Below are 70,069 nucleotides of genomic sequence, written 5' to 3' on the forward strand. Positions count from 1 at the left end.
ATCATTTAGGGCCTCCTAGAGAAGCTTTGGCTTCCAGACAAGACAGATCCAAGGTTGAAGAGCAGAACCCAGTTTGACTGCCTTGGGGGTTGTAGGGCCTGCTGAAAGGGTCCTGGAGCTTAGGCCTCTGCCATGGGGTCCAAGCCTTCCCCCCATATCCCCTCAAACGAGATGTCAGGTCCCTTCCTTTCCAGGGCCTCCTTCTGGAGCCTGACGCCCCTGCCTGGGGCCTCTTTCATTTGAACAGCCTGTCCTGCTTATCTGTCCCCTTAGCCTCTGAGGTGTGACATTTATCTGGTGTTCTTATTCAAGCAGGAGACAGAGTGGCGCAGGAATGGCCGAGAGTGGGGGATGCCCTGGAGAGGCTCTAAGAGGAATGTGTGGAGTTTCTGCTTCCTACCCCAAGCTCCCCTCACCCGACCCTTCACCCCAAGTCTGGGCTAGGTGTCCCTCCTCCAGGCTCCCAAAGCCAGGTGCATTTCCTTACCATAACTGCCCATCTCCTCTCTTGTTGAAGTGCCATCTAGTCCATCATTGTATCACCAGCCCCTAGCAACTTGCCTGGCACACAGTAGGCTTGCAGCATCTACATGGTGCCCAACCAATATCTATTTATAAGAGGAACTGCCCCCTACTGCCCCGGAGCAGCAGACCTCCAGTAACACTGGCGTAAACAGGGGGAAGAGCCCTCCAGGATCAGGGCCTGAGAGGACTGAACTGCGCTTTCATTTCACCAGGCTGCTGGCTTTGGACACTCCCTTCTTGTTCTGGACTTTGTTTTTTCTTATCTGAAACTTGTACTTGGTGGGACTTGATAATCTGTGGTTCCAGTGCCAAGGAAGGACTTTTTTAAGTATCATGATTAATACATACAAATGATTAATATGTACAAATTTTGAATCACAGTCCCAAACCTTGGCATCTTATCCTTTCTCTTTTACTCATGGATGAGCACTGTAGGTATTTTTATCGACATGTTCCTAGTCTAAAAAGAGTCGATCTCCTCATCCAGCCACGTAAGGCCTCTGTGCCCGCAAAATTAGGTAATGGATTAATTCACTCCCTTACTCATTTGTTCGTTTAACGAGGATTTATGGAATGCCTATCACCAGTCAGAGATGGATAGTGCATTTTCTTCACTGTCTTTGTGAGAAGCTCAGAGAAAGCTAGTAGGTACCAGAGATGTCATGGAATCTTCGCGTGGGCAGAGGTGGGCCCCTCCCTCATCACCTGCCCACTTCACTCCTGCTGTTCCAGCAGAGAGGGCTGGGAGAGGTGGCCCTGCTGCCCAGAGCAGAAAGGTCTGGCTGCCTATCTGTCTTCCCATGGGGGAGGTGGTGACATCTGAATTAGGGACCAAAAGCTCAGGGGTCTGGAAGGAGTAGAGGGCCAGGTAGAGGCCCAGACTTTTCCACATGGCCCAGTGGCGGCTCCCTCATATCCACCAACTGTGCCCCTATACACACCAGCCAAATATAGGTAGGAAGCATCACTAAGCTCCTCTCCAATGGGGCTGACCCGGAGCAAAGCCTCTGAGCCCAGCAACTGCCCCAAGGGCTTTTCTTGAGTTGGACTCACTGATGCAGGGAGGATGGACCAACAAACTAGGCCAGGATGAGTTGCTCACCATCCAATTCAAATTTGAATGCTATACAGGGCTCATCAAGGATTCTGGCTGGAACTGAAAGGGCCACCCTTCTGAGTGCTGGATTCTGAACCGCAACGTGCCCTTTCCCTTTGGTCTGAATACAAGGAGACTCCAGATAGTTGTCTGCCGGGTCAGGGATGGGGGAAATTTCATTTATGTAGGTGGGCTGAAGATGCCGGCTCAAGGACGGTGGGCTGTCTATGGAGCCCCAGGTGGGGAATGTAGGGCAGCTCTTCCTGGATGAGTCCCACGGGTGACCTGTGAGCAGCACTGGGCTAGGTCCATTGCTAAATTTGGCCAGGGTGTTTTCCCTTCGGAAGGAGAAGCTGCTGAGGACAGCTGGAGGGAGTACACTCATCCTCATGCCTGGGCCCCTTGACAGATTTCTCTTTCAGGCTCAGGTGGGGTCCCATTGCTGCTTGGCAATCCTTTTAAAAAATAACTGTGTTATTTAACTTACTAAAAAAAGCGATACAAACACATTGTTGAACGTTTTAAAAATAAAGGTAAGTGAAAAAGAAAAATCACCCTTAATTCCACATTCCACCACTCAGAAACAGCGACTGCTAACTGGTATATATTCTTTCAGTCTTATATCTGTCCATACATATTATAGATTCTTTTAAAAAATCAGATTGCTGGGGCACCTGGGTGGCTCTGTCAGTTAAGCATCCGACTCTTGATCTCAGTTCAGGTCTTGATCTCAGGGTGATGACTTCAAGTCTAGTGTTGGGCTCCGCCCTGGGCATGGAGCCTACTTAAAAATAAGTAAATAGGGGCGCCTGGGTGGCACAGCGGTTAAGCGTCTGCCTTCGGCTCAGGGCGTGATCCCGGCGTTGTGGGATCGAGCCCCACATCAGGCTCCTCCGCTATGAGCCTGCTTCTTCCTCTCCCACTCCCCCTGCTTGTGTTCCCTCTCTCACTGGCTGTCTCTATCTCTGTCAAATAAATAAATAAAATCTTTAAAAAAAATAAAAATAAGTAAATAAATAAAAATAAATAAATAAGTAAAACAAAAAATAAGAAAGCAGATTGTTGTGTTCATACTAGTTTTTCAATTAATATGCCCTAAATATTTTTTCATGTCCTCAAATTTACTTGCTTTGTTTTCCAAATATCATTTCAAATGGTTCCATAACATTCTATTATATGAACCTGCTTTATCAAGTTGGGGGTATAAATAAGAAAAATATTTCATAAATATTGATATTAACTACTCAAGCCCATCTGAAGTAACAAGAAATACAATATCTCTTGCTTGGGTTTTCCCTTCACCTTGAATTGTCGAAGCATACAAGGACTTCCTCAAAACGGCCAGTTCATCCAAAGCTGGGTGACAGATGAGAGCACTGGCACCTCTGACCAGCTGTGGCTTCTCTTGTCACACCAAGGTATCCCTGTGGCACCTGGTCCCACATAATCTTGACATCCTTGTCCACCAAGGCAGTGATGGATTTCCTCAATGGTCCAGACTTACAAGGGATTTCTAAGGTAGTTCTCCAGTGGAGAAAGACCCCGATGTGCCAAAGTGCCCAGGATGGGAGAAGCTTCCGGTCCTAGACACACACCAGTCAGAACCCTGGCAGCTTAGGGCCTGGCACTGAGCTTAGACAGTCTGTCAAGCTTCCCACCACCAGTGGACCTCACTCAGAACCATCTCAATCCATCAGAGAGGGGATAACCATGTTGATCCCCAAAGGGAAGGGACCAAGGGGCCTTTCCTTTTGGAAGCTCTTTGCCCCATACGGATTTGCCCACCTCCTTCTCAGCAACCATTGTTGAGAATTTTTTCTTAAAAATTTTATTTATTTATTTGACAGAGAGACAGCCAGTGAAAGAGGGAACACAAGCAGGGGGAGTGGGAGAGGAAGAAGCAGGCTTCCAGTGGAGCAGGGAGCCCGACGTGGGGCTCAACGTGGGGCTCGATCCCAGAACCCTGGGATCACGCCTTGAGCCAAAGGTGGACACTTAACAACTGAGCCACCCAGGCGCCCCCATTGTTGAGAATTTAAATGAGTTCTCTCAAATTCCTTCTTTGCACCTCAACTTCTCCCTGGCCTGTCATGCATTCTTTTCCTTGCCTCTCACATCAGGAACTATCCTTCCTTCTCTTCCAGACTAACCTCATGTCTTCTGTAAGTTGTTGGTGCTGTTTCCTTCCCTCCTAAATCACCTGTCTTAATTAATTTTTCCTTCTATATCCTGCATCTTCAACCTCTCCCTGTTTGCTAAGTCCTCTTCCTCCCCAGACAGACAAATGTCTCAAATGTAGACAACTAACAAGCAAGTAAACCCTCCTCCAACCTTAAGTTCCCTCTAGCTATGACCCAACTGGCCAAACTTCTAAAAAGAACACTCTCATTGTCTTGACTCCTCAACTCATACAACATGGCACTGTGGACATCATCTGCTGAGACCACTTTCTCAGAGGTCACCATCATCAACGTCACCCTGCATTCCAGTTCTCCAGAAATAATCCTGGTTTGCCTGTGTTGTCCCAGAGTCTTCTCCGGTGTGCCAGTTTAAACTTTGCATTATATGGTCACCTTATTGCTCACCAGCCACAACCAACGCAACCCATGGTTTCATCGCAGCCATTTCCCCCCAAACTCCAAGCAACACCAGCCTCTGTTGACTGTGCCCTTCTTGAAATGTGCTCCTCTGGCTTACTTGACACTTCTCGGCTAGTTTTCACCTCTCCCTTCTGGGTGCTCACTCTCATCCGCATCCACCACATTCACTTTCCCCCAGACGCTGGAGCTTTGTAAGGTTCTGTTTCTTTCACTTAGCATTTAATCTTCTGAATTTCACCCACATCCACAGCCACAGCTCATCATCTCCGCCTTCGCCCCTGATTCAGTGCAAATCTAAAGACTTCTGGGAATCATGGTGGCTTAAATGCAGGTTTACAAAACTACCCTCCCCCAACTTGACAGAAATGAACAAAAAGAAACAAAAATGAGAGAAAAGGCTGCACCAGGGCTGAAAGCATGGCATGATTCTCCTCAGAAACAAAAGAAGATTTAAATAGAGACAGACCTTCCTCTTGGAAGGGAAGACACCATGATATAAAGATATCATCTATTTCCTTTGGATTAATTCGTAAATCTAGTACAATCCTAATCAAAATACCAACATGATTTTTAACACAATCAAATAATTATACAGTTAATCGTGCAAGAAATAACTAGGAGAATTCTAAAAGAGATGAGCAGTAGAGGAGAAAGATTCTTTTATCTTTTTTTTTTAAGATAATAGTACGTTACAGTAATTTCTGGGGGGAGTTGTGGTATAGGAACAGGAATAGGAAGCAAATCATGGAATAGATATAGACTCTAGAATATATATCCATATATAAAGAAATGTACTGTATGAGAAAAGGGGCATTGTTAATTAATAGGGGAAAGATGGATTATATATGTATATGAAATGTATTTATAGACAAAAAATGTAAATGAATATTTCTTGAGGTGGGGAAGAGCTCTTGAAGTGTGATATCTAGGTCAAAGATCACAAAGGACAAGGTTGACATGCTTCACTATACAAAAAATGAAAATTTCTGGGGCACCTGGGTGGCTCAGTTGGTTAAGCAGCCAACCCTTGATTTCGGCTCTGGTCATGATCTCTGGGTTGTGAGACCAAGCCCCTCATAGGGCTCCACGCTCAGTGGGGATTCAGCTTGAAGATTCTCTCTCTCTCCCTCTCCCTCTGACCCTCCCACCCACACTCACTCTCTCTCTCTCTCAAATAAATAAAATACATCTTTAAAAAAAGAGAAAATTTCTGGCATGGCAAACACTCCACAGCAAAAGTCAAATAACAAATGCAGGGATGAGTATTGGTAGCAATAAACGATAGAAAAGGGAATTACTCTTCCCAATATAGGTTGTGCTCCTTCAACTCCATAAGAAAAAGGTAAAACCCAAATGGAGGTAGGGGAAAGGGAATAAAAAGAGTTTGAGAATCATTCCTCGCTTAATCAGCCACCTTGCATAAAGTCAGGGAGGGAGAAGTGAGCTAGAAAAACAATGCAACACAAATGTTATCAGACCCTCCCAGTCTGGGACTATAAATAACGCTCCATTAACATCCATCACCCAGAGTTCCTGCTATTTCTCTTCTGGCACCTACAAGGCCTCTGCCCTCTTCCTCCTCTGCCACAAGTATTTCTGGGAGTTCCAAAAAGGGAGCCCACATATGCTGAAGCATCACCCCGTCAGCCACAATCCCCATATGGCTTCTCTGGAGTTCTTCTCTCCCAGTTCAGTGCTTGCTGCCAGCAGAGCCACTCCAGCAGTGACCCACGTGGGACTACGGCTCTGAGGAGGTGCCCCCTTTCCAATGTTCCCACAGCCTCCATTTCCTGGAACCAGAGGCCACTGGGCCCCAGGTAGAGGTGAGGAGCATGGCTTTCTCCTTCTCTTAGTGTATGGCCTCGCTGCTAACACCAAGGGGATTAACCCAACTCAAGAGAAAGACAGAGGGGACAGAGAAGGAGGACAGAAAGGGACTGCTTAGTTTCCTACTGGGGCTGTAACCAATGGCCACAAACCTGTTAGCTTAAAACAATACACCTTGTTCTCTGGAGGCCAGAAATCCTGGAATCAAAGTGTTGGCAGGGCTGTCCGCCATCCAGAGGCTCCCGGGGAGAATCTTTCCCTTGCCTTTCCCGGCTTCTAGAGCTGCATTCTTTGTGTTCCTTGGCTCATGGCCCCTTCATCCATCTTCAAAGCCAGCAGCATAGCATCATGCTTCAGTGGTTACATCGCCTTCTCGTTCTGTGTCAAATCTCCCTCTGCTTTCCTCTTACAAGGACACTAAGGATTGCCTTCAGGGCCTCCCCAGCTACTCCAAAATAATCTGCCCCTTTTCAAGATCCTTAATCACATCCGTGAAGTCTCTTTTGTCATATATGGTAACATTCACAGGTTCCAGGGATTATGACTTGATTATCTTTGGGTACCATTACTCAGACGGCCACAAGGCTAGATGCCTTTTTCTCATCCTCCAGCCTGCTCATCGCCTTTCTTCTTAGCCCCCAACCTCCTCCCCCAGTTTAGGAAGATAGCCCCCATGAGTATTTATAGAAGCAAATAAATACCAGTACTAGGATGTTGTCTATACCAGGAGCGTCAGAGGCCCAGCCTGGCAACCCAGTGCCCCATGGTGGGGGTCAGACCACAAGTCTTGGGCATACGTGGAGACTGGATGGTAGGTCAGGGCTACAGAGCTAAGCTTCTGAGAAGGTCAAGGCTCTGTGTCAGCTGGTCACCGAAAGAGTCACCAGCAAAGGGAGGGCTTGGGGCACCAACTGGCTGGAGCTGCTCTTCTGTGGCTCTGCAGCGAACCTTGCTTGTGTCCCCACTACATGCTGATAGCAGCAGCATCTTCACATTTATCACCTTGTCCCTCTGTCATCATCACCATCGCCACAATTTCACCAACTTAAGGGCTCAGCTGGAAAGAGCTGAATACTGGACATGCGTTCAGGATGGCATCCAACAGTCCACACAGGAAGACAGCCTGCACCCCGACTAGAGAGTCCCAAACAACCCCTGGAGCAGGAGGCCCTGAGAGGGGCATACATAACTAACTTCCAGGAGACTGGAGCAAGGAGTGTTGGGGGATGGTTTCTGCCTCCAAGGACTGCCTTTTAAATGTGGTAGGCTGTGTTTTAAATGTACCACCCCCACCATAATCATCGACAACTAATGTCACCATAATTACCACCACAGCCATTAACAAGAGTGTCACCATCACCATAAGCAGAAAGCCTAGGAAAGTGCATGAGTCGAGTGCCAGGGGAAGGAGGGCACTGTTGACAGGGAAGGCTGAAGAAATAATGGTGTACAGGCCATTAAAAAGCTTATTTGCCTTTATCCTAGCCCAGTGGAAGTCATTAAAGAGTCTTAAGCAGACATGCCCCAGTTACATTTTGGAAAACCACTCTGGATGCATCATGGATAATGGATTATAATAAGGCAAGGCTGGAGGTAGGGAGGTCAGTTAGGCTGCTGCCATAACCTGGGCAAGATATAACCTGGAGTTGTGTCAGTGGACATGGTAAGGGGTAGACGAATTTGAGAGATATTTATGGAGGAGAAACAGCAGGACTTAGGAATTGATTGGATATGGGGGCTGGTGGTGGGGCTGGTGGTGGAAGAAGGAGTCAGGAATGATGCCCATGTTTCTGGCTTCAGCCACTGGAAGGATGATGGTGTCATTCATTGAGTGGGGAGAACTGGGGTCTTTGGAGAAGAGCGTGTGGAGTGCGAGGTGCTTGTGAGACATCCAAGAGGCCATTAAACAAACAGGTCTGGGCTGAGGGCATGGATGAGAACCAAACCCAAGGGCCTGGGTGAGAGAGTCTGAGGAGAGAGGTCACATGAGAAAAGAAAGCACGCGCAATAGAGTCAGGAATGACACCAATAGGTGAGGCGTTGGCAGAGGAGGGAAACTGAGGACTGCCAGAGATGTAGAGGAAATCAGCAGAGTATGTTTTCCTGGTCAAGGGAAGAGGATGTTTCAAGAAGGGGGCAGTGGTCAGCTGCCTCACACGGTGCTCAGACGACAAGTAAGGGAAGGGATGAAAGGTGGATCCGGTCTTGCAGAAGACACGGCGGTAGCGGAACCTGATGGCAGTGCTAAGGCACAAGGGCAAGGGAAGCCCTCCCTCTCAAGAAGAGTAGATGTGGGCGGAAGGAGAGAGGGAGACAGTGGGATTCAAAGAGGACCTTTTGGGATTGAAGGAATCTGATCAGGCTTAAATGCTGATGGGAAGGATCCTGTAGGAAGTGGTCGAATGTTTGGGAGAGTGGTAACTGATGGAACGGCGCGAAGACAAGGCAGATAGGGAAACACAGTGGGATCCCCAGGCGGCACTGAGGCACAGTAAAGACCATGACCTTGAGGAAGCGCCAGTCAGGGCAACCGCGTGATCTTCTCTGGCCGCCTCGGCAGGGCTGCTGTAGGCTGTACACGGTAGGGCCTAGCCAATTCATAGATGAGGACCTCTTTTTCACTGAGAAAGTCTCTGGCTTTGAAACTTCAAACTACATGTGACATGATAGCAGCTGTGATTGAGAAAGCAGCCAGCGGTGGGCGAGGATAAGACACGGCGTCAGACGTAGCCGCCTGCAAACCCGGGCTCTTCCTCTGCCCGTGGGAGCTTAGGCAAGTTAGTCAACCTCTTCAGCCTCAATTTAATCATCTGTAAAATGGAGATAAGACCGCTTACCTGACCAGGACTCTGGCGAGGATTACATGAGCTGATCCATGCTAAGCACTTGGCGTGGCGCCTGGCACGGAGCGAGCTCTCCGTAAACGTCAGTCTTCACGGCCATGAGTTCAGTTTTGCTTTAAAACAAATGGGTGTTTTATCCATCACGCTAGCTCCCACACACGGGGCAACGGTGGTTCGCGTATGTGGAAGGTGTGTTCCTTATTCGGTCAGCGGCTGTGTTTGGGGGTGCTGGGGAGACTCATAGCTCAGAGTCTCACAAGGATCCTCGTCCATCCACGTCTGCTCCCGACTCCTTCTGTGATCTGGGCTCTCCCCAACGCCGGCATTACCGAGGAAACTGAGGCCCGGAAGCTTACCCATGGACACACAGGAATTCATGGCAGAGCTGCTGGGAACCGGCCTCACTCAGCCCCTCTTGCTCTCCTCCTGTGGCAGCTTCAGCCTGTTGGCGTTTCCACAAGTGCCTGGGCCTGGCTGGGCCCATGTGTTTGCTGTGTTGCTGCTGTCACCGCCAACTGCTCTGTCAACCGTGGGAGTGTGGGCCTGGGCTCCAGGAGCTGTTGTCCCAACTCTGATTGTGGTTCCAGACTTAGTCACATTTCTGTCCCAGGCTCTCTCACAGTCCCTGTCTCAGCCTCTGTCACATAACTGTGGCAGCATCTGTCGCAGTACCTGTCATAGCCTTTGTCACAATACCTCTTACAGCCCCTGTCACAGACCTGTCACAGCCTCTGTCACAGCCTCTGTCACAGTCTCTGTTGCAGACTCTGTCACAGCCTCTATCACAGCCTCTGTCACAGACCCTGTCACAGCCCCTGCCCCAACCCATCTCAGCCTATCACAGCCTCTGTCACAGCCTCTGTCACAGACTCTGTCACATCTTTTGCAGCCCCTGTCACAGCCTCTATCACAGCCTTTCGCAACCTCGGTCACAGCCCCTGTCACAGCCTCTGTTGCAGACTCTGTCACAGTCCCTGTTACAGCCTCTATCACAGACTCTGTCCCAGCCTCTATCATAGCGTCTATCACAGACCCTATTACAGTCTCTGTCACAGACTCTATCATAGACTCTGTCACAGCCCCTTTCCTAGTGTCTGTCACAGTGTCTGTCACAGCCCCTGTCACAGCCTCCATCACCCTCTCCCTGACACCGTCACTGCTCTGGACCCTGCAGTGTGGCCTGTGGGGCACAGCTCTCATTACACAGCGGAACTGTCTTTCTCTGGAAGGCGTCCAGCGAAAAGCTCATGTAATAGCAGGTTATCCTGATGTGCAGGGCTCATGGGAGGGAGGCTGGGCCATGGGGCCTGCACAAAAGATGTGCTTTGCAGGGAGCTGGAGAGCAGAGCTCCCAGACCTGCTGCCAACCCTGGCCATGGCTCCCGCTATGGGCTCTCAGGCCTCTGGGGTCCAGGCCCTTCCTTCTGGCAGGTGACTAAAGGGTTTTGTGCCATTACTTTAATCTCCTCAACCCCACTGTGAACTTCCAAGAGTAGGGACTGTGTCATTCTTTTCTTGTTCACCTACTGCAGAATTGAGTACAGGGCTGGGCTCCCAGGGCCCAACCTCATGGTTGTCCCCAAAGTCCTGGCTCGTCAGGTCTGGTCACTTCCCATTGCTTCCAGAACCAACCTACCTTTGGGTCCTCGTGCTCACCCACGACTGCCAGGGCTGCCATCCCCCAGACTGCTGAGCCACCCCAGTGATGGGCTCCCCTTTGCCTCTCTTTTGTTCACACTGTGCCCTTCACCTGGCACATGCCGCCTCTCTGCTTCCACTTTTCCAAATCACACACGCCTTCTGGCACACATGCCTCCTGCAAAAGCCAATTCAAGCAGGACCATCTCTCCTTGTTCCCCTCCTCCATGTCCTTCCTCCTCCTTCCTCTGCTCTCCAGCCACTTGGCCACATCACATGACCCCTGTCCCTGGCTTCTTTACAAGAGTTTCTGTCTCTGTCTTATTCTTGTCACGGACGGCGGTGGCTGGAGATTAGGGGCTGGATCTTTAGTGTGATATAGTAGGTACTCCACAAGCCAGCTAGATAAATAAATGGGTGAATGGTTGAACAACAACAGGAATGATGTGAAATTGGGTAGGAAGAATAAGTAGAGGAGTGAGGAAGAGGACAGTGGGCATGGTAGGGGGGGCAGCAGGAACAAGGCTTGGCCAAAGGGAGGAGCCCAGTGTTACTGGGGGCTGCAGGCTGAGCCCACTCTCCGGGCCACCCCCAGCGTTCCTACCCACCCCTTGCCCTGTTTGCCAATTCTCTTCCACCTCTTCCCCTTGTCCCAATCTACCCTGTGTCTTCCTTTCGCTCCCTAACTCCTCCAGGCCAGGCTGTTGAAACCATCCCGGGGCCCCTGTCTGAACTCAGTTCAGCTCTGATATATGGTGAATTCCAGACTTGGGGCAGAGGAGTCTCTGGTACTTAGCTTCCTGGCAGCTCAGCTCAGCCAGCACCTAGGAGGCCTCCCCCCGCCCAAGTGCCTCACTCTCCAGCCTGGCTCTGAGTCCAGGTGGCCCAGACGTCCTGGAGCCCTAGTGGGACACAGAGACACAGTCCAGGCCTGACTGAGCTGTCAGCACATCTTTCTTCTGCCTCCCTGAGAGGAGAGGGGCATGATGTCCCAGCCAGTGCCTTGGCCAAGTCCTCAGGGAGTAGCTGGGAGGACAGGATGGGGAGAATGGAGAGATCAAGGACTGGCCTGGAAATGAAAGGACTTTGGGCTCTGCCAGGCTCTGGGCACTCACAGGTGGGGTCCTGCACAGAGGTAGGGGATGGAGAAGGGGACAATGCCATGGCTCACACTCCCAGATCCTAAAGAAACCAGGCAGACCTGAGAAGAAAGCAGATGGCAAACCCAACAGGAAAGCCTATAGGGACTTTCTTTCACTCGAGCCTTAATGTCATTGGGGGAGGGTAGGCTTGTGGGTTCCCAGTAGTTTCTGTGGCCAGACTCTAGGGGAGAGAGTATTAGGAAGAGGGGGTCAGAAGACTTTCTCATATGGCCAGCTTAGAACAACCTTTAAGCGGCCCCCTAAGGTGGACCCTTCCCCTAGGCCTATCCTTTGGCAATTCCTCATTTACCCCACAGAGAATGCAGCAGGCCTCACCCCCGCAAGGCTGCTCCAGTCACTGTTTCCCCCATAAGAAACACACACACACATACATACACACACACACCCCTGTCTAGAAAGCCTAGTTCACTTTCCACCTCCTCCAGGAAGCCCACATTGACCACACTCAGGAAGCACCATTGCTCTGAGCTTCTGAACCACTTACTCTGACCCCTGATTACAAACCTCTGGAATGGTCTTTCACCACTTTGACCAGACTGAGAACTGTCCATCTAGGGCACCTCACTCTCTTCTCAGCCTCATTGTGGTGGTGATCAGGGATGGGCACCAAGGCTTGGTCAAGACTAGGTGATTGATTTGTTCTCTCCAATACATTTACATGCAATTGGCCTTGCTCTCCATGTTCCTTCCCCCTTCCAGTTTCTTCATCAGGAAGCCCTGAGACAGGAAACCTGAGGGAATGTAGCAGAGTCCAATATTCCTTCTTGGGGCCTCGTCCCCTGGTCAGGAGTGCCAGCAGGAAGTTTACCTATCCCTGATTCCAGCCCCTAGAGCAGAGCAGAAGTGTCTCCTGGGAGGACCATATCTACCCTAAACAGAAAGATGAAGTTGCACCTGTGTATGGTGGGGGCCTTGAGCATAGGGTCCAGGGTGTGAGCTCTGAGTCAGTTTCCTCTGATCCCACTTAAGCAAGTGCTCATGCCAGAGAGAAGAAAGCGTGCATTCTGGAGACTCGGCCAAGACTTACCAGGGACAGAGAATTTGAGGAAACAATCCTGCATAGCAAGACATGACTTCGGTCCCAACAGCAATTTTTAAGACAAATATATGACCTAAGTTGGATTCCAAGGGCCAAGTATCTCCTCCATGTGCAATAACCTTCATTGGCTATCGCAAGTTTTATTCAATATTCCATCATTCAGGGTTTATTGAGAACTTACTACAAATGAGCTGTCATACTCCGTGCATTCATTGTCTCAGTCTTCACAATAACTTATGAGGTATACATCGTTAAACCCATTTTACACATGAGGAAGACTGAGGCATACACAGACAGGCAGTAAATGACAGAGAAGTATTTAATTGTGTTTCCCAGTCTCCTGCTCTATTGTTTACAGCGGGGGGCCCCCAGACTTTTGGAATTCACAGACAATAACATTTCAAAAATGATTTTTGGGAACAAACACAGAATCCCATGCCAACTTTTTATTTAGCCAAGGACATAAAAAATACCATCTCCTAGCACTATGATTTCATAAAAGGGCATTTCAACACAGAAAATGCGGCAAGGATATAATGTTAGAATAAAGACAGACTTCTAAGGACAGTTGGCAACCTTACCCTAAAATATCCTACATTGTTCTCTCTCTCTCTTTTTGTTAAATTTCAAGCAGAACTGGCCGAAACCTTGGCATTACATGGTGTGGGAGCCACACCCCTACCTCCAAGCTGCCTCTTTAAACAAGAACAATGCCCTCAGCCAACAAGCAAATAAACTTTCAGAATTTCTCAACCCCCTCTGCCCATCCAGGTTCCCATCTAGGGCGTATAAGGTCTGAGACTGACCCATAATAATCAGCTATATCCCTACCCTGCTCCCAGTTGGTTTTCTGAATTCAGTATCCCTTCCAGGGAAGGAAGCCCATCTTCCCCAGCCCCTTCTCTCTTAGACCCAGATTTTTTCTGGGTTTTCATTCCAGGAATACCCAGGTCCCCTGCGGCCCGGCAGGAAGCACATCTGTCTCCCAGAGACACTCAGTTCCCACTGAAGCTGAGAGCCATAAGTCTCCCTATCTCAGTCCAGAGGCAGGGCTTTCCCCTTGCTGGAGTCCCCAGGTCCTGTCTACTGTGTTATCACATGAGCCAGAACAGACCCCAGGCTTTCTAGACAGCACTGGAAACGAGAAGGCATGCGACCCGGCTGGAGCAATGGCGAGAATACAGAATGTGGGGGCTCCATTCTTCACGGCCTCTCTGCTTTGACCATGCCAGACTCAGAAGCACCTCTCCTCCCTCCTGCACCTGTGCCTGCCCTCCACCCCACCTATGCGAGTCAGCTGGACAGCCGAGGAGAGCCTGACCTGTGGGGCCCTTGGCCGGAGGTCCAGCCCCACAGCTTTTCTTGCTGTGAGACATTTGGCAGGCACCTCTCAGGGCTTTAGTTTTCTTGCTTGCAAATGGGAGGAAGAATGTTAGCTAGAGCCACTGAAATCATAAAATGGTCCACAGAAATTTTATATGGTTTAACAGATGAAGTGTAAACTGTAAGGCGCTAGATACGTGTTTCTCACCAAATGTGACCCCTTCCTCCAGGGAGTCCTCCCTAGCTACCCCAAGCTCAGCGAGGTCCCCACCCCCCAAATCTCTCATCGGTTGAGGCATGATTTAGTTCAAATTTCTTTCCAATCTTGAGTTTTCTCCTCTTTCCTAAGGATGAGTCTAAGATTCCCCACAACTGGGTCCCATCAAGGGCTGGGTTTCTTCCTCCTCTACCTGCCACATTGCTGGCACGCCGCAGCTGTCCTCCATTAGGGTTTTCACACAGAGGAGACAGGAGAGGCCAGTGTCACCACATGCTGACTGGTCATTTCTGCACCCAAGGGCAGTCCTAGATGATCCTGGGTGCATGGTGCTAACCAAATTGAGGGTAGGTGAGGTGCTAGAGGGAGAGGAATCCAAGGGTCCTGACCCCTGGCCAGCCTATGGCGGCAGTATCCCAGGAAGGAGAACCTTGGTCAGATCCTCCATCTACTTCAAAGATCCCCTTCAACGGCATTAGCTAACTTCCGGGGTCACTCATGCATAGCTGACATTTATTGATCTGCTCTCTGTCCCTCCTAGTTTTGGTGCTGAGGTCCCTGAGATGAGTCAAATTTGTCCTGCCCTCAGGGAGCTCAGTCCTGACGGGGACACAGACTGCTCTGTATCATCAGTGCTCAGGTTGTTGGGAGCTCATGGGCCACGGGGACTGAAAGGTGGGATATGGCCAAGATTTGGGTGGCCAGGAAGGGTACCTAGAGGAGAGGATGCCCTTACCACGGGTCGTTGGGAAGCCTGTTTGGGCTGACTTCCTGAAGCTGGGATAGGGCAGACTAGCTCCTGGCTATATACAGAAGCCCAAAGAAGTGAGTTAAACGGAGGTCTTCTCCCTATGGCTGGTGCATCAGGGCAGGCGGGGCTCCCAGCCCGTTAAGAACACTCCTTCTCAAGGAGACCCAAGGACATTCAAGGATTAGGCCTCCCAGCATCTGTGCAGAGAACTGTCAGCTCAGAGCTGCTCAAAAGTAGAAATGCCAGCTAGCGGTGATGTCATCACCCTAGTCATTCCCTCCCCCCCATGGGAGGTCCTGTGGTCCAGTGGGTAGAGCAGAAAAGCCCCTGCCAGCCTGCCTCCTCCCATCTTGCTTCCAAAATTTCTGCTCTGAATGGGGTGGGGGAGGGTGGTCCCAAGTGGGTTAAGAATGAGAGTAAAAAATCCTTTGAAGAAAAAACGTTATTCCTCAGAGAGAGGGCAGGGCTAGGGAATCTTTTGGCCCCCCTCCTGTCAGACTTTGCTGAGGGTCCACGTCGGCATTAACCCAAACTCCAACCTTCCCTGGCCAACCCCTTCCCTCTATTGCCCCCTCCCCATTTTTTAGCTAATCTGGGATGTTGGCCCTGACAGGATCTGAGTAACCTCTGGGCCATCTTGGAGGCCCCCAGGCCAAGGAGAGGGGATCTGGCAGCCATGCCTGTGTGGATGGAGGTGTCAGGCTGTCCTGGGGTGTGGAGGGGAAGAGAGAGGTATCTCTGGCTGAACTGGTGGGATTTGTCCATAAACCCAGAGAATGTCCGCGCAGAGAGGACACACAGCTGGATGGCCTGCTGGCCTGTGGGTGGGGGTGGAGAGCGGACTCCAAGGCGTGGGGGATTGTACAGCTGCTTGGGGGTAGGGGGCCTGGGTGGAACGGGAACTCCTCTAGCGTTTGTCCATATAGGGGTGTTACAATTTGGATGGTAACCCAGGATGAAGGTTCACAGCTAGCCCCAGAGTGCCAGGCCGCCAGAGGAGCCTGCCTATTGGCTCCGCGCTGCAGCCCCGCTGATCTCAGAAACCCCCACCTGAACCACCCGCGGAGAGGTGCGCTCGGGCATCTGACCCCGCGTCCGCTGTGGGCGCATTTCCTCGAAGTCTTACCTCGAAGGGCTGGGTCTCACCCGCGCGCCCGGTGCCTCCCGGAGTTTTCCCCCACGCCCTCCTTGCCCGGCTGCTGCGAGGCTCCGCAGGGGAAAGACCGGCGGGGGGTTCGCCCCCCTCCCGTGTCACAGGAAAACCCCGGGAGCAGCCCAGAGGCAGCGTATTTCCTGGAAACCCCCTCTCCAGGAGCCTGGCGGAAAGGCCTGGGGCTCCGCATCCAGAAGACCCGCGCGCCTCCCCAGAGGTGGGTCGGAGACTCAGCTGAGAAGCTAAACCGCCGCGGAAAGGCGAGCCTAGAGCTCGGAGGAGAGATCGGGAAACCCCGTCCCCCGCCCCTTCCCCCCGCCCAGTCTTGGGGTGGAAATTCGCAACCCAAGCTGGAATCCTAGACTTGGGGCGTGCTCCCAGCCTTGGCCAAGGAAAGGTATTTGAGGGTGTAGGATTAAGGACTCCTCTCCCCCCAGCCCCTAAGGGTCTGGTGAGGGTCCACCCTGCGCCCCCGCGGGGCCCGCCCCCCGCCCCCCTCCCGGCCCCCGGCCCGCGCGCGGCTGCTCCTTTAAGAAGCCCAGGTAGGCAGGCCCGGCTGCGGGAGCCGCTCCTATGGCAACCCGCGAGCTGCGGCGTCTTCATGAATATTCCGGGGCGCGGGAGCCGAGCGCTGCCGGAGGGCGCTCCGAGGGAGGCGGCCGCTGATGTAAGCCCGGCGGGCCGCTGGGCTCCGCTCGGCTGCGGCGGGAGCCCCGGGACCGGCCGGCCGAGCTCGGCCAGAGGAGGCGAGGCTAGCTCGCGAGTGGCTGGCCACAAAGCCGAGGCGGCCGGACAGACTGACAGCACGCCGGCCCGCGGGACGCACGCCCGGGAGGCGCGCCGGTCGTGCGCTCTGCGCTCCAGAGCGGTTCTCCGAGCGCCGCGGCCGCAGCGCCGCTTCTACCCGCGCCCATTGTTCCCCGCGGGGGCGGGGCGCCTGGAGCCGGGCCGCGCGCCGCGCCCCCGAACGCGGGAGGGAGAGAGGGAGGGAGCGCGGGGTCCCCGCGCCCAGCCCGGCCCGGGAGGAGGCGCAGCGCGGCGAGTCCGGGGACCCGGAGCCGGACAGGGAGCCTCCCCGCGGCACCCAGCCTGCCCCAGCATGGGCGCCTGAGGCGGCCCGGAGCCGGCGGCGAAGGACGCGTCCCCGCGGGCGGACTGACCGGCGGGCGGACCTGGAGCCGGTCGGCGGCGCCGCACCCGCGCCCCTGCCCGGGCCGGGCCCCGGCCCCTGGCGCCATGGACAAGCTGCCGCCGTCCATGCGCAAGCGGCTCTACAGCCTTCCGCAGCAGGTGGGGGCCAAGGCGTGGATCATGGACGAGGAAGAGGACGCCGAGGAGGAGGGGGCTGGGGGCCGCCAGGACCCCAGCCGCAGGAGCATCCGGCTGCGGCCGCTGCCCTCGCCCTCACCCTCGGCGGCCGCGGGCGGCACCGAGCCCCGGGGCGCGGCCCTCGGGGCGGCGGACGGCGAGGGGCCGGCCCGCGGTGCGGGCAAGTCCAGCACCAACGGCGATTGCAGGCGCTTCCGCGGGAGCCTGGCCTCGCTGGGCAGCCGGGGCGGCGGTGGCGGCTCCGGAGCGGGGGGCGGCAGCAGTCACGGGCACCTGCATGACTCCGCGGAGGAGCGGCGGCTCATCGCCGAGGGCGACGCGTCCCCCGGCGAGGACAGGACGCCCCCGGGCCTGGCGGCCGAGCCAGAGCGCCCCGGCGCCTCGGCTCAGCCCGCAGCCTCGCCGCCGCCGCCCCAGCAGCCGCAGCAGCCGGCCTCCGCCTCCTGTGAGCAGCCCTCGGTGGACACCGCTATCAAAGTGGAGGGAGGCGCGGCCGCGGGCGACCAGATCCTCCCAGAGGCCGAGGTGCGCCTGGGCCAGGCCGGCTTCATGCAGCGCCAGTTCGGGGCAATGCTCCAGCCCGGCGTCAACAAATTCTCCCTGAGGATGTTCGGCAGCCAGAAAGCCGTGGAGCGCGAGCAGGAAAGGGTGAAGTCGGCCGGATTTTGGATTATCCACCCCTACAGCGACTTCAGGTAAGGAGGCCGACGCGATCCTGTGGGTTCCCTGAGCGATCGCAGGCATGCTTCCTCTCTCAGCCCTGCCTCTCAGCCGGAGTTAACTTTCCTTCCTCGCGCGGGGAGCTCCGAGAGGAGTGGGGCGCCTCTAGGCACCAAGACACCCCCAGTCCTCCTCCCGCACCGCGCTGGGAACTTTCTTCTGTGTTCCTCGCCCTCCTGGGGTCTGGGCCACATTAGAGGCAGGCTGAAAAGGCGTTCGGAGCCTGGCCTAGCCCTGCAGGCAGCCGGGAGTAGGCTCTGCCACTTTAAGCCACACATCCCACCTCCCTGTGCTGGGCTGCGGAGTCAGGGCGGCCATCCTGGAGTCAGTTCCAGGTCATTCCGCCTGACAAGCAGGGCCATGAAGGGAGACAGACCTCGTGGCAAAGGTGCCAGCTCCTTGGGCACTGACCCCAAATGTTAGCATCTCCTTCTGGTGCCCTGGGAAGCTGCAGCTGGGGGGGGGGGGTGGATCTGGGCCCCTAGAGGACTGAGGTCCAGGGTTAAAGCCCTCCATGCCTACCTTAACCCTTGGTCCAGACCCTCGTGGCAAGTGGTGGGCCAGAGCAGGCATCCTGGGCACCTGGCCTCCGGACTAGCGGGACAGGATGACCTTGTTCATAGTGGTCAGGGAAGATGCCTGGTGTCCTGTGACCCCAAGCACATCCAGTGCCCCATCCTCACCCCAGAGGCCCAAGCTGCAGTAGCTACCGGGACTCTCCTGGGTCAGTCACAGGTCCCCAGACAAACGGTGTGACTGCCAGTGAGGGAGAGGGACCCTGCCCCCTCCCCCATCACCTGAGTCAGATGCCCCTGAGGAGCAGATAGCTCCGGGCCTGCGGGGTATCTGCAAAACAGGAGATCAGTGATTGCCCCTGAAGTTGAAATAAGGGATGCCCCCCACCCCAGTCAAGAGCTTGGGGCCCCCCAGCACCCCCCGAGTTTTCCTGATACACAGGACTGGAGTGAGGGTCTGAAAAGCGTTCACCCTTTAAAGCTGGGTCTAATTCATTCTCTCTCAGCCCTGCCCCCTGTTTAGCTCCCTTCCCTGCCTACCCGGCTTGCCTGCCAATATAAACAAGCATTTTGCCAACGCAGAGCCCTCTTTGCAAACTCCAGGGAAGCTAGGTTTGTAATGAGAGCAAAGCCATTTTCCATCCAATGAGAGAGATTTCTTGTGCTGGGAGTGACCAGTCAGGCAACACTCGATGGCTTATAATGGTGGTGACCCGAGGCCCCCCACACCCCCTTTTCTTTTTTTGAGGCACTGCTCTTCGTAACCCTCTTATCGAGGGTTCCCATTCCAGAGAGTGTGGGAGGCCACAGGCTAAACAGACAAGCGCAGTCTTCAAGCTGTGTGAGCAAATGTGGGACCCTCCCATTGGGAACTGTGGCCGCTCCCCAGGACCAGGTTCCTGAAGTGTGGCCTCCCCCCCGGTCAGTGCCAGGACTTAAGGCTCCCAGCCTGAGCAAGAAGGACTGGGCAGGAGGTGTATCTCCTGCACCCTCTGGGTGTCCTGGGCTTCTCCTCCTCCCTCGGAACTCCCTGGAAGTGGTAGCAGGTGGGCTGGGCCAGTATCAACCACTTGAGAGTGGTGAGGGACCCCCTTCCCTTGCTCGTCTCTCTGCTGTTTTCATTGTCTGAGAGCCCCCGGTCAGTGTTCTCCTCGCCAACCCCATCGCGTGGGATATGGGGGGTGCCAGGCCTCCACAGACAACAGGCTTTGATCGAGGACCTTCTGGGAACTGGGCCTTGCCTTCCCAGTCCCTCCTTACCCTCGATGGTGAAGGGTTTGGACTGGGTGGATCGCATCAATGGGAACATCCCCGCCTTCCCGATCTTCCTCTGCCCATCTTGGCATGTCTGTCTGCAGTCCCCCTGCTGCAGACTCTCTCACTAACTGCAGGCTGCCCAGGACATGGCGGAGGGGATGGTGGCGGCGGGCATCAGGAGGGGTGGACGCAGCGAGATTGATAAATGGGCAACAGGGTAAGGGTCGGACTGGGCTTTGAGTCTGTGTTTGTACCACAAGCATCAGAGACAGGTAGCTGGAAGCTCACATCTCTGGGGCTGGGTGGAGTGTAAAAAAAGAAATCCAAGAAAAGACCATCTGTGCATGTCTGGAGGGCCAGTGGTCAAACCTCTAGGCCAGAACAGCTGGTCTCATCTGCACAAGGTCAAAGAGGCAATGGCCTGGCTGAGTCTTCTAAGCTTAGGAAACCCACCACTCGGACTGGCATCACCCCCACCAACACCCCACGCTGAGTTCCAGCCACTGACCAATGGGTCTCTGCATGGAGCCAATCCCTGCTGCCCAGCTCAGCCTTCAGAAGAGCTTCTGCAAGCACTGTTCAGGCCAGTTGAGGATTTATTCATCATTTTGACGGGCAGGAAGCATTGATCCAACAGAATTGGTTTAATAAAGAATCGCCAGCAAAGCATGATAGATTGAGTTTGTGGTTTGGAGTTCAGGGCTCGCTGTCATGGGCTGCTTCCGGCATCTCCCGTTCCTGGGGGAGGAAGGTTGGGTGCCTTTTCCGAGGGCCAGAGTGGACCACCCGCCGAGGGACCTGCAGAACCTGGGCCATGGCTAATAAGAGGCTTTTCTGGGCTGCCTGTGGTTCTCCTCACCATGCCCCCAGCTATCACAGGTCTCCTCCAGGCTCTACAGGCTTGTCTGGCCCCCCCTTCCACTTCTCAGTTGCCCTTTGAAACTTATATTTAAGGTTTGGTAAGGGAAGAGGCCGGGAAACACAGTTCCCCAGGCTCCTGCCCAAGGCTGGTTGGGCTCTTGGGTCCTGGATGTGTCCTTCCTTCCACATGAGCCATGTTCTGGAAGCCGAGCTTGGCAGTGGGAACCCGGAACAAATCAAACATAGTGTTTTTCCAAAGAAAGAGGAAAGGAAGAGGGGACCCGAGGGTCATGTACCTGGTTTTGTGCCCAGAAGCCTGTCAGGCTTTTAAGTGTCAGGCTTTCGGGGGGTCTGCCTGGGTGTGTGTATAGCTAGCTGCCTGTCCGAGCAGGTGTCTTGAGCTGTGTGGGTGGACCTGGGGGCTGGCAGGGCAGTCCCCATGTAGGAAGTCAGTGATGGAGTACTCCTGTGCCCCAAACTCTAGCTTGGCCTCGAGAGTGGAGGCAGACAGAAGCTTGGCCCTTCTCATCCCTCTGCTCCTCCCTCTCCTAGTCTGAGCTTTCTGACGCTGTGAAGAAGGGAAGGGAAGAAATGCCCTAAAGGTCCTTTCCTTGGGACAGAAACCACTGAACTCTGAAATCATGGAACCTGGGCCAGTGGCCTGATAAGTCCCAAGGGTGACCTAACCCTAACTTTTGGTGCCGGCCCCCTGGGCCCCTGGCCCTGCCTTTGCCCACCTCACATCCCTTGCCCTGCCTGGGTTATGAGCTTTCTCTGAGCCTCAGTTTTCCCACCTAGGAAAATGGGAATCCTGTTGCCCACGTCAGACCTGTATACCTGTGGTCACCCTGTAGAGGGAAGCAGCTCCAGTGGTCTGTCCGAGACCAGTGATGCTGCTGTCAGCCACACCACCCCCACTCTCACCGCCTCCTTCCCTTAGTCCTGGGGGGACCACATGGGCCTCTGTCTTTGGCTCTGACCCGTGGTTCTGAACCCGTGTCAGGGACCTAAGTGAGAACGTGCAGGGAACTATAGAGTGTCTATCGAGAAAGATGCGCGTCTATCCAGACACAATATGACACTCAGTTTCTGGGGTCTGTGGACTGCCTAAGTTGAAGACCATCTAGGTTGTGAACCCTGCTCTATCTAGACCATCCCAGAAAAGAGTGCCTGGCCTGGCAGGGGCAGGTGCTAGCCTCTTAGATCGAGCGCTCCCTGGGGCAGCCTGTACCCAGAGGCCTGGGCCTCCCGCTGCTGGCAGGATGGGCATGGAAATGGAGCTGACTTAGATGCCGAAGGAGGCAGTCTGGGGACTAGTTACTTTTCTGTTTCCTCATTCCCGCACCCAGCTCTCTCCCCTTCAACCAGGGGCCAGACTGTGCACAGGAGGAGGTGAGGAGGAAGGAGGGAGCAGCCGGGCTGGGTGGTGGGGCGGGGGGGGGGGGCTTCCTGGAGGCCATTGCCCAGAATGCTGCTTCTGCTCTCAGGAGTAGGGGGGCTCACTCGATCTGTTGTAGTGTAGAAAGCCAGGCCCAAGATGCTGCAGGCCTTGCGACGCCAGGGGAGGGGGAAGGGCGCCTTGGTGCAGAGGGGAATTCCAAGGTGAGCTGCGGGGGGCGGTGCTGTCAGCTGGCACAGTGGGCAGCAGGATTCTCCAGAGATGAGGACATGCTCGTCCTGGTAAGACTGGGCTGGTGGCAAAGGCCAGCACCCACCTCAGGGCCAAGGTGCTCCCGGGATGCGGGATGTGCAGAAGCCCCATGGGGCCGGGCCCCTTGCGTCACCTGGGTGGGGAGGCTGGGGCTCCAGGTTCTCTCCCTGGCAAGGCTTCCGTTCGTGGTCTGACTGCTACATGACAAGGCTGGGGGCTGCTGCCCTGCCCAGCCCTGCCCCCGTTTGTTCCCTTAGCTGCTGTGAGCTGCTGTGAGGCTTTGGGCTGTCAGGTGGCCTGCCTCACATGGTGCTGGGCTGTCTGCCTGTCTGTCTGCCCATCCATCTGCCCTCCTCTCCCCTGCTTTCAGGCCCCTGGGTCTTCTGGGATGCCCTCTCGGGCCACACGGCCACCATCATCCGTCTGTCCCCTGCCTGACCACCTCAGGGCATTTGGATGGAGCTCTGTGTTTGTTCGAATGCGGCGCTTCTCACATTGTCATGTCATCCAAGTCGCCTGGGGATCTTGTGAAACTACAGATCCAGATCCTGACTTATTAGGTCAGAATTAGGGGTGGGGTCTGAGACTCTGCATTTCTGATATGGGTGCAGGCGATGCTGCTGCTGGGGTCCAGCCCAGAGCCAAGCCTGGAGGACTGGGGTTCAGGTCATGTGTATGTTCTCATCTTAGCCTGGGCTCCCTGAGTTCCCTGAGGGCAGAGAGACTGTCTTCTCCTGTTGGCCTCTAGCCCTGAGCACAGCAGGGTGAATTCTGTGAACCGGGTTGAGTAACCCTTAGCCACAGAGGTCAGCCGCACGCTTGAGGGTGTTGGGTTCCCAGCCTTCCTCCCCTCCTGCACTGCGGCTTGGACCCTGCTGGCCCTGGATGCTGGTCGATGGGGTGGGGTGAGCAGGGGGAGGCCAGGAGGCCAGAGGGCCCTTGCGAATCCATCCTGTCCCACTGCTTGGGTGGCTTCTCTCCCATTCAAAGGGCCAGAGGGGTGGGTCCAGCTGGAGGAGCGGGGGCAGGGAGGGCAGCGACCGCTGTGCTGCAGTGAGGTTTCTGGGAAGGAATAGAGGTCAGCCAGAGAGTCCAGAGGTGCCAGGGCAGGAGAGTGGGTGTGAGGTGGCCCTGACTGTGGCTGCCTGGGAAGAGGAAGAGACATCCAGGAGAAGCAGCTGCTTTGGCACCCTGAGGTTGTTGTGGGGGGTGGGGATTGTCTGAAGCTCATGGCCCCCTCCACTCCCCCCACCATGCCTAGCAGCCTTGTCCGTGGGCTGGACTTGCCTGTCACTTCTCTCTGCCCCCTCCCACCCTGGAAGGCAGCAGGCTACATACAGGTGACAGAGCTGACAGTGTCATAGCAGCCTGAGTGGAGTGGCCCCTTGTCACAACACTGGCTATCCTGGGGGAATTTGCCCAGAGTAGAAGGTGCAGTCCCAGCTGGCCCTGGCGGGGAGGAGGGGACCGTCACATAAGCAAGGAGGCAGCCAGCTCCAGCGCATACACCCCTTGGCTCAAGGACTCTTACCAAGCTGCGACTGCCAGTTGCTAATTAATAGAAGGGCTACTAAGGCCGGCCAGGCGGTCCTGCTTGGGCTCAGGGGATATTGAAGAATCCACGCTTCCCAGCCAGAGCGGACCATGGGGAGGGCAGGGGCATTGCCTTGGCTTTGGAGAGGATGTTCCCCGCCAGCCAGGCTTTACTGAGAGAGCATTGCCAGGGCCCTGGATATCTGTGATTCCGAAGCCTAGGAGGCCACTCAAAGGCACTCTTCATCATCAGCACCTGCCCAGAATCGGGGTGGAAGCGGCACAAAGAGAGGGTGCGCTCCCTGTCACCAAGGGTGCTCAAGATGAGACAGCAGTACTTGGATCAGAAGTTGCTAAGCAGCATCCCGTGGACCAAATACAGCACCCAGATGTGTTCTGTTTGGGCAGCAGAGTGTGTCATAACAAATCTGAGACAGTGTTTTAAAATGGAAAGATGTGACATAAAAATTTGGCTTTCGGGCTTCCTCTGAAAAACCGGAAACTCTGGCAGTTCTGGCCCCACGTGCCCACACCATAGCAGGCAGCTGGAGCAGACGAGAGGCTGCCCCGTTTGATGTGGCGTTTGCTCTCCGGTTGCCCACTGTCCCTAAAGTCCCATACCCAGCCGTGTCATTCGTGCACCCCGAGCTGATGAGCCCTGTAGGCTTCCGAGTTGACAACCCTCGATTCAGCCCGATAGAGACTGGAGCCAGGTGGATTTCCAGTCAGTAACCACCGTTATGAACCATCTGTACCACGTACCAGAACAGTAGAAGCTTTATATCTCGTATTTTATTTACTCTTCGTGGTGGCCTGGACAATAGTTCTGTTATCTCCAGTTTAGAGATAGAGAAACTGAGTCTCCGATGGGAGAAAGAGAAAGATTTCCCCTAAATCGTGCAGTAAGGAAGTTCTAGAACCGCCCTTTGAACCTGGTCTTGAGGATTCTAAACACATTCTCATCCCTCTTTGTCTCCTCCTCCTTCTTTTTCGTTAGCTTTAAAAAGCTGAATTACAAAAGTAGTTCGAGAAAACATTCTCCTGAGAATGAAAACGTTGCTGATAATGTTTGGCCACCCATGATTCGTGAGGAGGGGCTGTGGGGAGGAGGGCTGAGCTGGCTCAGGAGATTTAATAGGCCTCGGCCCACCACATCTGGACAGGCCTTAGCCAGCCCCTGGCCTAAAACCTTCATTTTATCAAAGGGGAGCAGAGGACCAGAAAGGGGGAGCCACTGGCCCAAGGTTGTAGAATAAGTCTACGTCAGAGATGAAATCAGAACCCAGAGGTTATGTAACATCTGGCTGCAAAGATCTTAAAATCCACAGTCTATCCCTAGACCCCAACCAGAGGTCCTGAATGGTCTTGTCACTGGAGCGGTTTTGTTTTGTTTTTAAGATTTTTAATTTATTTATTTGAGAGAGAGCGAACACGAGGAGGGGCAGAGGGAGAGGGAGAAGCAGACTCCTCACTGAGCAGGGAGCCCGACGCGGGGCTGGATCTCCGCCTGAGCCACCCAGGCGCCCCCACACTGGAGCTTTTTCCGTTGCTCCAGCTCCATGCCCAAATTTTGAGGCGATAGGTATTTTCTGAGTCCCTTCTTAGTTTAAGCTGATCGGTGAGAAGGGAGTCTTTCCATGTCTGAAGATGCAGCGTCTGGAGGTGGAGGTCGTGCTTGCCCGAACCCCTCACTCGAGGGCTGCTCTGCTCCTGGGGAGGCCGGATCAGGGTCCTGACGGGCGTGGAGGACTTTGGGGTTTTGGAACCGTATCCAGGTGCTGTTGACCCGTCTGTTCTTCAACAGGAGTGATCAGGGTGCCTAGGGAAAGGGGACAGGTAGCCAGTGGAAACAGGTGGTCACGTGGCCTATCCATGCCTCCTTCGGAGAAGAGAGGAAGTGGAGTCCCGGTTTGGACTGTGTGTCCAGGGTCGGGGCTCAGGGTGTGATCAGGGTCAGGTCTGTAGCTGAGGCCACAGTCTAGGCCCACACTGTGGCCAGGATCCGAGTGAGACTGGTGAGACCAAGAAAAGGCTTTGGTCTGGGGTCAGGAGCCAGAGTCCTTAAACAAAGCCTGGAGCCAACCCCAGTGCCTCCCCGAGGCACCAGGGCTTGGGGCAAGGTGGGCACATGGCCCACCCCACCTTGTGCCCTCCCCTTTAAGAAGCCCTCCTTTTCTTTAACTCCCTGAGCTCCTACACCCCTTAGCATCTGAGCCAGCTGCTTCTGGTCCTCTCTGGGAGGTAAAGTACAAATTATAAATAAACAACAGTGCCACTGCTGCCGACGCCGGAGCCACCAAACACACGTGACGGCTCCCCGCCCCGCTCTGCTCTCTCATTGTTTGGGGCTGGTGTCTGTCTTCCCAGCCAGGCAGCCGGCTTGGCTCGTGGCTCCCACACAGCGGTGCTCGGGGCTGGGCAGGGATGTGTGCTGGCTTGATGGAGGGACTCCCTGCCCCCCACTGCACTCCCAGCTCCACACACCGCGGAGCCAGCCGCGGGGCCTCCGGGTCTGCTCACGGCAGCTGCGGGGGCCTCATAATTGGCTGCTGATGATTTTGTGTCTGTCTAAGCATTTATCCATGTGGGTGGACGTGTTATGTCTGCGTGAACGAGGCTTTCAGAAATTAATACATAACATGGGGCTGGCTAATACACTGTCTTCTGGGCCTGGGGAGGGGCAAGCTTAAAGGGAGTTGGGTCATGCTCCCTCCAAGATCAGATGCTCCATTCCAGGACTGTCGTCACCCAGTATGGAGGACTGGGGTCACTACCCACCCGGCAAAGAAGAGAATAGGATTTCAGCTCCTCTTAGGGTAGATCAGTACGGATTGATGGCCAGGGAAGGCTTCCTGGAGGAAGCAGATCTGAGCTGGATTTGAAGGAGAGAAGCATTCTGCACACTTTCTTGGGAGTAATTTCTGGGAGATGGAACGAAGGGGCTGGGGTGGGTGTTGGTAGGCACTAAGGGCAGGTTACTCAAATATTCTGCCTCTTTGGACTTGTACTTACCGAGCTCTGTGCTTCTCCCCTGAGGACTGTGACCCCACTGCCCTGGGTCTTGACCCTGATGCTGTCTGAATATGTGTACATATATGCAAGTGTGTGCATGTCTCCCTGGCCTGTCTCCCTGGCCTGTCTCCCTGGGTCTCTGTGGCCCAGGGAGCTCTCCTGGCCCTGGCCCTGGCCCCAGCTGCCCAGCCCCCCTTCTCTTGCTGTACTACGCCCAGAAGGCAGGTGTTGCCGCCGCATTCATGTCGCTGAGTGTGTGGCCTGGAGCCCAGAAGTAATTACCCTGCAGTTGCTGTTGTAGGCTAGAGCAGCCCCTGTCAATGATCAACGCGAGTCCCCAGCCGCTCGCTCGTCGCCAAAGCCAGCTTCTCCCACCTACACTCCGTCAGAGGTTGCAGGGTGCTTGTTCTCTTCTGCAGGGACAGGAAAGACCCTCGAGCCCACAGGCCTCATCAGGGCGATCCGCACCTTTCAGAAGAAACATGGTCCAGCCGGGGAGATGCTGCAACTGGGGCCTGTCTGTGCAGCTCTGGGGCCGGCCCACCCTGGAGCCCCGGGTTCTCGCATCCTGAGCTTTCCTAGCTTGTGACTGCCCACCCCTCCCACGCTGAGTTTGCCCTCCTGCCCCTCCTCCTGTTCCGCTGTCTGACCTCAGCAAAGTCCTTTCCTGTCTCAGTGTCTGGGGTCAGGGCTCAGTCTGAGGCTGAGAAGAGAGCAAAGCTAATTGCCCAAATAGGTATTGAACCCGTAATCCTGACCCCATTAGTACAAATTGAGCCAGCGGGGCAGGGACAGCGCTGCTGCTGAGTGGAGCTGATGAGAACCTCCCTCCCTCCTTCTGGAGACTCCGCAGAGGCCAATCCAGGCACCATCCTAGAGTTGTGCAGCCCCTGTGCTCGTGGGCCAGCGGGAACGCCTGACACATGGGCCTCTTTCTGTGCAGGGGGGCTCTGCGGGCCCTTTGTGCTGGGGAACAGGGCGGAGGCTCCCCAGTATGTTGTGTGACGTGTGTGTGGTCTGCTGAGCACTCCCGGCCCCTCATGAGATCATGGCCCGTGTGTGAGTGGATGGCAGGCTTCTTTTTTTTTTTTTTTTTCTCCTCTGGGCAAAGGACACCAGCCCCCACCTCCTCCCAGCCATCTCTCTTGGGGCACAGTTGTCCCCTCCTGGAAGCTTAGACCTGGCCCCGGAAGAGTTCAGAGGGGAGGATCCATGGCAAGTGCGGGTCATACTCGACAGCTGCGCCCGGAGGAGTCCTTGGGGGCGCAGGCCCGCAGCAGCGCCGTGGGCTTTGGAATTGGCAGGGGAAGGAAATGCGGCAAGCTGTTCTCCTGTCCCACAGGCTCTGAGGAGTCATCATCCCGCTGTGTTGCTCCCCAGCTTCTGGGGACAGAGCCGAGGGGGCCGGTGCCGAATAAGAGGCCAGTGAATGCTCTGCTCTGGCCCCCCAGCTGGGAGCACCCGGCCTTGCTTTCCTCATCCGAGAGTGAAAGGTGCTTCCAGAGAGGGGCTGGGTTTTAGCAAGACCCCCAGAGCCTGAAGCTGAAATGCGCAAGCCGCAGAGTGACCTGGGAGCTTTGCGCGAGGGACGCCTGGGCCTGCCGGTGTGGCGCCTGGGGGGGTGTGATTTTGGGATGCAGCCAGATTGATTCAGCGTCTGTCACTGAGGAGCCGGGGAGCTGGGCACCGCTCAGGCCCTCGCCACGCCAGCACCTCTGACTGCACCACATCTGCCTCGGCCCCTTGGTGCTCCCCACAGCCTGGGGGTGAAATGCTCGCTCCCCAGCCTGCCGTCCAAGCCCATGTGTGATGGGCCCCTCACCAGGGAGTCGTTACCTCTTCTGTTAGCGATCAGAATCATAAACCTCCAGGGCTGGCGGGACCCCAGGGACCAAGGCCCTTCTCCGTGTCTTGTCACACTGCGTTTTCCTGGATGGAAGGCAGCGGAGTCCCGTCTGGCTCGTGTTGTCAAGAGCCCAGGCACCTCCTGGGAACCACCATCCCAGCAAGAAGGGGGCCACGTAGACCCTCCCAGAGTCAATATTTAGCTCCCTGCTCTGGGGCGGCCCTCCCGCGCCGTCCGTCCTCATCAGAGCACCCCTTCTGCCCTGACTCCGTCTGCTCTCGCCCTTCACCCTGGGGCCCCCGCCTCCGGGAGCAGGTGAGCTCTCCTACCTCAGTTCCCCTGAGGTCATGCTCACGCGCTACTCCTCAGCCGTATGCTATTTTTGTTCCAGTCTCCTGGGTGGGGACAGCTGTGCTTGCGCCTTTGTTTCCTGGAAGCTGGGCAGGGAAGTGCTCCAGCTGCTCCTCGCCTCCCCATTTTTCCCCAGATAGTCTTGTCAGCGGGGTGAAGCTCAGAGAGGTTAGGCCACTAGCCTGAGGGAACACAGCATCCTGGCATCTTGGGGCGCTATAGAGCAGATGACCCCTGCTGTACACGTTGGGGTATGCGTGTGCGTGCGCTCACTCTTACATCAGTGTATCCGTGCGTGCACAGAGGAAGTCTCAGCTCTTCCGAGAAGCAATGGGTTGATATCTTGGTGTTCCTCATGGCCGGGCCGTGCTCAGTTGCGCCATCGAGAAGGTGCCGTCACAATCCTCCCTCCCCCGCCCCCCGACCTGGGAACTCTCCTCCTCTGTAACCTTCATGGCTCCCACGGCCCCAGGAGAGTCCCAACTACTCAGTCTGGTTTCAGGATGCCCCCGACTTCTCTTCAGACCGGTATTGGGAGGGGGAACAGGGGGCTGGAGTTCTCTACGGTTTGTGCTCTCCTCTCAGCGAGCTTTCCATCTGGCCAGCTGCCCTCGGCTGGCCTCTCGAGCCTCCGCACTGCAGAGACTCGTGGAATTGGCGTGTCTTTAGAGATCGTCCAGCTCCGTCCTCTCTTACCAATGGGGAAACTGAGAAAAGGATTATGAGAGGGCAGGGCCTGGTTCAGGGCACACAGCAGGTGAGAGATGGACAGGGAACTAGCGCCCAAGCCTCTCAGGCTCCTGGCCTAGAGTCCCGCTGTGCAGCACGGGCCTCCTTCCCTCCACCGCGACACTGACCTTCCTGACCACTGGACACACTCAGGCCGCCTCCGTCCCCAGCAGGCCGTGCTGCTCCCTGTTCCTCTCTACATTCTAAGCCCTGCTGAATTTCCCCTCCAGCCATCCGCAGCCCACACGGCAGAGCCGGACAATGCCCTCACCACCCACCCCCACTGGCTTATGGCTCATGTGTCCATGGAGCTGGTCTGGATCATCAGCTCCCCTCTGGGGGTGGGTCTGTCCGTCCCTAAGATCGAGGGCTCCTTGTGGTGAGACAGGTCCGCACACGTCCGTATCCCCAGAGCCCTTGGGCCAGGACCTGCCTCTTAGTGGTCACAAGAATAATAATGGTGACGTAACAGCCAGCATATACTGGGTATTTACACTGTGTAGCATATTATAAATATCTCATTGAATTCCCCCAGAATCCTGTGAGGTGGGATTCATGTTCTCATTTTGCGCATGAAAAAACAGGCTCAGAGAGATTAAGTGATCTGTCCCAGGCCACACAGCCAGGTATTTAGACACTCGAATGCCTAAATTCCCGACCTGTCTGCTAGAGCCTGGCTACTCGGTGTGGTCCGGTGTGGTTCCTGGACCAGCAGCCTCACTCTCACTAGGGAGCCTATTAGCAATGCAGAGGGCACCCCGCCCCACACCTAGTAAACCCCTGGCTGTGTCTAGGTAAAATCTCCAGGTGATTTGCGTGCAGAGCACGGTGCTGTATGATGGAAAGATCCCAGAAGGGGGAAGATTCCATCAGTGACAGCCCTCAGCCCACCTCTGCTGGCAGAATAGCCGAGACTGACCCTCGCTGTAGGATGAAAGGCTAGGGCCTCAGCCCAGGACCGGGAGGGACTGCGCAAAGAGACAGGGGTAACGGGTTTTCTTGGGTCTTCAAAACCAAAACCGAAACCGAATTTTCTTTCTTAAGTCACGTAGACAATTTAAAAAATAAAAATACACCCAAGTCCCGGCTCCCCACCCATAAAGCAAGCACTGGATGCCCTTGGCTCTGACTCTGCTCCGGAGGCAGCCCCAGACAGCCCAGGGAGCAGCTACCTGGAAGCCCTGTGATTCTGAGTCAGAGAGTTTGAGGTGGGCTAAAAATAGAGCCTAGTGGCCAGAGGCAGGTGGGAGGAAGAGAGCAATTCATCCATTATGGGGGGAGACCCCAAGTCAGGGAGGTTGGGCCAGAAGAGGGGGCAGTGAGGATGGGGGGTTATGCCTTCAGAGGCAAGAGCTGTGGGCCCGGCCTGGTTCTGGAAGGTTGTGGGGTGTGGAGTTCCAGCCGGAGGGGGGAGGGGGAGTCTAAAATGCCAGCTCCAGGGCACAGACAGGGAGGACCCCATCCAGCTCCCAAGCAGCCAGCAGCTTCTCCGGGAAGCTGTAGGGCTGGGCCCAGCTCTGCCTCAGAGAACACGGAGCAGGAGCCTGGGCAGGGAGGGGGCAGGGAGGGATAGGGTGAAGATCCAAGTTTGACGATCCGGAGGGAGGAAGACAAGGAAGGAGGCTCTCCTGTGTGGCTCCCCACGTGTATGTTGTGGGCCAGCACGTGGTCTCCTTTGCCTGGCACACCTGCCCTTCAAATGGCCTCCCTCCCTCCCTCCTTCGTCACCGCCCTCCTCCAAAAAATCTGCTCATCCTGACCTCCCCATCGTGCTAACAGGCTTTTTGCATGTTTATGCTGGCTGCCTAGGAGTTTCCTCGAGGACCCAGTGTGTGTCTGTCTCCTGACATGCGTGAGGGGGCTCTTCCCAGCACGGGGCCCTGTGTTCATATCCCAGAAAAGGAAGAGCAATCTTTTCTGCTCTTGTGGGGCACAGGGCAGGGCTGAGGACATAAGACTCATCCTGGGTCTGCAAAGTGGGGACAACACAGGGGGATTCTAGGAGAAGGTGCGACTCTCTCCTTCCTACCCTTGCCTTTCCCCCTCCCCTCCCCCACCTCCTAGATCTCTGTGCTCCGCCTTTTTCGCCTATTTGGGGAGTAGGGAGAATCCTTAAAATCCCCACTGAGAGGGCAGGACCCTAATGAGGGCGAGTTCTCCCACCATGGGCCTGTGCCGGTCAGGCTGGAAACAGACCTGTCTAGGTTGAGGCCACTGTGTCCCCCTACCAGCCCCCTCTGCCACCCCACTCTGTCATAAACCCCAACCCTCATGCTTCTCCTGGCCTGTCTCTTATTTGTCTACTCCCCCCTCCTGCCCCCCCCCTCCGGCTCTGCCCATCCTTCTCTGTGACTTTTCCGCCATGGTTTTCAACAGCAGGTGGTGGGGGGCATTCTCTGATGGGTGTTCCCGGGAGTCTTGGAGTCTTGGGGGTTTGGACAGGACAAGTTCCACCCAGATCAGTGGAAGGCCTCTTGAAAGCCTCGTGGGTCTCAGTGAGCTGCCATTTCATGCGGCTTCTGCTGGGCCACCACTCAGCTTCGTGTCGGTGAGGCACGCAGGCTTTCCTTCACCCACCTGTTCACACGTGTATTAGGCCCCACCGCGTAAAAGGCGCTGTGCCAAGCTCAGGGAGTCTCGTAGGCCGCAAGATATAAACACACAAATCAAACACACAATTTCGTCATGGTGTGATAAATACTATGCTAGGGCAGCGCATATAAGAAGCGCGTAACCAGCTTTCCTAGGATACAAAGAAACAACGCCTCCTCTGAACCGAGGGGCCTGGGGTGGGCGGGGGTGGGGAGAAGAGTCCCAGGCAGACGCTGGCACGCAGGCAAGCCCAGAGGACAGGAAGGGTGGTGCATTTGGGGCACGGAAGGCTGCTAGTATGTCTGGAGCAGAGCGATGAGGGGAGGAAGGGTGACAAGACGTGGAAAGGAGGCAGAGTCCAGGTCCAGAGGGCCTGGGGGACAACAGTGGGACTTAGTGAAGCTGGGAGCACAGAAAGACTCTGGGCTTGGCGAAGTGTGGAGAGTGGATTGCTGGGAGGATGTGGAGCCCACCTGCGACCCCGAAGTATGCGGGGTCCTGGAAAGGCCAGGGGCCCACCGTAGGAAGCCACGGGGTAGGCTGGGGGGTGTGCTGATGAGACTCAGACCCACTGGCTGGGTGTTGGTAGGTGAGGGAGATAGAGGATAACTCCCCGGGTTCTACATCGAGCATTGGGTGCCTGGAGGAACCCGTGCTGGGAGCACAAGAGTTTGGGAGGATGCTGTTTAGTTCTATCTGGACGTGGCAAGAATGAGGTGCCTGCGGGGCATGCAGGTGTCAAGGTGTAGTCGGCAAGTGACCCCACGTGCCTGGAGCTCGAGAGAGAGGTCTGGTTTGAAGGCCAGCAGGATCATGGAGGCCTTGGCAGATGGCGAGGTCACCCGGGGAGAGTGTGTAGAGAGAGAAGAGGCCAGGGCCCAAAGGAACAAACACACTTAAAGGTCACGCAGGGGAAGAGGAGCCCCTCCAGGGGAAGGGAAGGGAGGCAGAGAGAAGGGAGGAAACCCGGAGTCGCAGCAGAGTGGCCCACGGGATCACGTGATGCTGAGGGTCAGCCAGGAACAGACCGCAAAGCGCCCTGTGGACTGTGCAGTTACGGGGGTCGGCAGGAGTGTGGGGAGTGGGAATGGAAGTGAGAAAGCCTCTCCCAGGAAGCTTCTTTCCAATGGGCAAAGAGATAAGGCAGAGGGATTCGGGATTCGGGAATGGTTTCATTTTATTTTTTAGGTGGAGGGAGCTTAGAAGAATGAGCTGATGGGCAAGGACGCTTGGGGAGGGAGATTGAAGATACAGACAAGAGGGGTAACCTATGGGTCATGGTCCCTGGGGAGGCAGAGGGGACTCGTGTCAAGAGGCAGGTGGAGGGGTCCCCGATGCTTTTGCAACTGGAGGAGGGGGTGGGGATGAGGGAGAGGCAAGCGGGGTCGGAGTCTGGTGGCAGAAAGAGGAAGGGGACGTTCTGGGCTTCTCTTTTCTCTGTGAGGTAGAAGGTGGTGGTGTCTGCTGACAGGGGGTAGAAGAGTGGTTTTAGAGCTTTGAGGAGAGAGAAGACACTTTGAAGTGGCTGCTGGAGGAGAATGGTGAGGGAAGTTTCCCAGGGTCTCCTGGAAGGCAGGGCAGGTGAGTACGGAAACCCTGATGAGGACATTGAGGCACGAGAGCTAAGGTGCTTTCATATTAACAGGACGAATCTGAGGTTGTGGGATTTTTTGCACAGTCGCCATGAAACGTGCAAAGGGTGAACGGTGGCCCTGATCCAGGGCGTGATCTTGTGAAGTGGGTGCCAGAAGGGCCAGGCAGGTGAGGTGGAAGGGCCAGACCCTTGTGTCCCGGGGGAGGGGAGGAGGCAGGAGGGTTCTGTGACTCGCGGATCCTGGGACAGACACTACAGAATAGACTTGGCACGACTGGCTACAAGAGCTGGAGGGAAAGGAGGTTGGGGTGAGAGATGGAACGACTGGAGAGGGTGACATCGTCCATCCCCCGCTGCAGGAGTGGGTGACTGACGTGTGGTGAGTAGAGTCAGGGCACCGAGCCACTGAGGGGCTGGGTGTTTGGGGTTGATGTATGGAGTGGAAGTCACCCAGGACGATGGCAGGGTTTGGAGTGGAATGGAAGGCTGTGAACCAAGTGCCAGCACGACCAGGGTCCCTGAGGGCGGCAGATGGATGCGGCAGGATGGCCAGAAAATGACAGGATGCTCAAAGGATCCTGTAAAGATTCCTAGCACAGGCAGGAAGTGGTCCCAGCGTGGCAGGGGGGGGAGGTTGCTGACCCCACCCCTGATACGGAGGCATGTGGGGTTCCAGGAGGGTAACGTCCTCAGGATTTAGCTAAAGCTTGTATAAGGGAAAAGCAGGACTCTAGGGGCAGGCTGTTTGGGCTTAATTCTTGATCCACCATATATAGCAAATTTCTCAACTTCTTGTGCCTTGGTCTCCTCACCTGTAAAATGGCACAATCATAGTATCTCCCTCACAGGGATTTTATGAGATTAAATGAGATAATCCATAGAAGGTACTCCGATTAGTGCCTGGCATGTAGTAAGTGTCCAAAGAACATTGGCCACCGTCCTCCTCTTGTCTCATTGTCTTCGCTGTCACCTGGAGCAGTCGTCTGGGCTGGGCCTGGAAGACCAAGGGCTGTCTCGGGAGCCCAGGGGGAGCTCCCTTCTCCCATTGCGGTCTCAGACACAAGGATTCCTGGAGTCCTAGTCTCCGTGATTTGTTGGGAGGCTGAGAGGAGAGCTAGGTGGTGCCTGACGGAAGGGGCAGGATGTGACAGCTGCTCCCAGATACACAGCATGGTTAGGCAGACTTCCCGGAGGAGGAGGCAGTCAAACTGGGTCTTGGATGAAGGAGGAGATTTCAGAAGATGGGGGCTCAGGAGGCAGAGGCGGTTCTCAGAAGGAGGAGCCGGAATGTGGACAGAGATAGAGCGGGGGGCGGGTGTCCGGTGGCTGCTGTGTAGGAAGCAGGAGGAAGCGGGGTGCAGGGGATGCCAGACCTTGGAGCTTGAACTTTCTTCTGTAGCCATAGAGAGTCTGCCAAGAGGGCTCAATTGAGGGGTGACGCCATCATAAAATTTGGAAAGATAACCCAGCGATCGCGTGAGTTGGAAGGAAAGAGGCTAGTGACAGGCAGGCAGCAGGGGCAAGGGTCCAGGTGAGGAGCAGTGAGGAACTGGTTTAAAACAGAGCAGTTAGAGATAGAAGCCATCCTAGAAGATTCTAGACAAGGGGTGTCTGGGTGGCTCAGTTGGTTAAGTGCCCCAACTCTTGATCTCAGCTCAGGTCTTGATTTCAGGGTCATGAATTTGGGCCCTGCATTGGGCTTCACGCTGGGTGTGGAACCTACTTTAAGAAAAAGACGCCAGACAAGACTTGTCACTGCATGCAGGGCCTGAAGGAAAGAGAAAGCAGCTGAGGATAGCTTTGAGGTTTTGAGCCCAGGTGATTGAAATTCTGAGTGTGCCATTCAGCTCTGAGGAGGAAGATGCTGAGTTCACCCTTGGACTTGGGTGTAGAAGCCAGCAGGCCCTCCAGGTGGTAGGTGGGAATGCAGGTCTGGTGCTAGGAGAGGTGTCTACAAAGAGGGAGGGGGTACACGGTGGGGCCCTGGGTGTGCCATTCCCCTGGGAGAGAGCATGGGGACCCTGGCCTGCAGTCAGTGTGGCAGGAGCACGGCCATGGCTGGGACAAGGCCCCTGCCTTCAGGGAGCCACAGCGTTCTGGGATGTCCAAAGCCAGGGCTCAGGCCTGGCTGAGGTCCATCGGTGAGGGGTGGGAGGGGCCTGGAAAAATAGCACTTCAGATGAATCCTGAAGGATGGAAAAAATGTAATGGGCCAAAAACCCACACTCTCTTCCAGCTGGCAGGATTCCTAGTGGATGTCATTTGTGTCAAATATATAGGCAAGCAGGTGTGCAAGAAAGTATGAGTGTGTGTATGGGGGCATAGATGAGAGTGTGTACAAAACTGTGTTATGGGTGTGTGTGTGCATGTGCGTGCGTGTGTGTGTGAGCACATGCGCTCAAAGGCAAGCATGGGTGTGTGTGAACAAGAGGCTGAAGGAGCTCATCCCTCTTCTGACTTCCACTTCCCCTGCCCCCATTTTATTACCCTTCACTCCTTAGCCTCTGGGGAAAGAGAGGGCCCTTGGTCTGGTCCTGGAGTCTCTGAGTTCAGGGTCAGGAGCTTCCTGTCTTCTCTTTCCTCAGCTCCCTTGAGGCCATAACCTTCCTTTTGGACCAAACCATGAAATGTTCTAGGTGTCCGTGTAAAAGGGCTGCTTGGATTTTCGCCATCCCCCATGTCTTCTGCACACGAGACCTCCTTCTCCAAAGCTGCCCTCTAGACCACGCCTACCTGCTGAGAGGCCACCTGCCTGCTTGGACGGCCAGGGAGGAAGTAAGCTCCAGGATTAAGGGAGGACAGGCCTGAGGTGTCCTGGGGCTGAAACTAGGGTGAGGTGTCTTCCTTTTAGCTTAGAGAACACTGGGATGGGGTGGGTCATCTGGCTTTGAAGAGAACAAGTCCTCCAGTTCAGGCATGTGCCAACTCCAGCATGTCTGAGTCTGGCTGTCCCTCACTTCCCTGCCAGGGCCTGCCACCCACCACCATGGAAGCGTACCCTGGATTGTGGGAGTTAGCCATGAATGATTCTAGGGGCAGTGAGGTGCTGGGCGAATATGGGGCATCCAGCTTGAGGATTTGAAAATGTTACTGTTCCCTCCTCCACGGACCTTAGTTTTTTTATTTATTTATTTATTATTTTTTTTTTAAGATTTTATTTATTTATCCGACAGAGATAGAGACAGCCAGTGAGAGAGGGAACACAAGCAGGGGGAGTGGGAGAGGAAGAAGCAGGCTCACAGCGGAGGAGCCTGATGTGGGGCTCGATCCCATAACGCCGGGATCACGCCCTGAGCCAAAGGCAGTCGCTTAACCGCTGTGCCACCCAGGCGCCCCATGGACCTTAGTTTTTATACCCCTTTTACAGGATGTCACAACTGTGCCCAGTTGCCTGCTGATGACCAGGATGCCTTTAATATTTGAAAGGTGTGCTACTTCCCCCACCCAGGAAGCACCTCAGAAGGCTCTGGCATAGGAGGATGGGTCTGCTCCAAACTTCTTCACAGCTCTCTCTTCTCCTCTCTCTCTTTTTAAAAAAAATTTTATTATTGAAGTAGAGGTGACATACAATGTTATATCACTTTCAGGTGTAGAACATAGTGATTCAATTCTATGCATTATTCAGTGCTCACCACTATAAGTGTAGTTGCCATCTGGCCCTATCTCTCTCTCCTCTCTTGTCAACAAGAGACAACTACACCTGCTGTGACAGGCTACCTCCCCATGTGATGCAGAGGCTCCAGTAAGGCTGGTCTCCCTCCCAGCATCCCACTGAGGTGCCTAAAATCCTAAGCAGTCAGGCTCTCAAGTCCCCCCAGACTGCTTGGAATCTCGTTCTGTCCCTCACTAGCTGTGTGATCTTGGGTAGATACTTCTCTCTGAGTCTCCGTGTCACCATCTGCACAATACAGATGTTAGCAGCCACCTCAGTGCTGGTGGGAGGATTAAATGAAAAAAATGCATGGAAAGCACAGAGTAAGTGCCTGATACACGTGAAATGTTTTGGAGTCTTTATGAATTCAGTCACCAAGGAGCCCCTGTAAAAAAAAAAAAAAGCCCAGGACATTAAGGAATCACTTGAGATGCTTCTGATCACTGGGCTTGGCGAGAAGAGGGGCCTGGGAGCTGAAAATGCAGTGGGGAGGCTGTTGCCAATTTCCCCCCGCTGGATCAGCAGAACGCCCGGCAGGCGTGCAAGGAGCTGTCCCTGGTGCTGAACCACCACCTCCCCTTTCTCTCTCCCTCTGTCACCTGGCCCTGCTTTTGGAAATCTGTGCAATCCTCTTGCGAGAGTAAGGAGAGGTTGTCTCCAAGGCCAAGGGCTGCTCCCAAATCCCAGCTCCTCTAGGAGCACTTTCTGGCCTCACCCTTCTGGGCCACTGGGAGCTCACCTTCTCAGACGCTTAGGCTGCTGCCTGGGATGGTTTCTTCCATCATTGCCCAGTTTGTCTTCTGTCTAAGCCTTGTCTTCTGACTAGACCATGAGCTTCCTGAGGTCTGGGGATCTCTGTCTGCCAAGGTTCTGTTGTCTGCCTGTTCACAGAATACTGTGGTCCTTGACTTCCACCACTGGACTCTCCCAGCTCCCTTCCACCCCTACCCCCAGTAGATGCTTTACTTTGACTCTTCTCTGGAAGATTTCATCTTCCTCCCTCACCTCTTTCCTGGGAATTTGTTGACTTGAATTCCTTATTGAATCATTTAGTAACACAGATAGGTATAGGTCAGAGCATTTTACAAATATCAATTCATGTCATTCTTATAACTCTAAGTTAGGTACCGTTATTATTCTCAGGGAGCAGACAAGGAAACTGAGGCATGGAGAGATTAAGTGACTTGGTAGTAAATGATGGAACCAGGAATTGAACCCAGGTTGGCTGGCTCTGAGAGCCTTTCTTCCCACTGTATTATGCTGCCTTTTGGGTGGCTCTGTGGTGCTCCAGGATAATTGTTCGTGGGGAGGAATGCTCCAGCATTCCGACCCCAGCCCGGATCAGGCACCAGAAATATCCCTTAGCATCTGGAAACTCACGATTGAAATAATTAGTCAGAATGCAAGGAAATGGGTGTTTTTGCCTCATGTAATTTGGTTTTATGAAGACCACTAAATGCAAACATTCTCCTGTTAATTACTGTCTCAAATTTGGTCTGTAATTGAGAGAACTAGAGCTGGGGAAAGTGTAGAAACCCGCTGGAGTGACAGGCCTGCCCGAGTCAGCATTCCCAGCCGCCTTGCTCCTGCTCTGTTAATTTTAGAAACTCCTCTAGCCTGTGTGTATTATTAGCTTTATGTACAGAGGGCCATGGGGCCCCAGTAGCCTCTCGATGCCAGTTTTGTTTTGTTTTTCCCAAGAGATGAAATGAAAAGGAATGGTGGCCGTGTGTATAGAGGGGTGTTTGCACACTCTGTGTGTGAATGGGGATACCTGTTTGCGGCTTCTAATGAGTGTTTGCAGCTGTCTTTGAATGACATGCTTGAGGCTGTGTAGAGAGCGTACACGGCTCAGGAACATCCCGTAGAAGCTGAAACCATTCTCTGGGGTCCGCACATCATTAACAGGATGTGCTGTCTTCTGTGTGGTGGGTGTGATGGCTGGGGAGGGTTCTTGGGTCTTAGGCTGGGTTCTCCCAGATAGCATAGGGGGCTTGGGGCTGCAGAAAGGGTGGTGGATTATAGGGCAGGGAAGGAGCTGACATTGACCTCTTACAATAAGCACCAGCCTTAGAATGAGAAGCTTTTAGCCTGAGAGGCTCTGACTTGAGGTCCTGTCTTGAGGCCCTGAATGGCTTGGCTTTCAAAGGAGTCCAAACCTGCCCTTTCAAAGCTGCCCTTCCCTGAGCGGTGTGGTGTGGGGCAGCGGTCTCGTCCACCTTCAGTGAGGCAGATCCTGCTCTCTCTTTGACTCACAGCACCATTTTGAATCTGGCAAAGAAAGCAATTTGCTGTGAAGTAATATTTTTTTCAAACCTGGAACTCTTCTGGCAGGAACACTTTGGTTTCGAATTGGGACCCTCTGAAGACTCAAGGGAAGCTTGTCTTTTTGTCTCCCCCTCCCTCCTGGCTTTCTTGCAGTCAAGAATTAAAGATGGCTGAAAGGTTACTTCTCTTGGGAGAGGACATGGTTATTTCTGCCTGACTTAATACCTTTATCTGTCATTGTGTAACTGTCTAAATTAATAGCACAGGGAAATAGCTTTGCAGGGCAGGTTTTAGATCTTGGGGCCAGCCCCGGGGTGGCTGGTACTTGGTCATACCTTCTAGACATGGGGTCTGTGCCTGCCTGTGCTGTCTGCATGCTCCAGAAGGGCCCCTGCTAGGCCAGGTGGCTTCGCCCTGAGTGGCCCTTCCCACCTCCCTCAGGAAGCACTTGCAGGTGCTTTGACACCTTAGGAGAAATGATACTGTAAGCCCCCACTGATCTCACTCCATTGCATTGAGTGGCGCCTCACAGGTGCCTGAAATCCCCTCATTAACACTTCCTGCCCTTGAAGATTTCACTGTCCTTCCCCAACCCTGTGTTAGAATGCAAACCTCTGGGGGAGATAGATGGTCAGGCATTTTGACTATAGGGAATAGACTAAAGGGGGACCCCAGAAACCCAGTGTGGGTGAGGGCCAGGTCAGAATTATGGGATGGAGTGTTAGACTCTACCCCTTACTGCACAGTGAGGAAACTGAGGCCTAGAGCAGGGAGGACACCTGCTTGAAGTCACACAGCATGTCAGTGGCAGAGCTGGGGCTGGATCCCAGGCCTCCTGCCACCCGAGTACCTGCCGTGTGTCTGGACCTCCCCTGCTCTCTGGTCACGGTCTGTAGCACGTCTGCCTGCCAGCCTGTCTCAGACCCTAGCTGACCCTCCGGGAGGATGGAGCAGCTTGGCCTGAGCCTGGGGTGTTGTGGAGCGAACTACTCCCGCTGCTAAAACAGCTTGGCACTTCTCTCTGGACATCGTTGTTTGGTTTGCATTTCAGCCTGAGTCCCGCTGGGGCTTGGGGATGGGAGCGGGAGGCTTGTCACTGGGGAGCAGACAGAGGGACGGGCAGAGGGTATCCTTAGAGAAAAGAGAGCCTTTCTGTGCCAGTCTCCATATCTTGCCCATGGTACCCATGCGTCTGTCTCACACAGTGACTCAGAACCTCCCAAGTCTTCCCTCTTCCACACGTGCTCTCCCTTGGAGTTTCTTCCCATAGTCTGTAAGTCATTCTCTCTGTCCTCCTGGCGACTGACCCCTGTGTCTCTGGGCAGATTTTACTGGGACCTGACCATGCTGCTGCTGATGGTCGGAAACCTAATCATCATTCCCGTGGGCATCACCTTCTTCAAGGATGAGAACACCACACCCTGGATCGTCTTCAATGTGGTGTCGGACACATTCTTCCTCATCGACTTGGTCCTCAACTTCCGCACAGGGATCGTGGTGGAGGACAACACCGAGATCATCCTGGACCCGCAGCGGATTAAGATGAAGTACCTCAAAAGCTGGTTTGTGGTGGATTTCATCTCGTCCATCCCCGTGGACTACATTTTCCTCATCGTGGAGACACGCATTGACTCCGAGGTCTATAAGACGGCCCGGGCCTTGCGCATCGTCCGCTTTACCAAGATCCTCAGCCTCCTGCGTCTCTTGCGTCTCTCCCGCCTCATTCGATACATTCACCAGTGGGAAGAGGTGAGTGGTCAGACCCAAGCCTCTTGGGGGAAGGGGCATGTTCCCCACAGGGAACAGATAGTTGGATTTGGGCTGTCAGATGGTAGCAGCCGCATCTGCTCCAAGAGGACTTGTGTTAGTAAGTTCTTGACTTCTTATCATGTGCTAGATACTATGAAAATCACTTTACAGGCAGTATCCCGTGTAAGTCTCTAACAACAGTAGCGGTACTCACTTTTACATGAGGAATCCAAGAGAAAGAAAGTTGAAGGGATTGATATGAGGTCACAGAATCAGTCATTGGTGAACCTGGACTTGAGAGCCTGTGCTATTAACCAGTGGACTATATTGTAGGGAACGCAAACTCATGAGCCTTGAGGGGCCAGGCAGGGAATGTGAATGGGTGAAAAGGGCCGGTGAGAGGCAGTAGGGAGTGTGGTGGACTGGGGAAAACTGAAGAATACATCTTCCGTCTGCCTCTTCTCCACCGTAGCTACTTGTTGCCCAGTGAGAATAAGCCCAGGCTTGCAAGATCTGCACACTGATCATGAGAAGCAGAAATCTGGGTTTTTGTGCCAATTTTGTTGGCAACTATCTTAGGTGTCCTGGGGGTTCTTCCAGAGCAGACCCTGAGGTGAGGATTTGCATGAAAGTGGCTTTTTTCCCCAGTGGGGCTGCAGCAGGGAGCGTTTCCAGGAATAATCTGGTAAGGGACTAGGGAAGAGGGACAGGGGATGGAAGGAAGGAAGCCAAATAAGGAGCCAAACCAAACAAAGTGCCGCGGGGAGCTCTGGGGACAGTGGACCTCACACCTCGGGCAAAGAGTTGGAATTTGGATATCCCCTCGCGTGTCAGTCCTTGGGTCAGGGCACTCCCCGCCCTCTGTGCTAGCAGGCAAAGCAGCTTCCAGCAGCCTGGGGCAGGCCTCTGACAAAGAGCCACAGGGGCTAGCCGTAGGGAGCGAAAAGCATCCGAGGAGCGTGGAGTCGTGTCCGCACAAACTGTAAAGGGATCCTAGGGGCTGTGGGCAGGGCACTGGCTACAGTAACTAAATAAAACATTGTAAAAGAACTGGGTGGGCCAACACCGTTCTGAACAAACCTAACCCAGCCACGGGCTGAATGCAGTCCTCTGTGGGAGGAAGAGAGGAGGACTGTGGACTGCGGCTCGGAAAAAGGCAGGTGACGGTGCGAGCGCTTCGGTCTGTGTCTGCCACCAGCCAACGTAGGACTTTCAGCCACGGTGGTAGTCAGGCTGACCTGCAGGTGCCATCACAGGGGTAGGTGTGCTCTGTGAGGCCGCCTACCTTGGGGTCCAGAGCAGCCCAGAGCCCGGGGAAGCTTCCACAGAGGCGCGTTCCTTGCCATGGCTCACTGCCGGGCTTCTGTTCCCCAGGACCCCCTTGCTTGGTTGGTTGGATGGAAGTGCCCATGCCCAGGACACGAAGCCCCCACCCCACACCAGTGGCAGCCTGGGCCCTAGCAGCACCCACGGCCGATGGTCCGGGCGCTGGCAGATTGAGGTCAGAGGTATCGTGAACACCTGTGCAGCTGGTGCGCCTCCACCAGCCCCGCAGCCTCACTCCGTGGCGGAAATTCTCTTTGCCTAGGAGAATTTGCATTATTCCTGCTGACGGAAGAGGGGCCATGACTTGCCCAAGGTCACGCGGGCGGCAGGCCTCTGGCGGAGCTGGAGCAGAGCCCAGTTAGCTCTCTGGACTCGCAGCAATGAGGAGTCAGTCCCTCCCTGGTGCAGTGCAAGGCCCGGGGGCTCGAGCTAGGATTGCACCTGTGAGACCCGAATTAAAATCCTGACTCTGTGACCTGGGTGGCCACCTTGTCTCCCGGAGCCTCAGTCTCTTATCTGCAGAGTGGGTAACATCCTCACTGGATCCTTGTGAGGATGAAATGAGATGCTGTTTATAAGACGCTCAGCAGGAAGCCCGGTGGATGGTTTGATAAATGTCCCTCCCCGCTCATTTGTCTGAGTGACCATCTGTACCTCTGTGTGTGGGGGGGTTACTTATCTCAAATACTTTTTGTTTCTCTTTAAGATTTATTTACTTCTTTGAGAGAGAGAGAGGAGAGAGAGAACACGCACACAAATGGGAGGGGCAGAGGGAGAGGGAGGGAGAATCTCAAGCAGACTCCACGTTGAGCACAGAGCCCAAAGCGGGGCTCAATCTCACGACCCTGGATCATGACCTAAGCCGAACCCAAGAGTCAGATGCTGAACCGGCCACGCCAGCCAGGAGCCTCTCAAATATTGTTTAGCCTTTATGTTACTGGCTCCTCCCGCCTAGCCGGCAAGGGAAAACAAGCACGACTGATTATTCCTGCTTGTCCGTGAGGAACAGGGTCGGAAGGTCCAGCTGGCCCAGGCGTAGAATTTTGGAACGGGGCCTCCTGATGCCGGGTTCCTGCATTCTTAGGTCGCCTGAAAGCAGGATGACTTTGATTCTGTTGTCTGTCCCTCTGTTAGGGACGCTCCCAGCTGAGACTGGGAAGGCAGGCAGCCGAGCAGGTGGAGGGGTGCGGTGAGGAGTTCTGTGTGACCGGTTGGGTTTGAGGTACCTATGGGACATCCAGGCACAGAGAGCTGTTGGCCTGGGGATCTGAGCTCAGACCTGAGAGGGGACAGTGTTGGCATGGGGGTGGGGGGCTGGGGCCCCTCTGAGCGGATGCAGGGGAAGGACAGAGGCAGATGTCCTGGAACGCCCTGGCAGGCTTGTCTCTTGGTTTCTGTCCCAAGTAGAAATGCCATGGTCAGGGGGGTGGACCCTAGACACCCTCAGGCAGACCTCCGGACCATGTTGGCTCCCTCAGTCCCCAAGACCCCCCCTCCAGCCTTCTGTTTGTCTTGAACTTGCAGTAAGACTATCATTAAAAGCAGCCAAGTAGCCCCTCTCTCCCCTCTCTGGCATTGGTTTAAGTCTCCAGGCTCCAGCCCCCTGGGAACTACCCTTGCTCCTTCCTGATGCCTGGGCCCCGGCGGCCGTAATATTTGGGGAGAGTTGGCAGAATCGCCAGTGGCTCGGCAGCGTGGGCCCTGGAACAGAAACAAGTGCTTCTCTTACTGTCCCTGCACCACACATCCTGGGAGCTCGGTCCAGAGCTTCTGTCCGCACTGCCTCTCTGGCCTGGCTACCCTACGGGCTCTCCAGAACTGGTCAGGCAGGCTCTCGCCCTGGCCCCTCCCTGGGGTAGACCCAGGAGGCCTCAGGTCTGAACTGGACATTGGTATCTGGTCTCCTGGGCAGGGAGGAAGATGCCAAGAGGCCAAATAGATGACTCCCCACCCCCTCCACACACACCCTTATCTGGCCTGCTAGCTGGGGAGGAAATTGCTTTGAGCCTGCTTCTGCCGGCACACCGCCCAGCCAAGGGCTCCCACTGGCCCCCGGGGTGGGATTGGGCTTCCCCAGCTGGCCCCAGAAGCCCTGTCTCCACATTCTCAACAGCTGCCCTAGCCTGGGGCTTCTCACCTCAGCTTGGCCTACAGGCAACAGCAGGGAGACCCGAGAGGTCCCAGTTCTGCGTGAGACACTGGAAAGGAGGTATTCAGCAGAGAAAACCCTGCTCTCTCTCCTCCTCTAACTCTGTATGTGAATCTCTTTCCTTTCGGGGGCCTCAGTTTCCCAGACTGTAACGTGTGCCCTGCTGTTCTAGGGGGTTGGGGCTTGGTCCCCACTCCAGCCTCCCCTGGCAAGGATGATGTGAGCTGACCCTGAGGACATTTTTGTGGCGCTGGGTGGGGGCGAGAACGTCAGCCACCTGTGAGAGGAAACAGCTTGCCCGAGGCCCCTGGTGAAGCTGTGGCCATGCCAGACTGCCCACCCCCAGGCTTCAGCTGCCTCGCCCAGCCCAGCCCCCGTCAGAGAGTCCTCAAGTGTTATCAGCAGGTCTTGGGAGTCGGGGAGGTGGAAGGTCTCGCCAGGTGTAGGCCACCCTCTCGGAGGACGCCAGCCTCTGCCTCCATCCCAAGCGATCTAGGTCAGCATCCTCCTCCCCAGCCTCCCCAGCCAAGCCTCTTCCCTCCCTCTGAGGTGTGAGCTTGTTACAGGCACAGAGGCTATTGTTAGAAACCATGGTCCGTCCCCCCCACCCGCCGGATGTTCCCTGCAGGCCCAGCACCCCAGCGACCCATCCCAGAATCCTCTTCCCCTCGGCAGCCCAGAGCCGTGGGAGGAAGGCTGGAGGCAGGAGGCTGGGCCGCGGCCGAGCCTCCTGATGAGTCTCCTCCCCCACGGGCCTCGATTTTTCTTTCTCTCTCAGAATCGAGGAGGGGTCCTAGGGGTAGGGGTCGGCGCTCTCTGTAGGCCTCAGGAAGGGACCCAGTGTGCCCCTCAGTTTGGCCACCTCCAGGCTGTCCCCAGCACACACATGCACCAGCCATCCTCTCAGGCCTGGGATTGCTGACCCCAGTGTGATCGCTGGTCCCTGAGACTCAAGGAGAAGTTGTTTTTTTTTTTCCCTGAGGAGAAAACGAATCTCGCTGGGAGGGAACTCAACCGAGCCCCAAGAACAGGCCTTGGCGGACACTCTAGTTTCTGGTCTCTCCCCAGGACTGAGAAATCAACTTTTTGTTTGAAGGCTGGGGAAGAGAGGGAAGGAAAGGAACCAACATGCATTGAGTACCTATTGTATACCAGCTGTGGACATTATCTCTCCTGATCCCCAAGACAGCCCTGGGAGCTGACAGTTATTGACCCATTACACAGATGAGGAAACAGGCTCAGAGCGGAGAAGGCGCTTGGCCGAGGTGGAAGATGTGTCGCTCTGTCTCCGTGCTGTGGTGGGGAAGCTACGGAGCCTCCCCCCAGGGCCACGCAGGGCACAGAGAGTGAGCCACCCAGGCTGCCGGCCCAGCGAGCCTTGCGGGGCCTGGAAATGAAGGTACTCAACCCCCACAGTCAGAACCAACATCATAAAAGGGGGTTTTAATGAGGAATAAAGAGCAAGATAAATATTTGTGCAGTGCAGCTGACTTGCGGGTGGCCTGCGGCCCCAGCCCACAGCAGGGACACACGAGTGTTTAGCCACCTCTCCCAGCAACGGCCAGCCTTACTCTCAGCAACCACACCAGGGTGCCGTAGTGCGGGGCCGGGGTGCGTGTCCTCACCACCTGGGGTACCTCCTAGCCTGGATGGATTTGCCCCTCCTCCCCCACCAGCTCGGCAGCAAGGTCAGATTTTGCCATCGGTGCCTTTGGCTTTGCATTGACTGAGAGCTGTCCACAGTCTCCCTCCCCACCCCTCCCCACCTCCTCGGGGCCCCCTTCCAGCAGCCACCTACTTCTTCAGCCCAGCACCAGGCACCACCACCACCATCACCGTGCTCCGCAGGACACGTGAGTCTGTGCCCACCTGCAGGAAAAGGCACCCCTCCCTCCCTGCAAAGGCGGAGGCAGAGTCCCCGTCGGCTGCACCTGCCCAGAGAGGGGTCTTTTCCAAATGCCACCATATACACTCATGGTGGCCCTGCTCCTCATCATCCCTATCGCTGTCGTCATCACCTCCCCCTCTACCTCTGTCACGAAGCACTTCTCAGTTCCTGAGACCCTACCACGCGCTCTGCCCCCTTCATTGCCGAGGTCATGATCGAGGCAAAACTAGACAAGGACCTGGTCCTGGAGGAGGATGGGCTACGAAGGAAAAGACAGGTGATACCGAAAGAAAAGCGGGTACTGCATAAAAATATACCCACCCGGATACTTCTGTCTCTAAGGCCTGGAGTGATTCGCGCAGAGGGGCGGGCTCCGTGAGCCGTCCCAGGCTGGGACGCTTTCTAAAAGGGGTCCGAGGCTTCCTGCAGCCCCAGGACTGTATCACGTACACGTACCGCATAGTACTGTCTACCATAGACACCCTAAGTACCGTCCAGCTTGGGCTGTTAGAACAGAATACTGCAGACCTGGGGGCTTAAACGACAAAGGTTTATTTCTCACAGTTCTGGAGGCTGGAAGGACAAATCGGGTGCCGGTGTGGTCGGCTTCTGCTTGAGGCCCTCGTCCTCGTTTGTGGATGGCCACCTGCTTGCTGTGTCCTCACATGGCAGAGAGATCCTCCTTCTCGTGTCTCTTCTTCCAAGGGCACAGACCCCATTCTTGGGGGCTCCAACCCCCACGACCTCATCACCTCCTAAAGACCCCAACTTCTAATGCCGTCACAGTGGGGGTTGGGAGTTCAACAAATGAATTTTGGGGACACAAACATCCAGTCCACAGCAGCTGGGAAATGAAAGAGCTTTGTAATAAGGACCCTACTCATGTGCTCGTGGCCCAGAGGACTTTAGTAGCAAGTTTAATTTCTCCAGCAACCTCGAGAAATGGGGGGCAGATGTCTAGCTCGGCATAGCTGAGGGGAGGCTGAGATGTGGTGGGACGCAAGGGCAGGTGCTGGCCACTTCTGAGACAGGATGTTCCCACGTCACTTGCCTTCCCCATCCTCTGAGTCTGGGGAGCTGGTGGCATCCTGGTCAACCGAGACTTTGAAAGGTTAGTGACTTGCCCAAGGTCATAGAGCCATTGTGCTCACCTAAGCAGTGAAGAACCAGAAGTGAGATCTCCCGTCAGAGCCGTGGCTGGGGTGCCGGTACTCAGGAGCTGCTGGGGACAGTGGGGAGAGGCTGAGGAGCTTCCCGGGCTCCGGATCTAGGCCCCATGGCAAGGCTGGCAGTGGGCGGATGGCCGGGGGCAATGCTGTCATGCTGGGGCATGCTGTGCCTTCTAGACGCAGGCCCCGGGCCCATACGGCCCCGCCCCATCTCTCGTGCCCCCCACCCCTTACACTGACGCAGCAGTTCGGCGGGGAGCTGGCATGCCGACAGCACGGGGCTCACGGAGGCAAGAGGCTGGGGAGTTCCAGCTGGCCCTGGGTCCCCTTGCCGTGTGAATCCAGCCACATCACTCAGCCACTTTGGGTTTGAGTTGTTCCATCTCCAAAACATAATTCCTGAAACCATCCTTCCCTCACTGGGCCAGTCTGATCATCTGCAGGCAGCCCTGGGCTCAGACGTGCCGCTCCCACTGCCACCATGACGGTGGCCGGTGCCTTTCCTTCTCTAAGCCGTGATGTAAAATGGATTAATAATATTTTTAGCAAAGATTGTTGTGAGTTTAAATGAGATGAAGGCTGTGGGCCCACATGCCCACACTCAGATGTGGTGTTATTGTCCCTCTGTCACGTGGGCCGTGGAGGTGATGGAGCGCCATCCTCCATGAACCTTTCCAGGGTCTGCTCCATCCTGGAAAGACTCCATTGCCTTTCGGCTGGAACATCCAGAGTCATGCTAATAAGGGGGCCACAGGCGGGCGTGACCCTGGAGGTGATCGACGAGTGGTGTTCATGTTTGGCTTTTCAGAACCTAGCCCCACACTAAGCCCACATTTCAGAAGGGGAAACTGAAGTCACTAGTATCAGAACATCCTGCCACCAGCCACCAAAGTGTACCCCAACCTGCCCCCAGAGTCTCCTAGGCCAGGGGCAAGGCCAGAGCTTCCAGAGACCTCCCTCTAGACTTCCTTCCAGCTCTCTGTCCCCTCACTGCCCCGTCAGCCTGGGGATCCCCATTGATACCAGACCAAGCAGCAGCTCTGGGAGGAGGGCGGTGGGGCGGGGGTGCGGGGACGTGCCCACCCTGGCTCTGCCCTGCCAGGCTTCAGCCTCTCACTAGGAGCCACAGGAGTGGGGGTGCACGGGTGGCGCTGGGTTGGGGTTGCAGGGACTGTACTTTATTACGCGATACGGGAGAGCACGACTGCTACTACGTATTAACTAATCATAAAGATTAATTATTAACAACAACCCATCCATTAATAATGGTTTGCAATTTATGGAACACGTCTATAGTACCGGGCACTTTATATGTATAATTTAATCCCTCTGACAGTCCACTCAGGTAAGAATTTTTATTGCCATTTTCCAGATGAAGAAACATAATCAGAGAGGTTCAGGGACTTGGCCAAGGTCGCACAGCCGGGAATTGGGTGGAAGTGGGCCTGGGATCAAGGTCTGTGGGAGCTGGGAGCCCGTGCGTCGGTGCTGCTCCCCTTCAGCTCCGTGGCTGCCTTAAGCGGAGCCCCCTGCCACTCGTAGGTCTCCGGTGTCTAGCAGCAGATCTGGGGAAACACCGCGCCCCGCCCTCCCGGTGACGGCAGACCTGGCTCCCTGCGGAGCCTCATGCTGGCTGGCCCCTCTCCCTGTCATCACCACGCCCGAGGCCAGCCGGGGAGGCAGCTTCTGTGCCCACGCCGGGGCGGCCGGGGGGCTCCCGGTGCCCTCCCTTCGGGTGTCCGGCCTGGAGGGCTGGACTTGCCGGCGGAGGCCTCCCCCATCTGCACGCATCCCAGGAGGCGTCCCTCTCGGGCCCTCCAGCCCGCCGTGAGCTTCTCCGGGCCGCCTTCCTGCCCCCGCCCGCACCCCTACCCGGCCGGCTGCTCGGCCAAGGGCGCGTGGGGAGGGGTGGGAGGGGTGGGAAGGGTGCGACGGGCCCCCCCGCAGCCGCAGGGGCCATCGGGGCCGCCCCCGCCACTCCCCCCACCCCCCGCCCCGCCGCGAGCTAGCAGGTGTCTTGCCCTCTGCCTCCAGATCTTCCACATGACGTACGACCTGGCGAGCGCCGTGGTGCGCATCGTGAACCTCATCGGCATGATGCTCCTGCTGTGCCACTGGGACGGCTGCCTGCAGTTCCTGGTGCCCATGCTGCAGGACTTCCCCGACGACTGCTGGGTGTCCATCAACAACATGGTGGTGAGCGCCCGCCCCGCCCGCCGGAAGAGGGGCGCCGGGGAGGCACGACTGGCGGGGTCGGTCCGCCGCCCGGGCTCCTGAACCTCGGTGTTTGGCCCTGACATCACCCAAGGAGACGAAGACCTGGCCATTCTCGGACTGTCTCAAGGGTGGCAAAGCTGAGCTGGGGGCTCCTGCCCTCCTCCCTCTGTTCCCCAGAGGCAGACCAACCCTAGAAGCCGAGCCCGAGGACAGAGAAACCCGAGGGCAGAGAAAGCTGTGAGGAGCGCTGTGGGCAGTGCCTAGACGGGGCCAGCCGCCTTCCCGCTGAGCCGGGCTGTCCCCTACCGGCCCCTTCCCCCCTCCCAGCCCCCACCCCTCAGACACACACCCGCTCCTCACGGAGGGGGGGGGTCCTGAGCCTGGAGGGCTTACCACCTCCCTACCACCAGCCCTGTGGTGGGAAGATGGAATGGGGGCTGGGAAGCCATAGCGCAGAACCACCCCCCCACCATGCAGCCTCCCATGGACAGAGTGGGCACCAGGTGCGGTGAGGACCCCCTGGACCCCTGAACATTTGTCTGGGTCTGGTGAACCCTGCCTCCCTCCTTCTCCCTCCATGTCAGTGTGGTTAGGTCTGTGTGGTTTGGTCTGTAGGCAAATCCCCAGAGCCCCAGGGGAGGAGAAACCAGCTTTGAAAGAGGTGAAAGAGACCCTGAGGCATCTTCCAGCATCAAATAGGCCTTTACAAAACAGCCTTTTGATGAGCTAAGTGTAAATGAATCGGCCATACGGATTGAATTTCCTGGTCCACAGAGGCTCAGCAGGAAGGCCCAAAGCCCTGACTAGAGGCAGCTGGGGGCCACCCCGGTCCCCAGGCAGGGAGCCCGGGGCCAGCACCCCAGGATCAGCCCCGCTGACCTCCCAACCTGGTCTGGACTGAGAGTCACCAGACCAGCTCAGCTTTGTCTGGGACCATCAGTGACCTTGAACATGGCTCGCAGCTCCTGGGCCTTTTTCCAGGTGCAGGGACAGCCTGCTGATCCTGGAAGGGTTTGGGGCTCTGGGCGAAGTCCTGCCCAGAGTTGCTAATATGTCTCCTGTGTGAACAGGGAGACAGTGGGGAGGTGGCAGATGCTGGGGTTCATCTGGCAGCTTCCTCTTTGGGGACAGTTTCCTCTGTGTGAGGGTGACAGGCCCACACATGCACTAAATTCAGGAGCTGGCCCTTCTGTGCCCAACATTCCCACACGGAGACTTCCTTGAGACACTCACTGGCTTTGGAGACAAAAATAGCCAGGATCCTCGCTCACTCCCTTCCTCCCTCCTCCTGCCCCCAAGCATTGTCTGTTCCAGACAGTCCATCTCCCGGCAGGGAGGACTAGGGGCCTCAGCCCTGGACCGATTCCGGCAGGGCTCACCCAGGAGGCAAGTTAGCTCTGCAGCGCTTAAACTTTGCTCGCCCAAAACGAGGACAGAGTTTTCGGCTCAGTCTGCCAGAGCCTGTCCCCCCAGGGGAAGCATATCTGGTTTTATAATTGAGGTCAGTGGGGAAATGGGCTTCACTTGGCAGTAGTTTGGGGGGGGGATGGAGCTATTTCAGCAAGTGGAGGACAGCAGGGTGGCTCAGCCTGGAGCCTTTGGCTGCTTGGGGGCTCCAGGTGGCCCTATGGAGACTGAGAAGTCGGGGGGGGGGGGTGAGGCTGGCTCCCTTCCCTTTGCTGGGGCTTCTAGCCTGATCCCTGTCCCCCAGAGCAAAAGAAAGGTCCAAGTCAGGTATTTGCTATCACCACAGGTGGCCAGCGTGGGCCTCCTGCCCCTCACCCACGGCTTTCAGCCAGAGCAAGGTTGGAAGCCCTCCTTGGGCTCAGCCCCTGGGAATGAGTTAGGTTGGGGGCGGGGGTGGCAGCGACCTTTCTAGCCGCTAGTGAGAGCGGCAGCCATTCACTACCCACCCCATAATGTGTCTGCAGAACAACTCCTGGGGAAAGCAGTATTCCTACGCCCTCTTCAAGGCCATGAGCCACATGCTGTGCATCGGGTACGGACGGCAGGCGCCCGTGGGCATGTCGGACGTCTGGCTCACCATGCTCAGCATGATCGTGGGCGCCACCTGCTACGCCATGTTCATTGGCCACGCCACCGCCCTCATCCAGTCCCTGGACTCCTCCCGGCGCCAGTACCAGGAGAAGGTAGGGCGGAAAGCCGTGGTCCATCCTGGGTTGTCTCGGGAGAACCTGAGCCACGGTCCCCAGGGACCACAGGCTGGCAGCCGGTGGGTCCCCACCAGCCCCTCGACATATTCTGCCCTCTACCATCATCTGGCCTCGGCTGCTCACTTTTCTGTTGTCTGCCTCTTTCTCATGGACAAGTTCCCAAAACAAACCAACCCCACGTTGTTCATGATTGCTGCGTCCGTAGCTCAGTCCGTTAGATTGAAGTTCGCCAGTGCCCTCTGCATTGCTAAAGCCAATGGCTCAGCATCTCAGTGGTATTTGACAGTTATCACTCCCTTCTTGGCTTGGCTTGGTTTCTGTAACTGCATACTCTTGGCTTTCCTCCCCCCCGCCCCCTCTGGCTGGTCCTTCTTGCTTCTCCTGTGCAATGGGGCCCAAATGATATAACCGGCTGTCCACAGAGCGTGGGCATGTTACTTCCCATATCTGTGCCCCATTTGCTCATCTGTAAGATGGAGACAGTAAGGAGAAGGGGTCATATCATGGGGTTTATGAGGAGTGAGTAATACGTGCCAACCACTAAGACTGTGTGAGCACAAAGCAGGCTGTTCAATATTTATTGGCTAAGTGGGCTCCATCTGCTACCTCCCACTCCATGCTCCGCACTTAAAAAATGTAAAGTTGATCGTATCATTCTGTTTAAAACTCGTCAGAGTCTTCACAGGACTCTACTCGTAGATGCAGAGGAACTCCGAGGTGGGTTTCCTCAGCCTGGCATTTAAGGGGCATAATCTGGCCCCTGCCCTTCTCATGCCCAGATCATGCCATGGGCCCCACAGCCCTCTCTATTCCAGCCTTGTCAGCCACCACCCCCCGCCCCGCATGTGTCCTCCTGCCACAGGGCCTTGGCACAGACACTAGCCTGGAACTCTCCTCTCTCCTTTTCACCTGACCACTTCTCCACCTCTCAGCCGGCACTTCACCTTGGTGAGCCTTCTGGGACCCCACCAGCCCCATCCATCCTGTGACCCCCTGGTGCCCTCTAATTCCCCTTCATCACAGTTCGAACTCCTGCCATATTTAATTCCTCCGTGCGGTCCCTTGTTTAGCGTCCATCTTGCCTGGCCAGGCTGTGGCTCCGTGATGGCAGGACCCAGTGAATTCCCGGAATATGGCACATAGCCGGGTTCAGCGTGTATTGATTTAACTGGCTGCCTGCCTGCCCCAGGCGCTGTCCCTTGGTGGGGTGACCAAGACCCGGAGGCCCAGGTCCCATGCTGCCAAAAGGAACGCTCAGGAGAGCCTGCAGAGCCAGGTCAGGGTGGGCGGGGCAGTCTGGGGAGGCAGAGGATGGAGAAGGTAGAAGAGAATTCTAGGCGAATCATCATGACAAACATGAGCAAAGGTATGCAGATGGTGGGAAAGAAATCAGCCTGATGTAGAACAAAGGGTCCTGGGTTAGGAATGAGGGGGCTGGAAAGGGGGAGGAGAGGAGGAGTCAGGTTATAAAGGCCAAGGCTTAGTTCAGGGCCAGGTGGGGGATCAGTGTGGGCCCCTGTCAGGGCCCAGCCTGTGACCAGGTCAGGACTCAGGGTGAGACCAGTGTCAGGGCTCAGTGTGGGACCAGGATGAGGGCTCAGTCCGGGACTACAATCAGGGATAGTTCAGAAAAAGCACCAGGGTTCATTCAAGGGCAGAGTCAAGCTGCTTGTGACTTTCCATTTGCAAGTTGTCTTTATTTGTTCTTTAGCTAATGGCTCTCCAATGATTCACCCATAAATCTCTCTGAAATGTATTACCTCCCCTTGGTCCCCACCACTAGCTCTCGCCTGGATCACTTCAACAAGCTTCCAGCTCCCGCCCCTTCTCCAGACCTTGCGTCCCCATCACTATCGACGCTCCAGGCGTGGGGAATTCTCTAAAATACAGCTCTAGCTGTCCCCATAGCCAGCTGGGAAGTCCCTGTCTCCTGGGGCTGGGCACAACCTCGAGCAGACAGAGCCAGCTTGGCTGGAAGAACGCAGGGAAACTTCATCTCCCAGCCCTCGGTTGCCTGCTGGTGTCTGTCTGCAGCCGCACTGTGTCCCCACCTCTTGGGAACACCAATGCGTGAGAACAGGCTCCCCTCTTCTGCTTGTTCCTGGGGTATAGGAATTTCCCTTCCATCTCAGTGTGGGAAAACTCTGTTCTTGCCTCATCTGTTTCTGCCTATCATGCCCCCGTGGACCCCCACTCTGTACTCACAGTCCCAGGATGGCTGGAGCAGCGCCCATCCTTCACCCGTGGGTGGACGGGAGCATTTCGTATTTGCTTGAGCCCTGGGCACTTAGGCTCACAAATCCCTTATCCCCAACCTCTGATTAAAGAACTTGTTCTACCCTGCCCCCCCCCCCATGGGCTAGAGTCACTCTTCAACAAGATGACTTGGAGCCAGTGGGGGGCCATGTTTGGATACACAGTCCATGACGGGTCAGGCATCCGGTCCCCCTAACCCACTGCAGCCCAACCCTGCTGCCCAGGCCAGTGTGCTCGCTGTGGCAAAGAGCTCCTCCAGGGCCAGTGAGGCCTCTTTGGTCCACAGCATGACACAGAAAAGACCCGTGTGCAGCGGAAACTTGATGGACTCCTGGTCGGTTGGCCTGGAACGGGGGTTTGGACAGTCCCTATTGTCCCTGGCCATCTCCAGAGCCCTGAGCACCCTGATGGAGCCCCTCCCCCTCCCCAAGCAGCTGGGAGTCAGGGAGGATCTCGGCGTCGGGGAGCCAGGCCGGGCCAGGAAGGCCCACAGGGTCCAAGCCAGCTCTGGTCAATGGCAGGGCCGCGGCCCTCAGGAGGTGACGCCCTTGCCTCTCTCCCTGGACTCAGTACAAGCAGGTGGAGCAGTACATGTCCTTCCACAAGCTCCCGCCCGACACGCGGCAGCGCATCCACGACTACTACGAGCACCGCTACCAGGGCAAGATGTTCGATGAGGAGAGCATCCTGGGCGAGCTGAGCGAGCCTCTGAGGGAGGTGAGCCGGAGGGGCAGGGGGGAGGGGGCTTCCCTCCCGCGGGGCGGCTCCCTCACCTCCTCCCTCTTGCTCCCTGTCCACCCTGTCTGGGGAGCAGGAGATCATCAACTTTAACTGCCGGAAGCTGGTGGCCTCCATGCCGCTGTTTGCCAACGCGGACCCCAACTTCGTGACCTCCATGCTGACCAAGCTGCGCTTCGAGGTCTTCCAGCCCGGCGACTACATCATCCGCGAAGGCACCATCGGCAAGAAGATGTACTTCATCCAGCACGGTGTGGTCAGTGTGCTCACCAAGGGCAACAAGGAGACCAAGCTGGCAGATGGCTCCTACTTCGGAGGTGAGGTGGCCCGGGGAGCTCAAGGGGGACAGGGGAATGGGCTGGAGAGACACCGAGGATGATGTCTGGGTCCCTTCCGGGCCACTGCCTGGAGGTGGGTGTTTGTGGCCCAGGGTCAGGGTGCCCGAGCTGGGAAAGAGCTGGGCACGAGCCATGTGGGCACCCACTGGGGTCACCTAGCGTGGTCACCGCTGGGGACGGGAACTTGTGACTGTCAAGCTTCCCTACTGTCCGGGGCGAGCAGGCGGCCCCTTCGAGCCCCCTCCCCACTCCCGCTGTCCTGGCAGAGATCTGCTTGCTGACTCGAGGTCGGCGCACGGCCAGCGTGAGGGCCGACACCTACTGCCGCCTCTACTCGCTGAGCGTGGACAACTTCAACGAGGTGCTGGAGGAGTACCCCATGATGCGGCGGGCCTTCGAGACCGTGGCGCTGGACCGCCTCGACCGCATCGGTGAGGGGCCGGGCGGGCGGGAGGGCGGCCCCGAGCGGGACCCACCCCTCCCACCCCCGCCCCCCGCTCCGGCCTGAGCCCCTGCTCTCGTTCCGCGGCCCAGGCAAGAAGAACTCCATCCTCCTGCACAAAGTGCAGCACGACCTCAACTCAGGCGTGTTCAACTACCAGGAGAACGAGATCATCCAGCAGATCGTGCAGCATGACCGCGAGATGGCCCACTGCGCTCACCGCGTCCAGGCCGCCGCCTCGGCCACCCCGACCCCCACGCCCGTCATCTGGACGCCGCTGATCCAGGCGCCGCTGCAGGCCGCCGCGGCCACCACGTCGGTGGCCATCGCGCTCACCCACCACCCGCGCCTGCCCGCCGCCATCTTCCGCCCCCCTCCCGGGCCCGGGCTGGGCGGCCTCGGGGCGGGGCAGACGCCCCGGCACCTGAAGCGGCTGCAGTCGCTGATCCCGTCGGCGCTGGGCTCCGCCTCGCCCGCCAGCAGCCCGTCGCAGGTGGACACGCCGTCTTCCTCCTCCTTCCACATCCAGCAGCTGGCCGGCTTCTCCGCGCCCGCCGGCCTGAGCCCGCTGCTGCCCTCGTCCGGCTCGTCCCCGCCCCCCGGGCTCGGCGGCTCCTCCCCGGCTCCCACGCCCTCTGGCCCCGCCGCTGCGGCCGCGGCCGCCGGCTTCGGCCACTTCCACAAGGCGCTGGGCGGCTCCCTGTCCTCGTCCGACTCTCCGCTGCTCACCCCGCTGCAGCCCGGCGCCCGCTCGCCGCAGGCCAACCAGCCGCCGCCCCCGCTGCCGGGGGCCCGGGGGGGCCTGGGACTCCTGGAGCACTTCCTGCCGCCCCCGCCCTCCTCCCGGTCCCCGTCGGCCAGCCCGGGGCAGCTGGGCCAGCCTCCCGGGGACCTGTCCCCCGGCCTGGCCGCCGGCCCGCCAAGTACGCCAGAGACGCCCCCGCGGCAACCTGAGCGGCCGTCCTTCGTGGCGGGGGCCTCCGGGGGGGCTTCTCCCGGAGCCTTCGCCCCCCGCGGGGGTCTCAGCCCCCCAGGCCACAGCCCCGGCCCCCCAAGAACTTTCCCAAGTGCCCCACCCCGGGCCTCCGGCTCCCACGGTTCCTTGCTCCTGCCACCCGCCTCCAGCCCCCCGGCCCCCCAGGTCCCCCAGCGCCGGGGCACGCCACCGCTCACTCCGGGCCGCCTCACCCAGGACCTCAAGCTCATCTCAGCCTCCCAGCCCGCCCTGCCCCAGGACGGGGCGCAGACTCTCCGCAGAGCCTCTCCGCACTCCTCGGGGGAGTCCGTGGCGGCCTTCCCGCTCGTCCCCAGAGCTGGCGGCGCTAGCGGGGGCAGCGGGGGCCTCGGTCCCCCGGGGAGGCCCTATGGTGCCGTCCCCGGCCAGCATGTCACTCTGCCTCGGAAGACATCCTCAGGTTCTTTGCCACCCCCTCTTTCTTTGTTTGGGGCAAGAGCCGCCTCTTCTGGGGGACCCCCTCTGACTGCTGCCCCCCAGAGGGAACCTGGGGCCAGGTCTGAGCCAGTGCGCTCCAAACTGCCGTCCAATCTATGAGCGGGGCCCCTCCCTCCCTCTTCTCTTTTTTTCTCCCTTCTTTCTTTCTTCAGGTTTAACTGTGATTAGGAGATATACCAATAACAATAATAATTATCATTAAAAAAAACCCACACCAGAAAAACAAAAGACAGCAGAAAATAACCAGGTATTCTTAGAGCTATAGATTTTTGGTCACTTGCTTTTATAGACTATTTTAATACTCAGCGCTAGAGGGAGGGAGGGAGGGAGGGGGGAGGGAAGCAGGCAGGGCCCAAAGGCAAAAGCCAGAAGAAGGCAGGTGGGGGAGGTCTCTTGGGCTTGACCGGGGTGGGGGTGACCCACCTTTGGGGTTTCTTAGAGATCTGTTGTCTTCGTTTTAAGGTAACAGTCACCACCAGCCCCTTAGCTGTGAACTTGGAGCCCCATACTGCGGGAGCCATCTTGCTCCCCCCAGGAAGGGGTTGCCCCTGGATGTGTTCCTGGGGAGCCTCGGTCACCTGAGTCCTTGAGACAAAACGGGGCCAGGGCCCGGAGAGTCTTGCATTTTTTTCTACTGCAAACTTAGCAAGATATGTATATGAATATATGTATATGTATGTAAGGTGTATGTATAGCTGTGTAGCGTTCTGCAGACCGTGTAGATAGCCACTCACATGTGTGCACATTTTAACCCCATGTTGCCAGGACACCCAGGTCACCTTACATCCAGCAACCCGCCTTGGCCCTCAGGCTGGGCACCGCAGGGTCTGGGGGAAGTGTTCCCTCCAGTCCTCAGGGAAGAGGACCGCAGGACCTCTCAGCAGGCTCCCTTTCTCTCCATCGCTGGTCTCAAATCCAGTCCTAGCCAGACCTCTCACCACACGGAAGCAGAAGACCCCTCCTTCCCTGGGGGACCTCAAGCACATCCTGTCACCTCCGTGGCCCTCCGTTTTCCCATCCGTACAGTGGGAGGTGAGGGGAACTTCTATTTATCGAGTCTGCTCTGTGCCAAGCCCTGGTTCAGCACTTTACCCACATTAACTCCTTCAATTTCACGAAGACCATGAGGTAGGTACTTTGATTCTCCCCATTTCGCAGATGAGGAAACTGAGTTTGGGGTAATTTTTTCCAGAATCATGTAACTAGGAGTGGCAGAGCCAGGACTGATGGGAGATTTAAATCCTTGCCTGCCTAAGGCCAAATCCTCTGTCCCTTCCAGAAGCAACTATTGAGAGGGACTGAGTTAGTCTCCAAGCATAGTGTTGTGGGAAGAGACCAGATTTTGGAAGCAATCAGACCTGGGTTCGAATCCCAGCCCTGCCACTTCTTAGCTGTATGACCTTGGGCTAGTTATCTGACCTTTCTGAGTCTATTACCTCATCTGTAAAATGGGAATAATTATGGTACCACCTCACAAAGACTTATGAGGACCAGATAAGTAGCAGATGTGAAATGCCCAGCCTAGCGCCTGGCACACACCATAGTAGGTGCTCAATAAATCATGTTTCTTCTGTTCCCTCCTCGTGTGCCCAGCCCACTGCTCCAACAAGCTATGGTGAGAGCCCAGAGAACTTTGGCTGAGGCTCCAGGACCTTTCGATCTCAGGACACAGGAGGTGGCTGGGCCTCCTGAAGGGCCTCCTGTGGCCAGTGGTGGGCTTGAGCCAGGCCTTGAGAGGTGGAAAGAGTTAGAGAGGAGGAAGGAAAGGAAAGAGAAGGGGGGAGGCGAGGGTGGGATGGAGCGCACAGCGAGGACAGGACCAAGGCAGTTACGCAAGTGTAGAGTCAGGGCTTTGGGTGGAGATCCAGAGGGGCTGGGTGGCAGCCTGAGGGGATCGGCCTTGATTCTGAAGGCACCTGCGAGCCAGAAGCAGGTTCAGAATGCGGGCCGATGGGAAAGCAGCTCAGATGCCTCCTGAGGCACACTCCTCCTCCCCAACCAGACCCCGCCAGAGCCAAGGTTAGTGGTCTGCCTCCGCCTGCCTGTCGGGCAGGAGCAGGTTCCGCTGCCAAGACCTGCATAGTGGGGGCGGGGGCTGCTCCCGCCTTGTCTGCCCAGAACCCTCCTCCATGAGCCAACCAGAATGATGTCAAGATCAGGTTTGGTCCTGAGTTGTCCTGGGATGTGGGGCAGGCCAATATCTCCATGGATGGGTCACAGGGAGAGGGAGGCAGTCATCCAGGAGAGAAGGTGGGGAAGGATCCTGGGATCCTGGGGAGAGCCCAAGCCCCTGGCTGGGGTCTCTAGTAGGTAGGAGAATGCCCCCTGGGCCCAGGGAGTTCTCAGAGCTGGAAGGATTTAAGTGGCAGTCTCAACCTGAGTTCTGCACACATCCCTGCCCCCGCCAAGGAAGGCAGGAAGACTTGATCCAAGCCAGTCTAGTCCTGGAGGTGATGGGGTGGGGGAGGGAGGAGCAGGGGTGGAGGGTGCAGGGGTATGCGGGGTGAGGACCACCCCCCTTGCCATCAGGGCCTGGCCTCACCACTCTCTTCTCTTTGCACACACACACACACACACACACACACACATACACATGCATTTTATAAAAGCTCTGACCCAGCCCAGCCAATCCTCAGAGACTGGGGAAGCCAGGTCCAGTCAGTGGGCCCACCCATCCCCAATCCCCCACAAGCAATTTTCAAAATCTACCACTTTTAAAACAGAAAACGGTAAATACACCGTGTTGTATATTTTATTTAAATAAAAAAATTCCAGCAGATGCTGTCTTCTTCCAGGGGCCGGGGATTGGGAGCGGAGAGTAAGGTCAGTGGGGTATGCTGGAGGCTCAGCAGCCAGGCTGTGGTGAGCAGGGGACCATGGGCCCTGGAGCGCGTGGGCACTTGTGCCCCCGGGAGCAGGGGAGCAAAGGTGCGAGGGAGTGTGAGGGCGGGCTGGGTTGCAGGCGCGTGTGGTTTATGGGCTGCTGAGTCATTAAGGAGGAGTGTGAGAGAGACAGAGTGTGTGTCCTTTGTCAGCTGGTGGACGTGTGAGACCCTGACTCAGGCCCTGCCCACCCCAGCTGCCAGGGCTCCTGAGTCCCAGGAACTCCCTGGTGCTCCCTGCAGGGGAAGGAGGATAACCCTGGGCACGTGGACTCCAGGGGGATACTGAAGAGGGAAATGCCATCTTGGCCTGATCAGATGGCCCCTCAGAAACTGGAGGGTGGCTGGGGGACCAAAGGTGACTGGGCTGGGGGTAGGGTGTCATGGCCGAGGGTTTCAGAGCGGCTAAGGATGCGGCACAGCTGCTGGGCCCCTGTGTGGGCTGGGGAATCTGAAGGCACACTCGGGATGGGAGGCTTCGAGGTTAGAAGGTGGGGCACCCACTCCCTTCTGACAGCGGGGTGGCCCTGGGTCTGGCCCCCAGACCTCTGAGAAGCCTTCAGACGGCTGCCCTCACTCCCCCTGGGGCCGCAGACCTCGCCGGATAGGAGAGACGCAGCCGTCCGTGGCTGGAACAGCGAAGTCCCCGGGGCTCCCGGCTCCGCGCGGGGACTGCCCTGTGGCTGCCTGTGGGAGGAGGGGAAGTCCTCAGAAAAGGGCAGGGAACCCGGTCCCCATCACTGATTGCCGAGTGGATGCTGTTTCCATGGGAACCAGCCTCGGAGTCCCGTTGCTAAGGAGGCAGCTCGGCAGTCCTGGCGTCCCCATGACAACTGCCCCCTGCGGCCCAGGCAGCCCGGTTCCTCAGGGACCGGCGGGGAGGGCAGAGGTGGCCCGCGGGCCTGGCCTTTGAGGCCATGGGGAAGCCTTTTCCCACAGTGATTTAGTCCAGCCAAACCTCGAGGGGCGGATGTGCACCTGGGTGGCCCCAAGGATAGTCACCGGCACCCACCACTGCTGCCCGCCCAGGACAGATCCCCCAGGTGCCTGCGCAGGGCCTCGCTCCTGCACTGGGATGGGGGCGGGTGGGGAGGCAACACCAGTCACTGTCTTCTCTGTTCCCTTACTCCGAAAGGACCCTTAGTAAGTACCCACCGTGTGCCAGGCGCTGGCTGCTTCCCCCTTCTCTCCTTCTCCCCACACCACCCTGACCGGTCAGAACTCACCTCAGTCACAGTGAGCCGAAGGGCACGGATGCTCAGCCCCCGACCAGGAGCTGGAGTGTGAAGGGACCAGGATGCTCACCTGGTCCTGGGGACTCCACCCTGCCCTTCTCCACTGGTGCCGCCCTAAGTAAGGGGCTGATGGTGGGAGCCGTCTGTCCGGGTGCAAGAAAGCTTGTGCCGTCTGGAAGGACTTAAAACCAAGAATAAAAATGACTAAACGTCAGTTTGCTTTCTCTTATCTGTCATCATCACCACCTACCAGCAATTCTGAACAACACCAGGGGTACAATCCTCCCTCCCCACTGTGACAGGCAGCATCCCCTCCCCAAAAAATGCCCCTTACTTCAGTGCCTCGCCGAGGGCTGCCGGCGTGGGGGGCAGGCCCGAAGGCACCCTTTCGGCCTCCGTGGGGATAAGCCAGATCGACATTTGTGAAAAAACATTGAAAAAGTTTGACAAAATCCCTCCCTCAACTCTGTTTCTTCCCAGCTGCTGATGTCGGGCTTCTCAGCCAAACTTCTGGAGACTTGTCTCCACTCCCCAGCCTCATGTCCCTTCCTCTGAGTCACTTCTTCTACTGCAGTCTGGCTCCCACCTGCTCGCCACCAGCGGCTCCAGACCAGGTCATCAGTGGCCGCCACTGTGCATCCAGGGGCAGTTTCGTGGCCTGCAGGGTGTAACCCCGCTGACCCGGCTCGACCCAGCTCACCCAGCTGCCGAGGTCCCGCTCTTGCCTTCCTGCCCCACCACTCTGATCAGCCTCAGTTCGAGGGGTTCTTCTTTCTGCTGAAGGGCAGTGCTTCCAGGCCGCCCCTCGGCCACCCTCTTCTGTTGCACACGCCTCCTGGAAACTTCACCCAAGCCCTCGGCTCCCCTGGCCTGGAGGGGGAGGCCTTTCCAGTTTCCCCCTCAGTTCAGGCCCCCAGTCCCCTGAGCTTCAGCCCGGGCACCTGCTGCTGGGGTCCCCTGGCTCTTCATGCTTCTCTGACCCTTCTCTCATCCACCTCTCATTCTTTCTTGAGTTTGGAGCTTCCAGTGCCCCACAGAGCCATGGGCCCCCTGCTGATTCTGCTTCTCCAGTTTTCTTTCTCTTGAGGGTAGAGATTTCATACACACGGAAGAAGATATAAACACGTACTACATACATAATAAGACATTAAACATATGAGAAGCAGCCATGTACCAATCACTCAGTTTTAAACACAGAGCACAAGAAATTCCTTTGAAGGCACCTGTGCTGGTCCCCAGCTGTATCCTTCTCCTTCTCTCCAAGGACAGCCACTCATCTGAACTGTAATTCGATCATTCCCTTTCTTTTCCTGATACTTTACTGCCGAAAGACAAGGTCTCTGAACCATAGATTCCGTTGCTTACCAAGGCTGGGGGGTGGGAGTGGAAGTAGTTGTCTTTGCAAGGAGGAGGAGTTCATCAGCAATACGCAGAATTGTGGATGTGTGGGGATAATAAAAAGCAGACCGAGTTTTAGTTCATTTTCTTGCTTTCGAGTTCTTTCCAAACGATCTACCTTACCATTGCCTGCCCGCTCCACTTCCCGACACCACTAAATACATTTGTAAAAATCGGAGTTTCGCGTACGTGGGTATCATGCCATATGTCGTCTCTAGTAATTTGCTAGTTTTGTTCCATATCATAATTTTGAGACACTGTTGATGCACGGAGCACAGTTAACTCATTTTCACTGCTGTATAGCATTCCATTATATGATCCCCCCCCACCCGCCCCCGTTTTCATAGGCATTCCTCTGGAGATAGCTGTCTCGGTCGGTTCCAGCTCCTGCTGTTACAAACACTGCTACCAAAAACATTGCTGTTTGTGGCTCTGGATAAAGATGTGTAAAAAGATCTCTAGGCTCCGTATCTAGTTGTGGAATAACTGAGTCATAGGGTGAATTAATCTTGGCTTTACAAGATCATGCCAGACTGTTTTAAGTAGTTCTAACAATTTACACTCCCACCTGCCGTGCATGAGTTACTCTCGCTCCACATTCTTGCCGATAATTGGAATCATCAGACTTTGTTATTTCTCCCAATCTAGTGATATTTGATTCTGTTTTAATGTGCAAATCCCTAATTACTAGTAAGGTTGAATGTTTGCTCGTATATTCATTTGCCATTCGGATTTCCTCTTCTGAGAAATATTTTTTCATGTATTTTGCTTGATTTCCTATCTTGTTATTGGCTTGTAGCAGTTTTACACACACACACACACACACGTGCAAACACACGCACATCTATTTGAGAAACACATTCTTTGTTCATGAGATGTTACCAATATCTTCTTCCTGTTTATGGCTTTTATTTTCACTTTTCTTCGTTTTGATAAACAGAGGTTTTACATTTTAGTGAGGTCCAGTTAAGCAATAGTTTTTTAAATGTCTAGTATTTCTTTAGTGTCTTTTTTGCTTGTTTAAGAAGCCTGTCTCTGATGTTATGAAGATATTCTTCTATATTGATTTGTAAAAATGCGAAGTGTTGCTTAACCTACCCAACCTAACTTTGGTGTGGTATCAGGGCAGAATGCAATTTCATTTTTGCCCCATATGGACAATCAATTGTTCCTACTAATTTACAGTGTCACTCCTGTATCGTCTCCGGGTCTATGTTGAGGCTCTGTGTCCAGTACCATTAGCTTGCCTATCCTTGTTCAAACGGTAGCCTGTCGTAGTCACTATAGTTTTACAAAGTATGTTGATTCCTAGTTGAGCGAGTCCCCACCTTCTCCCTCTTAAGGAATGTCTTGGCTATTCTAGGCTCTTTGTACTCTCATACGTACACTGTGTAATCGCTTTGTTAAGATGCATGAAGAATTCGATGGACTTCTCATTTGAAATTACATAAATATTATTATTAAAGTTTATATTCCTATGGATGAACAGAGTATAACTGTCTCCACACTTGGGTCTTCTGTAATGGGTTTTTGGGGTTTTGTTTTTTTTTTTTTTTTGACTAGTCAGGATAATTAACACTCGCCGCCCCAACAGAAAAAGCTCCAAATTTCAATGGTTTCACACAGCGAAGGTTTATTCCAGCTCAAGTAGATTCCTCTGCGGGCTGGGCTGACCCTCTCTTCACAGATGTCAGCGGGAACCCCTGGTCCCCTGATCACTGTGGGTGGAGCAGAGACAACTGGAAGAGAAGAGTGATTACGAACCACTTCTCTCCAGCAGCGACACACTTCACTTCCTCTGTCTGTTGTCCCTCGGCCATCACGTAACTGCCAGGGGGGCTGTGAAACGTGAGGGCCCATAGGGAATATTTGCTGGGCATTAACAGCCTCTGCCGAATCTTGCACATGGCTTTATGCTTTTCTTCATGACGGTTTGTACATGTTGTTAGATTCATGCCTCGTACCTTGTTTTTATGTTGCGATTGCTACCGGGATCTATTTGCTTCATCGCGGCTGAGTTTTGACAACTGTGCACAGTCCTATGACCACCCCCAACAGTTAAGATCGAGAACATTTCCATCACTCCTCCAAACACTCATGTCCCTTTGCAGCGAATCCCTGTCCTCCCACTCCTGGCCCCTGGCAGTCTGCCCCTGTCACTAAAGTTTTGTTTTTTCTAGAATTTCGTATAAACGGGATCATAAAATATGTGTCTCTTGGGTCTGATTTCTTTCATTTAGTGTGGAGCTTTCAAGATCTGTCCGTGTTGTGTGTATTACACAGCAACTCTTCCTGCTCTGGAGAAGCCACAATCTGCTTGCTCATTCACCGACTGAGGAACACGTGGCTTTTTCCAGTGTTTAGTTATCCAGGATAAAGCTCCTATGAACATCCATTTCAAGTCTTCATGTGGACATGGATTTTCGTTTATCTTGAATAAATATCCGGGAGTGGGGCACCTGGGTGTCTCAGTTTAGTGTCTGACTTGGTTTCGGCATGGGTCATGATCTCGGGGTTGTGACATCGAGCCCGGAGTCCCGAGCCCCGAGCTGGAGTTGGGCTCAGCGCGGAAACTGCTTGTCCCTCTCCCTCCCCCTCTGCCCCTCCCCCTGCTCACCATCTCTCTCTCTCAAATAAGTAAGTAAAATCTTTAAAAAAAATAAATATCCAGGAGTGGCACTATTGGGTCCTATGGTAAGTTTATGTTTAACTTCATACGAAACTGCTAGATTATTTTTGGAGCTGGAATACTGTTTTGCATTCCATCCACCAGCAATTGTATGAGAGTTCCAGTTACTGCACATCTTTGCAACACTTGATACTGTCAAGAGGGCGTGTACCGTTGACTCCTGGTTTTAATCTGCAGAATACAAGCCCTTTATAATATATATGTTTTGTAAATATTTTCTCCCAGTTTATGGCTCACCTTTTCATTTTCTTAATCGTGTCTTTCAAACGGTAAACATTTTTTTTAAGCTTTATTTATTTATTTTAGAAAGAGAGACAGCACGAGCAGGAGGGGCAGAGGGAGAGGGACAGAGAGAAGCTCAAGCAGACTCCATGCCCAGCACACGTCTGAAGTGGGGCTTGATCTCACCACCCTGAGATCATGACCTGAACTGAAACCAAGGGTCAGACATTTAACTGACTGAGCCACCCAAGTGCCCCAAGTGGTAAGCATTTTCAATTTTGATGATGTTCAACTTACTAAATTTTTCTTTTGTGATTCATGACTTTGGACAGGGAATTAAAAGTGTGCACTAGAAAATATTTACTTAACACACAAAAAAGGGCAGTAACAGAGTAATAGACAAAAAAAATTAAGACATAGAAAACAAATAGCAAACGCCAGATGTAAATCCTACCTTATCAGTAATTATATAAAATGTAAATAGTAAACACTCAAATTAAAAAGCAGAAATTGGCAGAATGAGTAATAAAACTACATAGTTTTGTTAATATATTATATAATCAAAATACATTATGTTATACCCACTTTAATTAATATGTATTAATACATTTATATGTTAAATAGTACAAACTGTGATATATTATTTATTAAGTATAAATTATATATAAAAAATTCAATTCTGCTGTCTATGAGAGACACATCTCATATTCAAATAAGTTGAAGAGATGCAAAAAGATACATCATACAAATTTTAGCCAAAAGGGAGCTGGAGTGGCTGTACTAATATCAGACAAAGTATATTTTAAGACAAAATCGGTACTAAAGACAAAGAATATTTTTAAATGATAAAAGAATCAATCTATCAAGAAGATTTAACAATTAAAAATGCACAAACACCTAACAACAGAGCCCCAAAATCCAGGAAGCAAACCTCATATAATGGAAGGGAGAAATAGATAACTCAACAACAATAGTTGTAGACTTTAATACCCCACTTTCAATAATGGGTAAAATGACTGGAAAGACAATCAGGAAGGAAGGAGAAAATTTGAACAATACAAACCAACTAGAATACCCAACCTAACAACAGCAAAATGCATATTTTTCTCAAGTGTCTATGGAACATTCTCCAGGATAGACCCTATGTTAGCCACAAAACAAATCTCAATAAACTTAAAAGAATTAAAATCATACAAAGTATCATTCTCTGACAACCATATAGTGAAATCAGAAATTCATAACGAGGAAATTTGCAAAATTTGCAACTATATGAAAATTAAACAACAGACTTCTAAAGAATGAAAGGGGTCAAAGAAGAAATCACAAGGAATATTAGAAAGGAAACTGAGATGAATGGAAACAAATACACAACATACCAAAACTTATGGGGTGCAGCAAAAGCAGAGCTCAGAGGGAAATTTATAGCAAATAAGCTACTATATTTAAAAAAGACCCTAAATCAATAACCTCAACATTCACCTTAGGAAACTCAGAAAAGAAAAGCAAACTAACAAATCAAGTACAAGGAAGGAAAGAATAAAGACTAGAGCAGAAATACAGAAAAGTGATACAGGAAACCAGCAAAACCAAAAGGTGCTTCTTTGAAAAGATCAACAAAATTGACAAATTTTGACAACTGACCCTGTTGGAGAGTATTAGGCAATCGAGTCCAGTTTCAAAAATGAGGTTATAGGTACATACACACTCTTTTTGCAAAATGCACATGCTTTCATATAAAGCGAATGTATGGAGAGTATTAATGTGCTGTTGACACGCTCAGCAAAGAGAGTATATTTCCCCCTGGTAATTATAACTCTGGCATAGAACTGTCATTTTGGAACTTCCCAAGTAACACTTCTTTTTTTTTTTTTAATTTCTGTGAATAAACTTGAACTGTATTTTCTTTGATCTGACAATAACTTTCACAAAGATCCGACTACTTCAAGGGAAGTTTTCATATGCAAAAGTTACAATTTTACCTCATTTGGGGCATCAAATTAACCCTGTTAATTCTATATTGAAGAAAATGAACTTACAACTTGCATTTTAAAAAAATCTAGGCTTCCAAAACAAACCAAAGCAAAACAGAGGAGAATGAGAGAGAAGACTCAATATACTAACAGGAAGGGAAGAGGGGCTATTACTACTGACCTATAAGAATAAGAAAGGAACAGAGGGGTACACTGTGGACAGCTAGATGCCAACAAATTAGATAACCCCAAGAAAAGGGGCAAATTCTTAGAAACGCACAAACTACCAAAACTGAATCAAGAAGAAATAGAGAATCTGAATAGATCTATAACAAGTAGAGAGATTAAGTTAGTAACAAAATTTCCCATAAAAAAATAGTCCAGGACCAGATGGCCTCACTAGAGAATTCTACCAAATGTTTACGGAGCAATTAACACCAATCCTTTAAAGCAGAAGAGGAGGGAATACTTCCCTTACTCTATGAGGCCAGTATTACACTGATAAGCAAAATCAGATTTTAAAAAAGTATGAGAAAGAATCCCTACATACCCATACCCCTTATGAATATAGACACAAAAAAATCTTCAATGAATTCTCAAGGGAGATGATCATTTTTACTTATTTTTTAAATGTATCAGTGCCAGTCAGGTTTCCTAACAGGTTTCTCCTGGGCACCTCCAGCCTGGAAGCTTCCCTGTCCGTGCTCTGGCTGCGTCAGGGTCAGCTGGCTCCCTCCAGCCTCTCCCGCCTTCCAGGTTCCTGGTGTTCGGATTTCCGTAGGGCAGGAAGAGCTAGCTTCCCTTTTCATTTACCACTTGGGGTCCGTTTTTTGGTCCGCTGTGAGGGAAATCCTTTACTTCCTTTTTGAGCAAATCATTTCAAAGTACCCCTGCTGTAATTTAGCCAGTATCTGAATTTTCCCTGCTCTGAAGACCTACTGCCAGAAGGGTTGGGAGAAACTCTGGTTCCTTTCTCTAGGGAATTCCCTACCACCGTCAGTGTTGACTTACTCTGTGACCGCCCCAGGCTGCAGGCAGGGTTGGACATTCCTTCCTTGCTCTACCAGATCGCCACTCTGTTGGGTCTCAGCACTTGTGCTGGACGGTAATTTCTGTCTGTTAAATGTCTGTGCTCCCCTCTAGAGTGTGGACACATTAACAGAGCCTGTCTTACTCATTTTGCATCCTCGGAGTCCTTGGGGGTATTTGTGAAGCCACGAATGATTCCCAGCTTCTTGGGTGAGGAAGACTCTTTTCTTTTTCTTTTTCTTTTTTCTTTTTTTAAATGTTTTTTTATTACATTATGTTAGTCACCATACAGTACATCCCTGGTTTCTGATGCAACGTTCGATGATTCATTAGTTGCGTATAACACCCAGCGCACCATGCAATACGTGCCCTCCTTACTACCCATCACCAGCCTATCCCATTCCCCCACCCCCCTCCCCTCTGAGGCCCTCAGTTTGTTTCTCAGAGTCCATAGTCTCTCATGCTTCATTCCCCCTTCTGATTACCCCCCCTTTCTTTATCCCTTTCTTCCCCTACCGGAGGAAGACTCTTTTCTGACTGGCCCTGAATATCCCTCTTCTCACACCACCTGCCCATGGCAAGATCTCTCTGGCTCCAGTTCCAGCCAATTTCCCTTCTGTGTACTAGTCTAGAATGTTCATTGGCTGGTTCTCCCGCCAT

The 70,069-nt window shown here is 54.8% G+C and overlaps 1 protein-coding gene across 1 annotated transcript; it reads left to right on the forward strand.

The window, feature by feature from the left end:
- The first annotated feature begins 17,411 nt into the window (after positions 1–17,411).
- HCN4 (hyperpolarization activated cyclic nucleotide gated potassium channel 4) lies at positions 17,412–58,083 on the forward strand. Its single transcript, XM_040643016.1, has 8 exons — positions 17,412–18,199; positions 41,411–41,834; positions 50,401–50,562; positions 52,515–52,733; positions 55,584–55,730; positions 55,828–56,068; positions 56,356–56,520; positions 56,624–58,083. Exons 1-8 carry the CDS (start codon positions 17,412–17,414, stop codon positions 58,081–58,083), a joined length of 3,606 nt encoding a protein of 1,201 aa, XP_040498950.1.
- Positions 58,084–70,069: the final 11,986 nt, after the last annotated feature.

The sequence above is a fragment of the Ursus maritimus genome, unplaced genomic scaffold, assembly GCF_017311325.1.
Source record: "Ursus maritimus isolate PB19 unplaced genomic scaffold, ASM1731132v1 scaffold_27, whole genome shotgun sequence".
NCBI lineage: Eukaryota > Metazoa > Chordata > Mammalia > Carnivora > Ursidae > Ursus > Ursus maritimus.

Excerpts from the sequence above, each read along its gene's own strand:
- HCN4 (XM_040643016.1), top strand. The coding sequence starts at position 17,412 with ATGGACAAGCTGCCGCCGTCCATGCGCAAGCGGCTCTACAGCCTTCCG. Across the intron at positions 18,200-41,410 it reads CACCCCTACAGCGACTTCAG|ATTTTACTGGGACCTGACCA; the intron begins GTAAGGAGGCCG and ends GTCTCTGGGCAG. Across the intron at positions 50,563-52,514 it reads TGTCCATCAACAACATGGTG|AACAACTCCTGGGGAAAGCA; the intron begins GTGAGCGCCCGC and ends ATGTGTCTGCAG.